The following is a 71,807-nucleotide window of genomic DNA, read 5'->3' on the forward strand; positions in this document are numbered from 1 at the left end:
TATTACCCGAATCTCTCTCTCTCTCTCGCGCGCGCGGTGCCATCAAATTAATTGGGTCTTTTGCAACCTAAAACATTGTTCACCGGTATAACCTTGTTTGTTTTATAATCACCTCTTGTGAATCAAACAATTCCCGGTGGGTTTTTAACTGGAAGAAGATATATGCAACATATGCTATAAGCATCACAATGCTGCTTGCTCTTGACAACTGGAGGGTATACACAGCTGTGGAAGTTTCAATTCCTGAGGCATATCTGAACATCAATGGTAGCAAGTGGCATAGCAATCCAGCAACAGAAGGAGCGAGTTCACATCCGCCTGTTTCTGTTAAACAAATAAAATAGAATAAAAATCACATAAAACCCACCTTCCTAATTTCTAAATTAAAGAGGCTAAATTGGAATTGATGTCTTACTCTGTCATATCTTTGTTCCTTTTAAATGTTGGCCAAGCCTCCACATAGGAGAGAGGTCCCAAGTACAAGAAGAAGGTTTGAAAGGATGGAACCCAGAAGAGAGTACTTCACAACATGTATTTTGTTTTGGCGAAGAGCAAATAATGCAATTATCAGCTCCGTTGCATTACCACATGTTGCATTCAGAAGCCCTCCAACTACACATCGATCCAACACTCAATATTTCAATTCCTTTGATGAATGTGGAATTTTTATTTTTGAAATACCAGATGACGAATAATGAATGAGTTCTAGGAATTGGATTCAAATAATACCTGTCGGACCCGTGAAGTATGCAATTTGCCTGATTGTTACATAGAAAAAAAAATGTATAACAATGTTACATAATTGTCTTTTATTTGTTCCAAATGTTTTTAATCACATAATTAAAATGCCAACTTACTCAGTCAAGAAGCTGACTCGTTCAGCAAGCGGTGCGAGTCCAAGTAAGCTCAAAGCAAAAATCCAAGGCTACGTGTCATAAAAAGAATATCGATCAAAAAAAAGTGTCAAAGTAAATAGCATATCATAATGTATGTATCTTAAGATCTCGATTTTGTGTGTAAACAAAATACACAGATACTATAAGTTATATATGAGTCACGTTTATCTTAAAAGCATGCATTTATCCACTAAAAGATCCAGAAATATTGATACTTACTCTTCCAAAGTTATAAAAGTCTGCAACGATTGCTAGTGGAATAGCTGGGAAGAGCACAGCAAGCTTGGTGCCAAGAATAACCTCTTGCAAATTGGCCAAGAATTGTCTAATCATTTTGAACCGAACTTTGGATACAAGCACTGGATCCGATTTCTTGCGCAAAATTGAGGATGACACATTTTGTGGTGTCCGACCCTTGGAGAGGCCCTTGTTCATTAAGCTCTTAGAGTCCCCATTCTCCACGTTGTTCATGGCCTCATGATATGAATCCATGCCCATGGTATCATGATGTGAATCCATTGTATGTCAAGCTCTAATTGTGATAAAGATACCTTAGCTAACAAAAACAATGACTTGGAAAGAACCCCTGAAAGTACTCTCTCTCTCTCTCTCTCTCTCTCTCTCTCTCTTTGAGGTATTACACTACTGGATCTTATACAGGACAAGCTTATTGCAGATTTAAAGAGTCGAGGCAGAGTGTGTAATTAGTGTACGCAGCTTCCAGGAATTTTCGCATGTCCTTGTCTTGCATGAGTCTCTCCACGTACTTAAACCTCAAACTTACGCATAGGTGTTGCTGCTGCGTTGTCGAAAGGTGGCAAAAGAATAGCAGTTATACGTTGTGTTAAAAGGCCCATAGACAGAGAGATTACAAAAAAATTAAATAAATAACTTTTTATTATTATTTCCACTTTCACACTCCCCGACACAAAATCCACATGTTTATACTGAATATTCACATTTTATGCAAAATATGAAAGAGTGTGAACATGTTAGACGTAAAACAATCAAAACCCATAAAAAATAAAAATAAAAATAAAAAATTCTGTGTAGCCCAACCTTATCCAAAATGCAACATGTTGATTGTTGAAGTTTATAAGTTTGGTTTATCTTTTAAGTCAGTTTACAAATAGTAATTTTTAGTATTTAGTACTGATGATGAACAGAATCAATAGACTGTACAACTCGGTTTCGATGGGCTGAAAGCGGTAGCGAATGCCTGAAAAATGAATACGCTGTCAGAGGAGACCGGGGTGGACCGGCCTAATACCCTCCGATAGCTAAGTTAATATCTTCTCACCAATGGAGTTCTAACTGTATTAAGAGTAAAAATTTCAGTCTCTCATACCTTTGCGTGTTTCAAACCGGCCTTTATATAGAGAACTTTGGGGCGGTTATTGGCTCAATAACTTCCCCCAGATTTGTGGAATCCGGACATAACTTCCTCAACAGTTATAGAAATTATAACCGCTACTGGAAGTTACATACTTGGGAGGAATTTGTGGCGATGAGTACGGGCTGATTAACCGCTCCAAAATCTACTAAGTGTTGTGTGGTCGTCCATGTGCAATGCCCATGGATGGCTTTTTGTCCAACTGTTGGGGTCGTCCATGCACTTTGCACATGGACGACTCTTTCAATTCTGATTCTCTGAGGATTCCTTGGATCCATAAAGAAGGGACGAGATGGCTAGACGAATCAGAAATGTTCTAGCCGTCTAGCTAACTGGTGATCATGGATGACTCTTCTGGACGAACCATAGATGTAATTTTTGCTACCCCATCAAGTACCATTTAGGATACACTTATAAGCAAGCTTATTATTTATTTTTCTACTATTTGCGGGTCATATATGAGTCATCTATTTATTATATTTAACTTATACTTATTTTTATTACTATCTACGAGTTTCACATGAGCCACCTACATTTTTTTATATTTAACTTTTAGTTTTTATCTATAGTATTTTCAGCAAAAAGTTGAATAAAATTTTCCAAACGAACACTTAATGTTAGGTTGGTATGAAGTAACAAGTTATTAAAATAAGTGTAGTTGAAATAGGAATGTTAAGATAAATAAATTAAAATATTAACAAAAATAGGATACAAAAAAAATAAATTTATTTAAAAATATCTATGATTTTTATCTATAAAAGAATGAGTGAGAACCATTTGAAATGATTTATACATAAAAAGAGAGCAATTAATGCACAAGTTAAAAAAGTTTTTTTTTTTTTAATTTTTTTAAGATAAGAATGAGTAATTTGATTCAAGTTAAGGAAACAAAAATATGTAGAGCAAGACATAAACTAACACTAGTAAAATAGTAAAAATGACATGTTAATTAAAAAATAATAGAGAACATGATTTTGGAGTTTGAGTGGCAAAAAATAATACATATTACTGATCTTAATTAGTTTGTTGAGAATCAATAGTTAATCCAAAATTTGGAGTTAAAATATTTGTTATTATGTTTAACTTCTTGTTTCTCAAAAAAAAAATGTATAACTTGTTAAGACCATAATTTATTTTATTTTTTTAACCTTGCTTTTATTTAAACACAATTATATATTTATGCAACTAATTATTTTTAAAATTAAATAAGATAATGAATTTAAACTTATCTTTTAGTCATTCAATAGTCTAGATGCAATGCTTTCTTCTCTCATATGAATGGTGGCTCGCCGCAATAAATATGAGAGAATAGTGCATTATTCCAAAAGTATTAAATAACATTTTGTACATTTTATTGTAATAAATTATAAAATATTATTTAGGATATTGCTATCATTTTCACAAAATTCCAAGACAAATGTTTTTCTTAATTATAGGTTAATTAGTGTAAAATTTTTATTAAAAAATGCTATTGTCAGTACCAAAATCACATACTATATAATACAAATTATATCTCGCATGTTATGGTTGCATCCAATAAATGTTTTCTTCTTTTCTCTTTATTTTTTTTTTTTTGTTTTTTGTTTTTACTTCTTATGCCACATGGAAAATATTTTTTTCCCTTTATTGTGCGCTCTTAAAATTCTTTTTATCCCAACCAACAAAAGAGCCTAGGTGAAACTTTATTACTAAAGTTTTAATAAAATTTATATTAACGTTTTATAAAATTTCTAATATCAAAATTTTGAAAATTATAAATTAATTTTGTTATATATTTTAAATCATTGGGATCATATACCATAATTTTTTGTTTTAAAAGACAGCCTTACTTTATAGGCTTGAATCTTACGAATTTTAATAAAATTTATATTAACGTTTTATAAAATTTCTAATATCAAAATTTTGAAAATTATAAATTAATTTTGTTATATATTTTAAACCATAATTTTTTGTTTTAAAAAACAGCCTTACTTTATAGGCTTGAATCTTAATATTTTTATCAATTACTTTTCGCTCAATTTTTAGTCATGATATTTGTGAAATATTTTCACTATTTTACATTTAAATTTTATCTGACTCATATCTCACAAGCATACTACTTTTGCAATATGATTCTTAAACTTCTATATTGCTCCCTACACATGTCATGCATGAAGACGCAAATATCATGATATAAAAATTGATTGGTGTAAGAACAGGTCATAATCATCATACCTACTGGTGCTTTTGACGTGCAAACGATGCCATAACTTTATAGCACATGTATATAGCAATCGATCCATGTCATGATATATAGTAAGAAATTTTGTATTTAAAGGAAAAAAAAAAAATGAAGAAGAAGGAAGAAGAAGAAGAAGAAGAAGAAAAAGAGTACTCTCCATGAGGCATATGACATTGTTCAAAAAAGTTAAAACTAGTTTGCTCTTGCTTTGAAGGTAAATAATTTGACAAGGAAAATGCCTGACCATTACGAATGATCAACTGCACGCGATTCAACGTCAATAAATATTATGGACACAATAATTTTTACAGTAATTTTTTTACTAATTACTATTTGAACTTATTGTTAACATAGTTTTAAAATTTTATGTCTAAACTTATTATTCAGTGTCAACTCCAATACTTATTCAACAGTAGTAGGGGTATCATTTTAAGGTTTTTTTTTTTTTTTTTTAGGGCTGAAAAGTTTAGGGTATGTTAAAAGAATGCTACTCTGGTTGTAATGTGTATATATATATATAGGGTTGCTGATTGCTTATAAAATAGTGAGAGAATTTTCATCATTTGATCAAAAATTTAAAGAAGATTAGAATAAATTGTAATTTTTTTGTGAACAATGCGTGTTCAATGTTAAAGTAATCAAAGGAATGGGAGAACATTCTACAATGGGAGGCAGAAAATCCATAAAACTAAAAAAGTGAATACACGCAGCTCCCTTAATGAAGTTTCTGGTATTTTAATTTTTGGGGGAGAAGTCTGTGGAAGTTTTCCATTGTTTAGAGAGTGAAGTTCCAATTAATGGCTGAACATATTAAGCGGTGAGTGCTGACACCATGGATTAGAGTTATCATCTCGTCATTTTTCCCATTAAAGCTGTTTGCTCCCTGTAAACATTCATGGCCCACGACAAAAATGTGCCGCATGGCGCATGGGAGTCTGAGACGACTGGGGGCTTTGTGCATGCATGAGATGTCAATTGTGGTCTTGTTTGATCATATTTAACACGACCTGCATGCAAAATGATGCAAACAAGGCATGATGTTTTGGGATTTTTATTTAGGGTAGATGAGTTGTGTCAAAACATAAAAATTCGTTTTGATATGATTAATAAGTTAGGGTTAATTCTATGTTGACTTGTTTAACTTGTAATCAATCTAAAATGATCTGACTTATGTAAATGTCATTTTTGCCCAATATAGATTCGTATTTTACCTATAGAATTGAGTTAAGAATTTTAAATTTTATGTTAATAAATTCATTCTTTTGGATTTTTTTAAATGGGTTGTAATAGGTTGCATCCATGTTAACTCAATACATGTTTATTAAACAAGTTGAAATTAATTGTATGTACTATCAATCCAACACGACTGGTACATTAAGCAGGCTGCATGAGTCTTGTTGTATCAATCCAATTAATAAGCAAATCATGTTAAGATTGAAGAGTTTTGACATGATTATTAAATTGGTTGGGTTGAAATTGATGTCAAATATTTTTCTCTTTTTTTTTTTTTTTTTTTAAGAAAAAAATATTTTTCTCTTTATATGACCCCGAATACAACCCATTAACACGTTACCTCTAATATTATATGGATAAAAGGGCTGGAGTTTAATCAACGTTAGCCTTTAAGGTAAGCAATGGGGGTTGTGCACTTTTTATGATCAAAACTAATCTAACAAAAAGAGGAAAAAGGACAAGTGACCTTCTTATGAAAGAGTTCGATAAAATTGTTATTGAAAGTTTGAATTATTTCCTAAGTATTCCACGATTGCACTAATCCTTCAGAATTCTTATCGTATACGTGCATATTCAGACAACACTGACGCATATATTCACAAGCTTATTGCCGACTACTGGAAATCAGTCTCAGCTCGTTTGCAAAGATTATATTGCCAATACTGCATATGAAATGATGAAACCTCCTTAATTTATATCCCCTAAATATAAACTTGGGAAGCAAAAAATTTCAACACCCCCACCCTTCTAAAAAAATAATAAGAAGAAAAATCCATTGTAATGAGGGATAAACTTGAAGCAACACCTTATACCGTACGTCCGTACCAAAAAGTTAGAACTTTGAACTTTCGTGGAAATTTTCAAGGCACCCTAGCTCGGGTAGAATCTAACGGTTGTATATTTTCAGATTAATGAGAAGAAAAAAAAAAAAGACAAACTGCCATATTAATTAACTGATTGGGTTTGAACGTTGAGAGAGAAAAGAAGGTTGGACGAAGTTTCCTCACACTCTCTTATACTTGCAGTCCAAAATGGTTGACCCGTGAATCATACTCATCTAATTAAACAGACCCGATCCGAATGCATACATTATATGCTGCCATATTACAACACTTGCTACGAAAGTAGGAATGAAGGATCGATGCATATATCTCACAATGTTAATTGGGTACACTAGCTTTTCACTTCCGACCACGACTTGTGAATTTTATGATACATCTCACAATGTTCCACAAACGATACAGTCTTGCTATGTTTGGTTTTATATGTTGTGCGGTTGAGCCAAATTAAGATCATGTATACGGTATACGAATCTTTGTACTAAAGTAAAACGTTTCTATGCAAACAAGGATCTTGAAATTAACTAGCTAAATTGTTGATAGAGAGTTGTTGTTGCCTATGGATAATCTTCAACATTGTTTCAGCTAGTTTCTCTCACCTACTATGTGGCAATTGAAGATACAAGTCGTACTATTTTTTTTTAATGAGTCGTGTGACTTGTTTAAAAAATACACTTTGTTAGCCATATAAATCATCATATAACTTGATGATAATCAATTTGGACTTTAACTTTGTCCTTCAAATTGTGATTTTGATGGTTAATTCATTGCCATAGGAATGTCACAAACACTACAAAAGGTTTTTTTTTTTTTTTTTAATGCTAAATCGACTACTCATTTTTGTACAAATTTTACAAACTCATATAATAATGAATGTGGTTGGTGTTATATCAAAGATATGGTAAATAAATTTCTTAATTATATTTTGGTTGTGTTTATAATTTGACAAATAATTTTTATTTTTCTTCATTCAGCTCATTATGATTGCATTTTCCCATGAAGTCAAAACACTAATAAATTTATTTTTTATGTAGCCTTTGGTGTAGGTGAAATTTTGAACCATTCATAAAAAAAAAAAAGGTGAAATTTTGAACCCAAGTTGTTTGAGCAAAAGCCAATTTTTCTAATTCTGGTTTCCTTGTATGTTAATTGTAGGTTATTCAAAGTGGAATCTAACTTCTTGAATCAAGGAAGGGATTTGAAAATGGCTCACTTAGGACTCTTTTTTGTAAATGCAACATTAATAAAAATGAAAACAAATGATATTGTTCTAAATTATTTCTAATGCGGACTGAAATTAAAACAGATAAATTCGAACCATAATTAATTTGAAGTAAAATAATTCAAAGGTTATCATTTATCCTAATGTATATAGAAGATGTTATCGTTTTTTATATTTTTTTATAGAGACACTTCTTTGAATTATAGGAAAAAATATTAAATATAAAATTTTTCAATTTATACACGATATTATGTTAAATTATACACATGGAAAAGTGCAAATATAGTTTTATATATAAGGTTATTTAGGAAATTTGAACAATTTTTTAGATTACATCATTGGAATGATAAATAGTATGTAATAGATATTCATTCCAATTACGGACTGAAATTAAAACAGATAAATTCGAACCATAATTAATTTGAAGTAAAATAATTCAAAGGTTATCATTTATCCTAATGTATATAGAAGATGTTATCGTTTTTTATATTTTTTTATAGAGACACTTCTTTGAATTATAGGAAAAAATATTAAATATAAAATTTTTCAATTTATACACGATATTATGTTAAATTATACACATGGAAAAGTGCAAATATAGTTTTATATATAAGGTTATTTAGGAAATTTGAACAATTTTTTAGATTACATCATTGGAATGATAAATAGTATGTAATAGATATTCATTCCAATTTCTTTTAATTTTTTCTTTTTAATTAATATTAGTTCCTATCCTCATGTAATCACAATTACAATATATCAAACATGCTATTATACTGAGTTACCTAATAAGTTTTCTATTCTTATTTTTATTGATAATTCAATAGTTGTGGAATGGTAATAATTTTGGTATGATAAAAAACCTCATGTGGCCCATTTCCACGGCCTATGGCTCTCCCAAATGCTAACAAAACCCTAATTCTTTCTTTAATAATTTTGTTAGATTTGTGTCCGTTTGGTTTGCATTTTGGATAAATGCGTTTACGCCTGGCTTTTTTTTTTTCTTTTTTTTTTTTCCTTTGACCAGCGCCTGGTATGCTGTTCATAGGACATGAACCATCAAGGCAAATTAACAGTGTACCGTTCATGTGAACAGTAATCGAAATTTTTTTTTTTTTTACTATTTTCAGTTTTCTACAAAATAAGCAATATCCAAACATACACTTATCTTGGCCCCTCCTAGAGAAATTTCCTAGCTTCCCCACTGACAATAGATGTCTCTATTAGAAACAGTAAGAAGTTATAAGCGAGCTACAAGATTCTTGATGATGCTATCAATTTGGATTAGTTGGTTTGGCTGGTACCAAATGGCTTGCCATTGATAATAATATTGTATAAGAATTTTCTCATTGTAAAAATTATTGGGAAAAAATTAGATCATGATGCTGATTATACAATGGATTAATTGAATTAAACCAATTAACCAACTATGAATGTAAGTTGATTTTTAGGATAATTACCACAAATTAAAACACACCATATTATAAAGCAATAAAGCAATAAAATCAAGACACGCAATATAGTAGTGAAGTGGAAAACCACTGGAGAAACACCCCCAAAGGAAAAATCAATATGAGGGAAACCTTCCCCAACAAGCTAGCTATAATCAAAGAGAAGCTTTTGCAATTTAGCATAAAACTTTTGCCTAAACTCTACAATTCTAGTAGATGAACGTACTATAAAAACTTTCTATAACTTCAAAATCTTTGAACACTTTGATTATATGGATGCTTTATGGGTGACTCACCCGCGCTTTACAACTAAAACCTTCAACTGTCACAAAGAATCTCTTGAAAATTTGATTAACCACAGTGACACACTAGGGCTGTGAGGGCTTGTGATTTTAACTCTGATCCACACTATGACAATAGCAACATAATAAAAAATATCTCCATAGACTCTCTGTACTTACGGGTTGAAAATGTGGAGGCTTTGGTGTTCTCTTTGAATAGCTCTAAAAAATTTGTCTTGCCACCGAAATTGAAGTTGTGTATAAAGGGCCTTTAAATAAGCTTCCAATTAAGGTTGAATTGGCATACATTACCTACTTCAGTAATACACATCAGATTTTGAATTCTCCAATATTTGATAGATTAGGCCTTGATCGAGGGGCAATCAAGCTTCAATCGATCGTCAAATGGTCAAAATATGGACAATTTGCTTTTCTTGAGTTGCTTCATCGACAAATGGTCTTCAATTTTAATGAACTCAAATGAAATAATTAAAAACACATTTCACCATTTACATTATACTGAAATTTGCCTTCTCTATAGTCTATACTAAACAGAAACAATAGACTTATATTGTATAAGAATTTTCTTTTTTCGTTGTCAATAGATAGAATGACAGATCGAAGTGGATCTTAAACTCAATATTGTCGTTATCACATCAATTTTGCTTCAATCTACAACACGACGTACATCATTATTATGAGAGGATCGGTGAGCATCATGTGACATGTCGTGTAAGTATTATCTTTGCCTTTTAAACTCCATTAATTTGGTTTAGAAACACACGTAAAGTCGCCATTAGATTTGCCAAATTCATATTCTACCAAAACGTAACTTCAACAATATATAGAATATTGAGTTATCTAAAAGGTCATTAGATTGTGTGTGGGAAAAATATTTTGTTTTTTTTCTTTAGTTAGTTGATGATGTCTCACGGCTTGGCAGTGGCACCACACTCACACGAAATGATAATGATAAAGAATATTGAGTTAAATGCAGTATCTACTATCTACTAAAAAAAAAATTAAGTAAATCAATTTTGAGTGCTTCACAAACCAGACTAACCATTACTTGATTCAATTTAGGCAAAAATACTATTTTGATCCCTATGTTTTGGGGTTACTATCAATTTGATCTTTATATTTTGGTAGCAGTCAATTTAGTTCCTATTATTTTCAACTTGCATTCAATTTCTGTTAGTGAGTTGACAGGTAGAGACCAAATTAATTAGAAATTGAAAATAACATTAACTAAATTGGCTACTATGAAAATATAGGAACCAATTTACTACTGCTAAAATTTAAGAACCAAATTGATAATAACTCCAAAATATAAAGATCAAAACTGTATTTTCACATTCAATTTAACCTATAATCTATACTACTTGATGATAGTGTTTGATCAACGGCTAAACTTGATTCGTAAACACCTAACAAAAAATACAAAAACATGTCGAGGGTGTCAACGGGGAAATCCTTCAGTGCTTAAGTCATTAGCAAATCAAAAGACCAAAACGTATCTTAAAAGTGGGAAAAATGTGGTCGTACCTTTCAAGGAAAGGAGACCCCATCTCCCCTTGCATTTTCCTCCTTTGCATTGAATTCCTGGGTGCTTAGATTAACTCAATGTGTGAAAACAAGAGATGGGATACAATCAAGGCTTCCAAGAATGGTCCAAGCTTCTCCCATGTGTTCTTTGCAAATGATCTCATGCTTTTCGCAAAAGCTAATACCAAGAACTGTGAAGCCATTATGGAAATGCTAGATAATTTTTGCACCCTTGCTAGTCAAAAGGTTAATTTACAAGGGCAGAAATGGTGATGCTTTTAATTTTGTCATAGACAGAGTTCAAAAGAAACTCAATGGCTAGCAAACCAAGTTCTTGTCCAAAGCTGGGAAGATGGTGTTGGCCAAAACAGCAGCTGCCTCTATAGCTGAGTATTACATGCAATGTCATGCTTTGCTAGTCAAAGTGTGTGAAGCAATTGATAAATTAATAAGAGACTTTCTATGGGGCTCAACTGCTGAAAATAGAAGAATGCATATGGTGAATTGGAGCACTATTACACTTCCAAAGGATGAAGGTGGACTGGACCTATACCAAATGCAGTATAGGAATCAAACCATTTTGGCCAAACTATGCTGGAGATTAGCTAATGAAAGTGAAGCCCCTTGGGCAAAGATGTTGGCAAATACCTCAATCCTAAAAGGCTTTATGAAGAAGGTAGGAATCTCCCATGTTCACGAATCTGGTCTACTTGCAAGAAAGGAGGACCTATTTATGTTAAAGGTCTAAAATGGTCAGTGAAAAATGGTCTCCAAGTCAACCTATGGCTGTACTTTTGGCTCCCTAATGGAACCCTTAGAAGTCTCATTGAAGGACCACTTACTAGAGAGGAAGATAAAGTGATGATGCATCAATGCTTTGATATTGGCACGGGTTGGAATCTACAAAACAGCTCCTTTGTTCAGGCTGACCAAGTTCTAGAGAGCATGAAAGCAACCCCCTTCTCATGTGACACTAATTCAGAAGATTCACTCATATGAGCTTACTCCAAAGATGTCTCTTTCTCTCTCTCATTGGCCTAGTTAGTGGCAAGAGGCTTAAATCCCTTGAACCTAGATACTGTTTCATTGTCATGGGTTTGGAAGACTACTACACCTTCTCGAGTTCAATTCTTCCTTTGGCTATGCATGCACAACAGCCTCCCCATTGGTGAAGTGCTAGGTTCAAGAGGTTTAAACCTTAATCCACTATGCCCTCTATGTCTTAAAGAGACTGAAACAATTGACCACCTGTTGCGTACGTGTGAATTTGCACAAATCTTTTGGCAGAAACTGAATTATCCTCCCATGCTCAGGGACTCATTTAATAAACCCCTTAAAGAATGGTTGGAAGGTAATTGCAACAAAAACTTTGTCTATGACTGTTAGGGAATCCCGTGGGGCATTGTGTTTCCTATGGGAATTTGGCACCTACATAACACGTGTGTGTTTAGGATGGGTGTAGCTGATAGCAAGGCCGTAGAGAAGTGCAGAGAAAGTGCTACAGAATTTTTTGCTGTAGGAATGAGAACTACGCTCAATATCTCAAAGACTTTAATCCCTATTGCTTGGAAAAAAAACCACCAATGGGTTAGGCCAAACTCAACACTAATGGATCGACTTTAGGGTGCCCTAAAAAGGCTAGAGGAAGCAGACTGATTAGGGGCCATAATGGAGACTAGGTTATTGGCTTCGCTAGAAGTCTTGGCTGCACTAATAGCTTCCTAGCAAAGTTGTGGGCATTAAGAGATGATCTTACCCTGGCCAAGGACCTAAATCTTAATAGCCTAATTATCGAACTGGATGCTAAGAGTGTTGTCCAACTTATGAATAACAATTCTGTCAATATGCTAATGGAGCCTCTTTTAACTGGCTGCAGGACCCTCCTGGGAGTGGTCCCCAACAAAAGGATTGAACACACCTACCGCAAAGCAAATCAATGCGCGAATGCTCTAGCTAGAATAGGGGCTAGGCGTAACTTCACTTTTGTTGTTTTTATAGAACCACTGCCTGTGGTGGAGTCTTTGTTAGCTCGTGATAAAGCTAACACCTTTTGTAATAAACTCATTGCTTCTAATATTTAATATGTAAGTTGCCTTCTCTAACCAAAAAAAAAAAAAAAAGAATGGTGATGGTGCTAATTATTTTGAGATTATTAGCAAGGACTTGGAGTTGGAGGTGATAAGGATATATGCAAATCTTTCCTTTCTTATGGGGCTTTCAGTTTGGCCAAATTGACAAACTTTAAGATGTTATGGCAGAGCTGGTAACTCATCAATCTAAAGAATAAAGTTTCTCTCCAAACTAGTTTAAAAAGAAACTCTACAAACTCCTCATATATCTTTATAATGAATGTGAATTTTGAAAATCTAACTATTGGATTGCATGTTCTTATTATATTTTTCATGATTACAAAATTTCAAAAAGATCAAAGATCAATTGCTACGTCGTCAAAAAATTGTTAAAATTTCAAATTTTTGTGATCTAAAATTTTGTATAAAATTAAGTTAATTGACCAAATAGTAAAAAAAATTCGATTTGAATGAAATTTGATATGCATGTTAAGAACAAAAGGAACATGAAATTCAACTGTTAGATTTTCAAAATTCACACATAAAAAAAGAAATATATTAGAAGTTTGAAAAGTTTCTAGTTTGGAGAAAAACTTTGTTCCAATCAGAGTTGCCACATTAGTCTTTTTGTTATATGCCACGTCATAGTTCTTCTTTAAAACTGCTAATTAAGCAAACCTTAAAATTGTCTTCAATTATCAATTTTACCACAAAATAAAACTATTTCAACAATGTCCTCATTTCTCATTACCCAAGGTAAAAGTGGTCCAATGAAAAAGCTTACTTAAGCTGCTCGCTAGTTATGGTTACTAGGAACCCTAATGTACCCAAGGTTAGACCATAGTTAAAATCATGTGAGAGAGAACTTCTATGGCCCTCTTTAATCTTAAACTCCTTATTAAGCATTGGTTTCTTAGTGGATTACATTTAAATAGGGTCTTTCATATGTAAGGTCCAACCGCAAGGGCGGCGGCACTTCTACGGCCCTCTTTTTATTAATTTATTTTATGTTAAAAATATTTTTGCATACATTGGCTGAAATTTTACACACCCTAATCATAGATCAATACAACCTAAAACTAAACAACAATTAGACATTTAGTGTATTATTTATGTTAGTACGTAATTGAAGAAAAAAAATAGTAAAGTTAGCAATTGTTCAAATCTTTGATTTGTTTAGTAGACACTTAGGTCTGTTTGGATACCATTTATTTTGCTAAGACTGAAAACTTATTACCGAAAGTACTGTAGATAAAGGTAAAAGTTAGCTGAAATAGGACAATGGGACCAATGAATAGTAGCAAAAATAAGCTGAATAGTGAATTTTCATTTTTCATTAGTATCCAAACGAAGGCTTATTGCAATATTTATGCATGTATGAATATGAATGTGTGGGTTAATAAATAATATATTGTCAGTGGGTTGCACTTTGTCATTTTAGTTTAAAATATTTTTATAAAAATAATGACAACGGCATAAAAATTTATTAAATGTTATACAAACTTAACAAAACAAAACGGTCACACCCAGCACATTGACAATAGATAATAAAAACTAATAATAAACTATCATGTAACGATTTTAAAATATGAAAACTCGTAGAAGTTGTAAAATTTCATATATTTGCATTTTTTTAATGACTCAATATATTCAATTTTTTTTTTGTATTAAATTTTATTTTATATAAATTTCTTAATGCCCCCCTGAAAAAAATTCCTAGAGCCACCACTGTCCAACCATTTTTTATATATATTAAAATTTGACCTTATTTAATTCTCAAGTTTGTTTTGTATTTTTGTTTTTTGTTTTAACAAAAACATTCATTTTAGAGGAAATGTTAAAATCTGTAACTTTTTTTTTTTTTTGGGGATAAACTACAATATCATTAAACTAAGAAAGACTACAAGCAGAAGCATCTCCCTTACAAGCCGCCTCAAGGGAGGCGGGATTACCATTAGAAGAGTTCAAAGCAAAATCTAGCAGCTTCATGTGCTGCAGAATTGGCAGACCTTTAAACCCAACAGGAATTACAAGACAAAAAATTGTAAAACGAAATACAAATGTTACTGTTGAGCGTGCTCAGATGCCAGCTGGGGGTATGATCAAACAGGCTCAAGGCATCAAAGCAAAATTTTGCATCTCCTTCAAATATGACCGCATTCCAATGCTTCTGGATGGCAAGCTACATTGCCCATTGAAGAGCTAAAGTTTCTGCCTATGAAGGGGTACAGAGATGGTGTTGTTTTCTCTACATAAAGAGCACATCCCCATGATGATTTCTTGCCGCAACAGCCAGAGCAAACTTTGAAGAGTTTAACACAGCATCTACATTAATCTTAATGCAATTTGGAGGTGGGGGGAACCAAGAGGTTGAGAAAGGGTCCGATGAAGGGTGGGTGATCGGGGGGTATACCTTGGACATCTCTGAGAACCTTGCAGCCACACTTAGTTTGGCCTTGGCCAGGTCAACTTTGCCCTCTTGGAAAAGAATGTGGTTCCTAGTCTTCCAAATCTCATCGATGATGATAGCCATGTTAAGATTTATGGTCCATAGGTCTTGTGCAAGAATAGGGGCATTTGAAGGGTTCGTGCTCAACTTGATGATGTCTTCGCTTAAGATCATTGGTGTGGTGTCAATTCTAAGTCCCCAACACACAGTTGCCCAAAAAGCTCTAGCGAAGTGGTAATGAAAGAAAATGTGGATACTATTCTCTTCCTCAGAATCGCAAAGGATGCAGGATGAGTTAATATGCTAAATTCTGTGCTTAATGTTCAACCTATGGGGGTGGCGTTGGCTCCTATCCTCCAAATAAGCATTTTGAGACGCTCAAGGAGCTTGGCTCTCCATAGCTTTTTCCATAGAGATTGATCTAGGGAATTATCAACGAAGTGAGTGAAAGAGACTTGGTGAACTAATTTAACAGAGAAAATAACTTTAGAATCGAGGAGCCATATAAGTCTATCCTACTTGGGTGAGAGTGGGATTGGAATGGTGAGAATGGATTGTGCATCATCAAGGGCCAAAACTTCTTTCACCATACTTCTGTCCCAAGATTTAGTGGAATGGTCAAAGAGGTGGTGAGCCTTGATAGGAAGATGGATGTATTCTTCAATTCTCAGCTTCAGTTTAAAACCTTCAATCCATGGAACCCAAGGATTAACCTAAACATTAATGGATTTGTCATCTCTAAGCAAATAGCACACCCCTTTTTCTATCAGCTTTTTGGCTCTCTTCATAGCTCTTCAAGTAAGGAAGGCTAATTTAATTTGCTCTGCTCCAAGCCAATTTTCTTTTACCCTGTACTTGGAACGCAAAATCTCCATGCAAATGCTCTACTTCCCAAAAGCAACCATCTAGGCTAGCTTAGCGAGCAATGCAGCATTAACCTCTTTTGCTTTTTTGAACCAAGGCCACCCTCACATTTAGGGCAATATAAATTGTCCCACTTCTTCCAAGCAATGAATCTGCCTTCTCTCTCTTTCTGGTTCTACAAGAATCTTCTTGAGAGCGAATCCAGTTTGTCACAAATATTGTCGGAAATATTGAATGATGATAGAGTGTAGTTAGGGATGGCTTGGGCAACCGAGTTTATCAATGTGCATCTACCTGCCCAAGATAGGCATCTGCTTCTCTAGCCCGATAACTTGGTCTCTAGCCTCTCTTGCAGAAACTTGAAGTCTTTAGAAGGCGATCTTGTCCTGAACAGGGGTGCACCAAAATACACCGAATCTTTTTTAAGGCTTTTCATATAGGTATACTGCTTTATAGCTCTTCTACAGTTAGGACTAGAGTGCTTCGAAAAGAATATGCTAGATTTGCCTCTGTTAATGGCTTGGCCTGACCATTTGCAGTACTTTTCTAGACATAAGGCTAGCCTCTCTACATCTTTCCTTGTTGCCTTAAAGAAAAGAACGATGTCATCCATGTACATGACATGCATTAAAGCTAGTCCTCTAGAGCTTGCTTTGGCACTGCTAATGTTTCCAACACTGAGCTCCTTATCAAGCATTCTAGATAGGATGTCCTGCCCTAGAATAAACAAGTAAGACGAGAGAGGGTCGTCTTATCCTAGTCCTCTCCTAGGTTTGAATTGGTCTGACTTTCCTCCATTGACTAGGACTTCAAAAGACACTGATGATAAGCAAGTTAAGATCCAATTGATGAAAACAAAATTGAATTCGAGCTTGGTGAGCACAGTATGAATAAACTTCCAATTGAATCTATCATATGCTTTTTGGAGGTCGAGTTTAATTGCCATAAAGCCAAACTTGACTTTTCTAGTCTTAAAATTGTGAAGAAGTTCATGGACTAGAACTTGATTTTTTGCAATCCATCTGCCTGGAATGAAAGCAGATTGACAAGGAGAAATAATCTTATGCAAAAGAGGTCTTAGCTTTGTAAATAGAAGCTTCGAGATGATCTTGTACACAACATTGCAGAGACTTATACTACAGAAGTTGTTGATAGTTGACAGATTGGATGATTTAGGAATAAGTACAATGAGAGACGAATTGGCTTCTTTAGTTAAACATCCATCTATGAAGAAGGAAGTGACAGCTTTAGTTACAGCATTGTTGACTGTGGGCCAAAATTCTTTCTAGAACAACGCTGGGAAGCCATCTGGCCCAGGTGCTTAAAATCTTGCATCTAGAAGAATGTTTCCCTGATCTCTTCCGGAGTTTGTATTCTCTTTAGACTTAAGTTTTCCTCCTTAGAGATGTCGTTGGTAAGGAGATTATCCAGATGCTCAGGGAAGGAGACCATCTCCTCAGTGAATAAATTTTTGAAGGATGAGAAGAAAAAATGCCTAATTTGATTTGAACCGGTAACCTAGTTGCCCTCCTCTGACTTAATAGCATCAATATTGTTTTGCCTTCCTTTACTAATGGTAGAGAGATGGAAGAATTTGGTTTTTCTATTCCTTCTTTTAGCCAGAGTTCTCGAGATTTCTGTTTCCACAGAATTTCGATTCTGGTAAGCCATTCTAAGAGCTCTAATTAAAAGTTTTCCTCAATACTGTCATTTAGCTCAAAAGGGGGCCTCTTCTGCACTTCGACAATCTTTTCCATGAGAGGATTGATCTTGGCTTGACAATGTCCAAATACTTTCTTATTCCACTTTCGGAGTGCTTCTCTCGTATTATCTTGCTTTCTATAAAGCTTGATGAATGTCAAGCCATTAGTTTCCTTATTCCATGCCTTTTCTACAACTGTGTTGCACCCCTTGTCTCTATTCCAAGCAACTTCGAACCTAAAAGGTTTGTGGACAAAGCTATCTTACGGGTTGGTGTCTAAGAGGATAGGGGTATGATCATATTTTATAGCTCCTAAGTGAGTCACAGTTGCTTTAGGGAAAGCTAAACACCATGAGATGCTAGCAATTCCCTTGTCCAATCTCTTCTTGATTGCAGCACTTCCCCATCTTCCTCTAGCCCATGTGAGGGTGTTACCAAAATACCTAGGTCAATAGCTCCGAACTCAAAAATTAGCTCTTTCAGATAATTAGTGGTTGTAGAGTTGCCACCTCTTTTTGCTCTAAGCATTTCACTGTCATTAGAGGTGAAATTGAAGTCGCCAATGCAAACCTAAGGGTAATGACATAAGCTGAAAAGGGCCATGAGATTTTCCCAAGCTTTTTGCTTTTTGGATGGGTACAAAGGGCCGTAAAAACCCAAAAGGAGTCAGTCGCAGACCGTATCAAACACTTTGAGAGCAACTAGATTTTTATTATAGTCTACTTGATGGATAGAAATACAAGATTTTCACATGATACAGATACCACCTACAGTACCTTTGGCCTCAACAACACACATATCAACAAAATTTATTGATTTTAACACTTCTTTCATCCTAGTAGCTGAAGCCTTGGTTTCGAAAAGAAATATAACATTAGGGCTATTCCTTTTTATTTGAGCCTTAAAGGCTCTGACTATCGCGGAATTGCAGATGTCATGACAATTCTAGCCTAGGACCTTCGTGGGGAGGTTGGGGGCTTGATAAGGCCCACCTCCTCGGCTATAGAAGTAGCAAGATAGCATGAATTAGCAACGATGGGAATAGCAAATTGAGATTTTTCAGGTTCGAGATACTCACCTTGGAAATCAAGGGTGCACTGGTTTGATGAATTTTGCTTTTCTTCAAGAATGAAGTGATCTACGCTTGATTTAGGGATGGAGGTGACTATCACAGGGTCGAAAAATACTGCTTCTAGTGCATGAATTGCAATCTTAATCCTTTTTGTAACATTTTCGAGCTCTTGCTTTGTAACTTTCCTTTCAGAGAGGGGTTCGATTTCACAAGTTCTTCCTAAGGGATGGTAAGGTTCTATGATGGATCTTGGCGTGATTGGGGTTGGGATGAGTTTAGTGGAAGGGAATGCTGAAGGGAATGGGGTTGGGTTGTGGTTTTGGTTTGGGCGGGTGAGTTTGGTTTAGATTAATAACGGGTGGGCTGAAGCCTAAAGGGAATGCTGGGCTTGGGTCGTCTGTTTGGGGATTTAAGAAGGGGTGGCATTGGGCTTTTAGGTCCATCTCGTGGGGGTGGCTAAGGCCTTTTAGGTCTAGATCATGAGTTGAAGGGATAAGAGAGGGATTGTCTATGTGTGATGGTGAGAACGCCAAATGGTGACTACTAGTTCCTTCAACAGTACTCTCCTCTTGAGTAGTGGATTGTTGTTGCACTGTCCCACTAGTGTCGTGCACCTGTAGTACACAATTTTTCTTGGGAATGTGTGTTTTGTCCTGGCTTAATGACAGGGCTTAGCATGCTGGCAAGGCTGGGTGTGAATCTTTTATGTTTGAATTTGCACTGACAGGGGACGGTGGAGGCATGTGTTGGCCAGCGTGATAGAAAAGCTTTGATGGAGTGGTATCGTTCTCTACTCTTAGCCATAGCCCTGAGGTGAGGAATTCATGGCCAAATGGATTACGAATGAGAAAAGACTTTCCTTGGCATGCATGGGTCTCATGGCCAATAATACCACATTGGTAGCACACATCAGCTAGCTTCTCATACTTCAAACTAATCCATAGATGAGGGAGGTCCTTTCTAAGCAGAAATATACCTAGCATGATAGGCTAGAGGAGGTCTAACTCTACCTGAATGCGTATGAACCTCTTCCAAGCTCCACCTCCCTCACCGACTAAATCTATCTCGATGACTTTTCCGCTTTTTCACCCAGTTTTCGAAGATTGTCTAGGGATTTCCATAGCTCAGGGAGCCCATGCACCTGGACCCACATCGTGGAGGTGATGAATGGTATTTCTTGCCATGTGAGAGCTAGAAGCCATTGCTTTAGGACTAAATGACCGCCTCTGATGGACCAGGGCCTTCTGCGATATGCGTTAGCCATGTCTACTTTGTGCTGGAAGTGGAACATGAAGGTGTTGTTATTAAGGCAACTAACCTGAATCTGAAATGCTAGTCTCCATGCTCTGTTTACCACTTCTAAGATGGTGGCTATGCCTATATTTTAATGGGTTATGAGTTTTCCAAGCAGGATCCAAGAATTAATGTTTGGGACAAATTGGTTTAAAGGGAGCTCTAGGCTAGCATCTATCCACAAACTATTTTTTGTGCGAGCTATGAGGTCTGAGACCTCCATTTTTGAAAGGAGATAAAGTGTAATGACTAGTAACACAAGGAATGAAAGGATTTGGGTAAAAACAAAGATGGCTTAAGATAGACAACCAAGAAAGGGAAGGGTGAGGGGCCTATAGAAAGGAAAGAGAAATGGTGCAACCGGAGAGAGCATGGGAATTTATTAGTATGAGATAGATTGGGGCAAAGAGAGAGGTAACCATTTTTTTTTTCTTTTTTAGAGAAGGAGGTAGCCATATTTTTCAATCAAAAAAATTAACTCAAAAAAAAATTTTCAAAGAAAACTTTTTTTTTTTTTTTTGGTGAAGCTTTTCAAAGAAAACTTACCATGATATACTTTTATGTAATGTCAAAAAAAAAAAAAAAAAAAAGGGGTTACTTTTTTGAAAATGCTCAAAACAATACTTCAAAAAACATTTTAAAAATGGCGAAAAGCACATTTTGGTCCCTACATTTTCAGGAGATTCTCATTTTAGTCCCTGTATTTTATTTTTACCGCTTTTAGTCCCTATTCTGAAAAACGGTTCCCATTTTGGTCCCTGCCGTTACATCATAAACAAATATTGCTGACGTGGCAAACGATAGAATTAAAAAATATTTAAAATATTTTATTTTATTTTAAAATAAAATAAAATTTTAGTTATCAATAATTTTAAAATAAAAATATTAAAAATTTTAGTTAAAAATATTTGTTCTTCACGTTCTTCCCCCAAGAACATGATTGCCCAGAAATTTAAGATTTTCTTCTCTTTTATTTCATTTTCTTAGCATCCAAACAAGCAAAAATATATACAAAACCATGATCAAAATCAGATACTCGGACACAATCAACTAACAATGATCCGAAAAAAAGAAAAGAAAAAAAAGAAGAACAACTGATCCCTCCACCAGCCAAATGCATATCAATAATTTACCTTTCACTCTCTCATGTTCAAACACATCAAAACTCATATAAACAGATAACATTTTACTAAACATTTTCTTGGCAACCAAACACAACACCACCACCTGCGAACCCAAAAAACCCAACCAACACCACTAATCTAACCCAGCCACCACGATCTCCACCTCCACCGAACTGGCGCAACCATCAAACCCAACCAACCCAACGCTCTCTCTCCACCTTCGCCGCCAATCTCCACTGATATGAGCCCTTCTCTCCACTTCCACCGCCACCTTCACCACTGATCTGAGCCCTTTCAACCAACTCCACCACCTAAAACACCAAAACACAACCCAATCCTCATCCATTTCAGATCTGGTCAGATCAAATCACGGTGATCCACCCAGCCACTACCGATCTTGGTTTAGAGAGAGAGAGAGAGGATAAGGTTAGTTAGCTATAGGTTTCGACCATGGGTCTTAAGCCATGGAAAAGATAGAGACTTGTATTTGAAGATGAGTCAATGATGATTTGGGTTTTGTGATTTGTGCGTTGAAGGGATTTGAAAAAGAAAAAATTGAGGGGTTTGATAGGTTATGGGTTTCAGAAAGAAAAAAGAAAAAGAAACACTGATTTGTGTTATGGGTTTTGTGCATTGAAGGGAATTGACAATTTGGGTTGGCTCTGTTGATTGTGTCAGAGTATCTGAGTTTGACCATGGTTTTGTATATGTTTTTGCTTGTTTAGATGCTAAGAAAGTGAAATAAAAGAAAAGAAAATCTTAAATTTCTGGGCAATCATGTACTTGGGGGAAGAACATGAAGAACAAATATTTTTAATTAAAATTTGTAATATTTTTATTTTAAAATTATTGATAATTAAAATTTTATTTTATTTTAAAATAAAATAAAATTTTTTTAATATTCTTTAATTCTGCCATTTGCCACGTCAGCAATATCTGTTTATGATGTAACGACAGGGACCAAAATGGGAACCGTTTTTCAGGATAAGGACTAAAAGCGGTAAAAATCAAATGTAGAGGCTAAAATGGGAATTACTTAAAAATGTAGGGATTAAAATGTGATTTTCACTTTTAAAAATTCCACTTTTTGTTAATTGAAATTTATTTTTTATGTTATGATATTGAATTGCTAATAATTAATAAGTCTTTTGTAATAGAATAAGTAAATGAATTTGCTTCTAAAATAAAAAAGAATAGGTACAATTATAACATATTCATTTTTCTCTTTAAAAAAAAAAAAGTGTTACTTCACAACATTCTTTTTCTTTTCTTTTTTTTAAGAAATTACTTCACAAAATTCTCATATGAAACTCTCGTAAAAGGATTTTTTATTTTTAGAAAAAAATTAATAGGTTATTATTTGTAGATAATAAAAAAAAAAAGTCAGTATTAACTTATTGCATAAAATTTGTTGCTAAAAGATTGTGAAAATATATTTCTAAAATAATAATAATAATAATCCTTAACTCTTGTTTAGCGAGCGAGAGAGAGAGAGAGAGAGAGAGAGAGAGAGTTGCAGAGATTAGACAAGGAGATCAGCGAAACCGCGCGAAACGAAGAATCAAAACCCTAAGGGAAAAAAAAATGGCGGAGAAATTGGCACCAGAGAAGCGACACAGCTTCATCCACAACGGTCTCTGTCTCTTTCTCATCAATTTACAGTGGTTTGGGCAACTGAAACTATGTTTCGAATTTTCATTTTTCCGGTTTTGATTTTGTTTGTTCAGGTGAGAAGGTGTTCGAATGGGACCAGACTTTGGAGGAAGTGAACATGTACATAAATCTTCCACCAAATGTTCATTCCAAGCAATTCTATTGCAAGATTCAGTCCAAGCACCTCGAACTCGGCATCAAAGGAAACCCTCCCTACCTCAATGTCTGTTTCCGAATTTCAAATTTTTATTCGTTTTTGTTTTGATTGATGTGTTTTGTTTTGTGGGTTTTTTGAATTTCGCTAATGTCTTTGAATTATTGGTTTTGGTTTTCTTCTCAGCACGAGCTCGCATCTCCCGTTAAGACCGACTCTTCTTTCTGGACCCTTGGTAATCTTTTTATTTTGTTTTGTTTTCTTTGTTTTTTCTAATGCCACTCAGATTGCTGTTTGTTCATAATTGCTTGTTTGGTTCCCGAGAAAAGTTAGGAGAAGTTAAGAGGACATATATTGAATTTCTAGCTCCGTTTTGTTTGTGTTGGAAGTCTTAAAAGCAAGCTGTTTTCAGTGGTTTTGTGTGTTTGCTGAAAGGAAAATGAGTAACTGAATCAGAGAAGAATGTTTTAACCATGCGTTCCATGTTAGTGCTGTTAAAAATTGTGATGCAAAACAAGGCCTTTTGTGTTCTGCTGTTCTTCATTTGAGCCAAAAATGGTATTTTTGGGTGGCTTGGATTTTTTATTTTTTATTTTTTTGAGCTCTTAACTTAAATGATTAAAAAAAATTGTGTATTTGATTGTATTGCCCTTTAAAATTTCAGCAATTAGTTGGAAATAGTGTTTTTCTTGTTTTACAGTTAGGTTTCTACATAGTTTGTGCTTAATTAGGGTGGTTTTGCATGGCAGAGGATGATATAATGCACATAACACTGCAGAAGAGAGATAAAGGTCAGACCTGGGCTTCACCCATATTGGGTCAGGGTCAGTTAGATCCTCATGCTTCCGATCTTGAACAGAAGCGCCTCATGCTCCAGAGATTTCAAGAAGAGGTGAATTAATTTTTATTCATTTAGTCTTATAATAGACATAACAATGTGGATTCATAATGCTTGCTAAGTTCACTATATTATGTTTAAAGAATTTATTGTTGGCATCGACCGCCATGTAGTTTGTATCAAAGCATTAATTTATCTCATGTATTGAAACTCAATGCCCCTGTTCGTAATTTGCAATTTTGGTCCTACTATTGATTAAGATTGATTGTTGTTACTTGTTCCAATTGTTAAACTCCATATCCCCCATTTGCTATCAACATGAACAAGAGCATTTCTAGTTGAATCTATAGCTCACGAACTAAACTTGAGCCTTTTTTTGAGATTTCCTTGTGACTTGAGATTTGCAATTCTACAGTCTTTCGTCTCATATTAAGGAGATTAATTTTATATAAAGAACATAATTTCTGAGGATCTAGTCTTTTGCTTTAGGCTCAAGGTGAAGTTGTCACTGGCACCAATGTCTAGTAGTACTAGTTCTTGAATCTGCACCTCAAGTTGTTGATTTTAAATTTCAATTTATCCAGTTTATTAAGATATAAAATTTACATCTAATCAATAATTTCTTATGTATTTGGTCTTTGAGATGAGTGTGGTTATCATACCTTCCTTTGATTGAGCTCATTATATTGATGCATTTGGATGGACTGCTTTTCTGTGACTTCTACGAGTTCACTATTGTTGTGACATTATTTAAAGCATATTGGTAAACATGTCTTCTATACTAGACTGTTTTTCTTTTCTCCCCCCACCCCCCTTCCAATCCTCCTTTCTTAATCTTTGGATCTTCTCTAATTTGTGCTATTGTCCCCTTAGAAATATTTCTTTAACTAAGTCAGATCACTTACCTTGTGTTTTTCTTTATAAGTAATAAGCTTATTGATATCAAAAAAGGAACACCCTAGGACACAGGGAGTGTGCAAAGGGTCACCAAATCAAGTACAAAATTACAAGAATCAAGGAAAACAATAAAAGAAGGGAATGATCGGTTTTTGCATGGCAACCAACCAATCCAATAAAGTTCTAAAGAAAAATAACTTAAGGTCTAGTGCGGATATCTCATTATCCTCAAAACACCTACTATTTCTCTCCCTCCAAAGACACCACATTAAGCAGTGGGGAACAATTAACCAAATATAACCATTTCAATGACAACCAAACCTGCCTTGCCAACATGCTAGGTGCCCCAAAACGAATTGCAGCATAACCCAGCTTACTCCAAATAAACCCAAAACTATATACCATAGATCCATAGCAACCGAACAATGAAGAAAGAGATGGTCAACTGATTCACCATTACACTTGCACATGTAACACCAATCCAACATCCAAAGCCTTATTTTTTGTAAATTGTCAATCGTTAAGCATTTTCCTAAAGCAGCAGTCCAAACAAAGAAAGCTACTCGAGAATGAATCTTCTATTTCCAAATACTTTTCCAAGAAAAACAGTAGTCAGTAGAGCCCACTAAAATTCTATAATAATCATTAACCTTAAACCCCTTATCTCTACTGGGTTTCCAACACATCTTAGCCTCACCAAACCTCCTTATTGAAGAACCATATACAGTATTCATTAAACCTGACATAGCCTCTAATTCCTGAGCATGCACACCCCTAAAGAAACTGTCATCCCAAAAGAGGACGCCATTGGTGGGCTTCATAAGCTCAGCCACACTAGCCTCCTTATCCTTGCAAAATCTAAACAAGTCAGGATAACTAACTACAAGGGATGTCTCACCACACCAACCTTGTGTTTGGATGAAGTAATTGATATTTACAAGGAAAATCTAAAATGGATGTATTTATAATCTCATCATTTAAAATCCCATCAATCATTAATTCCACTGTTTTGTCTTATTAAAAAACATAATAATTTCCATTGTTTGGATTTAAGTTGGAAATTCCATTTATCTAAATCCACAAAAAAATTGAGAAACAACATCCGTAGTTGATTAGAAACTCATCCCATCTACCATCAAGCTAATTAGACTTTAATAATCATTTTAAAATTTTCAAATCAAACTTAATCTTTTGAATGATTAAATCTTAAAGCATTCCACACAAATATATACTAAAGCAATATATTCACACCGATAGGACCATTGTCTATAAAAGGAAGATACAGTACGATTAAGTTTATAAAAGAAGTAATGGGACAATACAATTCAAGGTCTCCAAATTGTTAAACTTGACGGAGTAGGACCTATGGTGGGTGTGTCCTGCCTTAAGTTCTTGAACCTAGAAACTACTTTGCTGGTGGGGTATTCAGTCTTATTTAGAATGACTCACTCTCTCCCTCTCTCTAGAACTCTTATCTTTCAATCTCCATTTTACCCATGTAATCAATTTCTAAATTGAAGAGATGGATCAACAAGCTCACTGTATTTGTTCTATCTGTGGTGGAAATGGATGCAATTGGACAAACAAGTGAACGACAACTTGAGAAAGAACTTGCGATGTACTCAAGCTGACCCATGATAGGGTCAAAGTTGATCTTGTTGTTTAGATGTATTGGGGTGAAATCTGATCTATGAAGAATTTTTTGCTGATGCATTGGACATTTTAGCATTGGTAGAGAGGGGAGAGGTTAGGGGGATAGGGCCAGAGACTACTGGTGGCAACAGAGATTGTAGAGGAAGTGGAGGTGGGCAAGGGTGGATGAGAACATGCCAGATAGGTTGTGGTCAAATTTTTCAACAGTAGTCTTCTTTGATATTTGCTAAGCCTTATATAGACAACTTTGTAAATTATAGTTATAATTTGAACCTCATGTTAGGTACTTTAAATAATAGTGAAGAATGATTTTATTCGTCATTCTAACTACCTTGTGGCAGGCTATTAGAGAGGGATTAACTGCACAAGGTAAGCTTCAGGGAGGGGGTAGTGGGGTACTGTCAATAACATAATATGAACTGTGTGTAAAAAGGACTGTAACCACTCTTAAGTTAACTGGCTATATAGTTTGTCTATAGCTGCCTGTAATGTGTTAGTACGAAATTCAAAGGATGATAAGTCTTTGGCACATAGAGCTCAAAAATGGGTTATGGTTACATGAGAGCAAAAGTCTTATTATTAATAAGACTTTTGCACTTGCCATTTACAGTATTTGAAGATAAAGGAAGCAATGAGCTATATAGATTAATTGGCACTTCCTTCTCCCATAATAATTGGTTGAAGGGTAAGGTTGTGGATCCAAGATTCACTGGGTGCCTGTGTAACTTACCAATAAAAAAATAAGGCACATGAAAATCAGAAGGGGACCTTTCAGGCATGAGTAGGAATTTCTCCTTTGTGATTCATGTGATTGCATGCTACACTAGGTTTGGGCAGAAACTTTTTGTGGGGTAGAATTATCTTTGTCAAGTGGGGAATCAGTTGTATTTTAAATACATGTTTATGGCACTAAATGCATTATCTGCTGTTGTCTGTGATGCGTTCACCTAATTGTTTTCTTGTGACTCCCCAACTTAGATCTCTAATTTTCATTTGTTTGGTGGGCTATAGGTTCGATGTGTTTGCTTTGGTTAATGCACATCATGTTATAAGCCATGCCATGTGTGTCAAACGACTTCCTCACACGCACATCATGTTATTGGCTATATGAATTGCTTTCTCCATTTGTATGAGATGTGTTATAGTTTCTTGATATGCTTGGCAGCATGAGTATCTTTTGCCCCTGTTCTGATAACAATTGTTTCTTCTCTGCAGAACCCGGGTTTTGACTTCTCACAAGCTCAATTTACTGGGAACTGTCCTGATCCACGGACCTTTATGGGTGGGATACGCACTGATTAACAATCTTGGTATGATGCATTGGTGACTTACATTAGTGTGTTATAACCTAACTGAGATTTGGTAAATAAAATGATCATTATGTGCTTGTCCTCACTTCATGATACAACTTTGATAAGTGATTAGTCTATCTACCAGTCTTCACAAATCTCTGTAAGAACAGAATTAACATCGTATAGCATTTGTGGTTGCTTGTTTATACTATTCTCTAGTTCCTAATTGCAAAGCTAACATAACGGACAATGTGTGATTCATCATCTAGTGTTTGCACCCCTGCATTCTGCAAGTCATAAATACAATACTGTGGATCAGAGTTCAAGCTAGACATATTAAGAGCTTGTTTGAATGAGCTAGTTTTCATTGCCATAATTTGTTTAAAAAATGAGATGTACTTTTACAGCTCTAAATAGAGAAAGTGAGGTTTTAAAAAGGCTTCGCATAAACTAGGAGTGAAAATAAGTTGATATTGTAAACTAAAACAAATAGATCCTAAGAAAATGGCAGCTTTACATGAGGTTGAATTAATGAATGGATGAAGATAACACCCCTGCATTCTGCAAGTCATAAATACAATACTGTGGATCAGAGTTCAAGCTAGACATATTAAGAGCTTGTTTGAATGAGCTAGTTTTCATTGCCATAATTTGTTTAAAAAATGAGATGTACTTTTACAGCTCTAAATAGAGAAAGTGAGGTTTTAAAAAGGCTTCGCATAAACTAGGAGTGAAAATAAGTTGATATTGTAAACTAAAACAAATAGATCCTAAGAAAATGGCAGCTTTACATGAGGTTGAATTAATGAATGGATGAAGATAAATAGATTAATTTGAACTGGAACTAACAAGAATACTAACAGTTATATCGGTGGATATTGGATTGGCTAGTGATGTTCTTGGTTTACTTCATTAAGGGTCATAATCAGCAATATGCCATTTGCATTGTCTCTCTCTCTCTCTCTCTCTCTCTCTCTCTCAAATATGTGGATCTCACTATTGTTTTGTCCAAATATTGTGAGATAGATGATGTATGTGCCATTAGAGACTTCCACTATATTTCGACACCCAATACCCAAATGGGAAGTTTCAGATGTCATTTTTGTTTTCTTTTTTTTTTTGACAAAGTTCTCTTCCAATCCGAGAAATCTATTCTAATTGGTGGTGATTCATAAAATCATTCAATTGTATAAATCATGACTTAACTAATTTATTTAAACAAATTACAAGACTTTTTAAATAGGCCATATAACTAAAAGTACTACATGTAAATTGTCATTTAAATCATTACGTAATAAGTTGGAAAAATTTTCAGAGTTTTGAGTAGTTGTGGAAGAATCTTTAAAAATTTTCTTCAAACTAATTGAGAGGTAATCTCTTTCTCTCTCTCTCTCTCTCTCTCTCTGGTTAACTACATCTGAATCTCGTGATTTGGACCCGTGATTTCACATATGACGCGGTACTCGTGGTGGAAATATGTTTAGGTGAGAACTCATTTATTGTTTGCATAAATATGAACGGTACAAGTGCTCTGTCGGCAAGTGGAATGGATGGCGAGAATCTGACGATGGGCATCGTTTGGCCGAAACAAAAAGTGGAAAAAATATAAAGATTCTACGTCTATAATAATTTTATAATATTTTTACAACAAATTACAAATAGTTAGTTGTTATTAGTTTAAATTTAAAACTAGCATTAAGATTTTTTTTTCTCAACAATAACAACCAGTAATAATTTGTCACTTAAGATTTATTATAAAAGTGTTACAAAAATGTTGTGAACATATCATTTTTCAAATATAAAACAAAAAAGAAACGTCACCTTCGATTACGGGCGAACCAGAAGCACAATTGTTGGCCATCAACCAGAATCACATTCTAAAGCATTAATAAAAGGTTGTGAACGGACTAGAATCATATACCTCAGTTCACAACCTTAGATTGCTAAGGTTAATGAAAATGTATAACGAATACTCTTTTTATAATCATTTTACACTGATAAAGTTATACCGTAATTATGGTGGTAAAACTCTATTGATAGCTACCCGCGGGCCTGGTGGATCATGAAGTAAAACTGTAGGCTAGAAGAAGCCTTAGGCCTTGTTTGGCTTGTTAATAACTCATATCCCAACACTCAAAACTCAAATTTTTTCACTCAAATTTACATCTCAATATCTCATAACTCTAACCTAATAAAACCTAAAACTTACTCATATGCTCGTTTGGCAGCTTATTCTTACAGTTAACTCAAATTTAAATCTCAACTTTTTGTCACTGTCTAGGTCCCACATAGCATTGATTGCACTGCTATGCTCTACAACAGTCAAGTAAATACTTGCGTGTGATACCTCTCTCCTCCTCACGAGAAATTATAAGATCCACATAGTGAACAAGTGATGTAGTCCACCATTCAACTAAAAAACTTCCATCTGTTTAAAATTGTTAATTAGAAAAAAATTTTAAACAAAAATTAATTACTAACTCAACAATTTTAAACAAATGAAAGTTTTTTAGTGTAATAGTGGACCACATCACTTGTCTATTATAGGACTCTATAATTTCTCCCTCCTCACACCCTTCCCACAAAAAATCTCATCAGCTTCTCTCTCCATTCTTCCTAACTCCTCTGTTGTCTGTGACAATGTTTTGGTAGAGTTTCAGTACAGATAATTTTTTTTCTCAAACCAACAGCAGAGCAAAGCAGACATTATTCATAATACCATGGCTTTAACAAAGGAACAAGACAGAGAAACTTCTAAAATATAAAAAAATAAAAACATAAAAACATAAAAAGAGACATAAAAGCTATACTTGAGTAGAGAGTAAAAAAAGAGGCATAAATAAATAAGCATTCACAGCCAAGTGAGCCAAGGTCTCAGTAAACACAACATAAAAAATAGAGGAAAATGGAAAAAACAAAAAATATCAAAATAAAACCCAACAGCTTCGGGCATGTAAACAGATGGAGGGGCTGAATTTGGGTCTCACTAGAAAGCAAAATCGGTGAACGGAGCTGACCTGTTGGAGCTCGGCCTTGTGCTGATCAGTGTTTTCTGGAGGGGTTGAAGTGTATTATGTGTTTGGGAGAAGGAAAAGGGAAAGTGAGATGAAGTGCAAGCTAACATGTTAACTGAGTTAACTAACCCAAAATCATCCAAACAATATTTATATATGTGGGCCCCACGGATTTTGGGTTCTGAGTTAACAAAACTTAGTTTTGCAAAATCCAAACAAGGCCTTGGAATAGAGTTATACTTGACTAAAAGCCTTACGGACATTAAGCTTTAACAAGGCCTTGGTTCGCAGGAATCTGCTTCTACTGTAGCAATAATTTAGGGTCACCAAAAATCAATGAAGTCCAGAAGCAAAACAATAATCTAGGTGATTGCTTTGGGCATTATTCTTCACCAAACAAAACTCAAAATTTGTGGAAAGTACATGGGATCGAATATGAATTTTGTAAACACCAGTAATCAGCAGATTGGATCCCTGTGTAACAATATATCTGAGAAGTTTATATATTATAATAAATAAAGAAAAGAAAAAGTTTAACATTAAGGAGGTTTATTTGGCATTATGATTAGACACTTATATTTCGGCGGAATTGGCATATCATTTTGTTGGAGCATTTTAATATTAAATAATTAAAATGAATAAATGTTATAACATAAATGTAAAGACGTGGGAGTGAATATGGGAGATAAGGAGTTAGCGAAAATGTTTAATCTCACATTGAAAAAGAGAGAGGCTATTTTGTTCTTTTTAATTGTGGTGATTAATGGACTAAAATGTATTGTTTCAGATATTGGGCTAGATACATACCCAAGGGGGGTGAAAAGTGGAGGTATCAAAATTAGAAATGAATCAGCCTCTTGGATCCGTGCATACTTTTGTTAATACTGAAAATATATATATATATATTTATATAAAATTTTGGGGTGGGATGGAAACAAATTTTACATGCGAGAGAAACAAGTGTTGAAAGTGTCGGATTACATGAAATTTCTAGTGCATATATGGCAACCAAATTTTGCCACATCTATAAGGATTATGCAATGTTGAATGCGGTTTTTGAGGAATAACTGGATTCCATTTAATTATTTTTTTTCAATTCTCTCTCTCTCACACTGTGTACATGATGGAATTGGATGATTTCAATTGGATAAGACAACGAGTTTCCACTACCATGACATTTAGTCATTTACACAACAGATGGATGCTGCTGCTTGTGCTTGGTAATGAAAAAAATAAAGCTAAGAAAAAGGGAACAAAAAAAAATGCAAAGGTAAAATAAACACAGATTTTGTACGTGAAAACTATCTTCTTCTTTTTTTGAGAGAGAAACGTAAGAACGTGAAAACTATCTATGCTTTGGAGAAATAGAAAACCATTTTCTTAAGTCAAGCAAATGATCCACTATATTCTGGAAAATTGTCGCAATAGTGTATGTATTTAGTATTTACGAGAGAGAAAAGCAAAGCAATGCTTTTTTTTTTAGAGATGAGGAATCCAACATCCCCTCCCAAATTGTTCTTCTTCATTATCTTTGGCGGTGGTAAGGAGTACAGGTATGGGTTGCTTTCCCATTCGACATTATAATACTCCTGCCTTAATTGACAATGAGTTGCTTGCTTCCTTGCTTGACTAGAATATCACCCCATGCCACACACGTTTCCTTAATACGTTGGTCCTCTACTCAAACATGGCCAAAATTATGGTATTTAATTATCACTGTAACAGTCCTGGATGTTAACTTGTGTTAGATGAAGTCCCCTTCTCTACGGCCATCCGTATCAAAATCCAATAAATGAGAGACATATGTGTAAAAATAACTACCCACTAACACATGTCTTTTATTTATTAGTGGAGTAGTTATTAATTTTTTGCTGACATATCTTATGCTTATTAAATTTTGATACTGCTGATATGGTATCATTTGATACCTAATACCTTCCCTACGGTTGCCATTTTTCACAAGCCTTGCTCGGTCATGATTGGCCCATTATTTTCCTAACAGATACCATTTTGTACTCTCTCCAATTTTTGAATAATAATTAGATCTCATTCCCTTTCCTAATAATTCATTTAGAAAATTTTGAAGAATTAAGACAAGTTCCAATTGTAATCACAATAAATGTACGTTCTGATTCTTCAACAACTAGATCTCATGCATAGACCCTTTTGGATGTACACTATTGTCAGTTTCTTTAAAACCTTCTTCCCTCTCCCTCTGTGTGTGTTAAAATACTTAGCATTCTCAAAAAAAAAAAAAAAAAATCTTACTACCGAGTACCCATGGGGTTATGTTCACTCCACAAGTGTAAGTGTTTGTAGGGTGTGAGAGGTAAGAGCCGAGTTCAAGTCTCTAAGAAAGAGCTTCACACATATATTACTTAAATTAGATTAGAATAGAATTTCTATTTGAAAGCACATAAATAAATAAATAAATAAATAAAAGATCTTATGCTTTCATTCTACTTCATTTAATTTTCACCCATAATGATTGTTAGGAATTAGCACACCATAAACTTCACTCAAAATCATACTAACTTTTAAGTTTTAGAAGAGAGTAAGACAAGTTATAATACATACAATACACTCTCTCAAGCAATAAGGGAAAATTATCTTCTTCTTTTTCAAACAAACACACTCACACACAAGGAAGGGAGAATGAAGTTCAAAAACAAAAGCACGTCACAAAAGTTGTATTTATGATATTGTAGCATTTTAACACTTTTTGCACCACTCTCTGCATCTCTAAAACATCTTATTGCAAAAACTCCATACACGCAACCTGCATTTTTGTTTTTTCAAACCATACCAAAGCTTCTCCACCACAATTGTAAGTTCTTAATGTCCAGCATTTTTTAATCAATAAAAATGCATGTTTATATATTTATAGTTGTGTTTATATGTTCATATCAGTATATCACTACTTGTAGATGTGTGCTAATGATTTGCAAACTTTAAATTTTCACTTTCAAACAGTTTTATGAAAAATTTGTATCAAAATTATATATTTGTTTTAATGAACTTTATAATATTTTTATGCTTTATAGCACCATTACTTGTAGATTTGGGAAAACAATTTTACTTGCGTTCATCATTTACATGAATAATTTGCATCGAACTTTATATCTCTGTTAATAAATTTTATATCTTTACTAGTAATTTGTGTTAATAACTTGCTATAATAATTTAAATTTTACTTGTGAATCATTTGGTCAAAAATGTAGATTTGTGTTAATAAACTTAATAATTACTTGTAGAGTTGTGTTAATGACTTTAAATTTTTATTTGTATATACTTGTATGGAAAACTTGAGTCAAAAATCTTGATTTGTGTTAATGAACTTTATATTATTACTTGTAGTTAATAAGTTTCTAATTTGTTTTTGAATTTACTTGTATATATTTGTATGTAAAAGTTTGTGTAAATGATTATATATTATTACTTGTAGATTTGTGTCAATGATTTGCTAAAGAACTTTAGATTTGTAATTGTAGAATATACTACTACATATTATCATAATAACAACAGCAATAACAATAATAAATTAACAATATGTCATTTAACCATTGTGCATCATTGGCCTGATAGTCACTCTATACGTACAAAGTTCTTGTGAAATGGGAAGAGAGTTTCACACACATATACATTTTTTTTTAGAGAAACACACATATACACTTAGCTATTATTAATTATGTCATTTAAAAAAATTGGTTGTTATTGTTATCACCTATTGTTAATTATTAATTTTGTACTTTCATTTAGAAGAATGGCAGAAATGCCAAATGGTATATGGTCGTGTTCAATAAGGTCAAAATGGGGTTTATCATGAGAGTTTGCCACTTATTGTGTAATGAATCAGGGAATTACATTGGTTGATTTACACCATTAAAACAAAATCTGATGTTTTAATATTAAATATTACCTCTATTATTTATTCTCTTCTTTTCTTTTCTTTTTTGATAAGATATTTGTTTACTAACTTAAGTACCTAGCTACCCTACCCTCTTTATATTATAATTTAGGGGATAAATATTAAATACAAATAATTTATTTAAGTTATTCCCCTTTTTGCTAGGATATCAAATACTTGAGAGAGTGAAGAGAGATAAAAAAAAATGGAGAGAAAGAAATGAATTAGGATCTTCTTGACTTCTTAGGTTAACCATAAAATTCTTAAAATTTTATCCTTCATTTTAAATCAATAGATTGGATTTTACCACATCATTAATCAGTTAAATAAATACCAAAATGGTGATTGTTAACATTTTTTTAAAAGTTAATGATATGTAAAATTTTAATCCACTTAATTTAAAATAAATTGATATGATTTCAAGAACTTATGAAGTTAATCTAAGAACTCAAGATCTTATTCCAAGAGAAACCAAGAGCTGAACAATCTTTGCATTTAAAAAAAAAAAAAAAAAAGAGAGAATAGATGCCTTCCTCCTTGTACATTTGAATCCAAATTTCTCTTTTATTTTTCACCTTTTTTTCACACCTATCACTTATCAAGAGGAGTTAATCAGAATGAAGTGATTAAACATTGTAGAATGGTTGACTAAGAAGAGGAAAAAAATAGAATGGAATCGGATGTTAGACAACTAGATTGTAACCTACATTCTTCAACACTTAGTCTATTCAATGCTTGAATTCCCTACATATAATTTATTTTCATTTTGCATTAAAATTCAAAAATTTTCATCTTGAGTGATAACTAATAATTTCCCTTCTTATATTTTATATGTAAAAAACATTTTTAATTTTAACCATCCCTATATATATATATATATACCCAGTCATATTTGTCCTTTTCTTTCAATCTTTTTTTTTCCCCTATTCCATATACATGCTTAGGGTTGTTCAACGACTCCAACCCACAAAAGAAATACTACCAAATTTCACCAACTCCACCTAACCTGACTACTAAGTGGTTAGCGGTGAGTCTCTTCCTCTAGAAATTGATGCACAGGTCTACTCTTGCAAAACTTGAAAAACTTGAACCAATCGACTAGTATAAGTATTTTCTAGTGAAATTTTCTAGATCCAACATGATCTCACCAGATCTGATGAAATTTCCACTGGTTCTAGCGAAATCGCACCGGATTTCCGCCATTATCTCTCCCAAAATTTTCTTCGTTTTTCAAATCTACGGCTCTAACCAAACCAATTGCCACCATTGAAGGCCCGATCCGATCAACCCCTTCAATCAGTGGTGGGTTGAGATATGCTTTATCTATTAGGTCGAACGGGTGCAGGTTAGTCCAAATTTATTTGATCCGGCCTGGATAGTCGTACTCATACTACATTCGTGCATATAAATTTTATTTTTATTTTTAGAATCCATGCATTTTTTTTAGGAACCAATAAGAGCATTAGCATTGGTGGTGCCAAATTAACAACCAATATAACAAAAATGGGGTAGTATTAGTGGAGCTAAATGTAAAATTTTTGGCTCTTGAGCTCAATGCACAACCATTTTTGGCAGTGCACTGTAGCTCAGATGTTATACTAAACAAATATATTTTATTTGTCCTCCGATTATTATAATGGTTATTTCCTTTTCTTTTTCTCTTTCTTTCTTTTCAGCTTTCTGTTGCACTCCACTCTTCAATTTTCACTTCAATCTCACCCTTTCCCCTTTAGATTTTTTTCTCTCTTCCTCCACTCTCGCCGACCCAAGCCCCATACCTTCATCTCCTTGCCCAACCCTGACCCATCTTTCTTCCTCCACTCACCGGGCCCCCTAAGCCCTAAGTCGACTCATCCCTGCCTCCATTGCTGACCCATCTCTCTCACTGGTTTCTCCCCAATCTGAGTTGCCGCCTTTGTCGCCAATTAAGGGTCAACTCGGCGGGTTGGATCAGGTAACTTGGTGAGTGAACTTGAAGACGCACAGAAAATCAATAGGTGAATGCTCCAGGCTTTAATGGACTAGTGGTTACTTTGAAGCCTAAAAAGAAAGAAAACAAGATCAAAGTGACTGGGTGAACCACCAAGAAACCTCCGATGCTTAAGTTAGTTTTTTTTTTAGAACTCAAGAATTCCAACTTTTGAGGAGTGTAGAAAACTTACTTTTGTTTCATGTGGATGAGTCCTTATATAGTGAGCCTTGGAGTGGTTACTTGATTGGTAACTTCCTCAAACTGTATGGAAGTTAGAAAGTTAGACCTAACTTCTACAATTGCTATAGAAGTTATAAGATTTAATCTTATCTTCTATAACTGCCATTAGAAGTTAAGAGTTTAGTGAGAAGTTAAAGCGAGGAATAAGGATTTTGCTCATTCTTTGAAATATAGAACGTGGTTTAAATTATAAGTTTTGTGTATAAATTCATTTTGAAGATTTTCTAAGTGTTGAGGGGTCGTCCAAGTGTTTCTATGCTGGACGACCTTCTTAAATTGGACAACCTCTTGATGATGGACGACCTTTCTAGAGTTGGGCAACATCTTGGACGAACTAGACATGGCTCAATTCTTGTAGTTTCTTATATGATTTGGACGATAACTCAAGGATGAGAAATACTTGTTTCTCATCCCCATCAAGACTCATTGCTTCTATGCAAGATGAAATTGGGTGGATGTGGCGATTGGAGAATCAAGTGGGGTCATTGTCACCATCTAGGTTCAGGTCACCTCGTGTGTTGATTGTCCGACCTGGGTTCTAAAGCATGACAACGATGGAGAGGGTGGAGTTTGGGAAGGGCTTACCAGCCCAAATGTATGCTAAACTCAGTAAGGAGAACTCGCTCTGAATTGACTTGGTTGTGTCTGATTTTGGTTGGGTGTCCAAGTTGGTTAAGTGAATTGGCTCACCAAGTCATTTCCGTCTTTATATATATATATATATATATATATCTTTTTGGGGTTTAAGAAATTGGTGACCTTTGATTCTTTTGACTGTGTAAATACTATGTTGATTTTGGACATTTTTCACTATAAATGCTCGCATGGTTAGGAAGAGAGATTTAATAGTTGGGTGTTGCAATTGTGGGTGGTGGCAGCTATGGTTGTACAAAAGTTTTTATGGTTATGGTGGTGGTTGTGGTTGTAGTTGTTGTTTATTTATAGTGGATATATTATTTTATTATACATTATTTATATTATTTTAATATATTAAATGCTATTATAAAACTATTAATATTAGATATTTTATAAAATAAAGGGATAAGATAAATAGAATAAATTTTTAAGGAGTTGAAAAGTAAAATTTTTTACTCTATCAATGCAATGCTGGGAACTCCGAATAAGAATCCATTCATTTACTCCGTTAGTATTTCCCGACAATTGACACTTGACGATCAGTTTCCAAGGTTCGCAAGCCAACGCAAACGCTTATCAGTCAGCTCCTCCCCAAATGAGTAAAGAAAAAGAAAATTTTGATCCTTCTTCCTCACTACATAACAATAACTACACTCCCAAAAAAAAAAAAAAAAAAAAATACACTGATTTAAAAAAAAAAAAAAAAAAAATCACCGTCGCTGTCCATTTAAAATGCCACCCAAACAATACCCATCCATGGCGCGCGTCCTCTCTTCCGTGTTTACGCGACACATAATTTATTCCCCCAAACACTCCATTCTATTTTCTCTCTCTACAATCTTTTTCTATATTTTCACGTCTCTCTCTAAAGCCCATGATCCCAGAACTCACTTTTCACAAATCGCACAAACCAACTTAGCTCAATTCCTTGCTCCCGAATTTTATAAATGGTGAGAGACCAAAAGACTTCACCACAACGCCTTGGTGGGCTAGTCGTGGGAAATTACTGCCACGACGTTCTTATCCGAGACGGCGTCGTTGTGGGCGAGTCTCTCGGTGGCGGAGCCGCCTTCATCTCCGCCGTGCTCGATGGGATTTCGATTCCGTATAATTTGGTCTCTAAAGTTGGACCAGACTTCGCCTATGCGACATGTCGTAGCCCAATCGTGATACCCACATCGAGAACGACTCTCTTCCACGCGCATTTCGATTCCGACATCGACGGGAACGGGAACGGTGATCGGGTACTAAAACGGGTCACCGTCTGCGACCCGATCGGGGTATCGGATCTTGATACCGAATCAAAATTCGGCTTCGGAATGGCGGTCGGTGTCGGCGGCGAGATAAAACCCGAAACGCTGGAGCGAATGGTGGACATTTGTGATTTAGTTTTGGCGGATATCCAGGCTTTGATCCGAGAATTCGATGAAGATGGGACTGTGAAGCACGTGGGGTTGAAGGAAAGTGGGTTTTTCCACTTGTTGCCGAGACTTGGGTTCTTGAAGGCTTCGGAAGAAGAGGCTGTGTATATGGATGTGGAGGAGGTGAGGAAAATGTGTTGTGTGGTGGTGACGCATGGGAAAGAAGGGTGCAACGTGTATTGGAAAGATGGGGAATTGGAAATCAAGCCTTTTGAAGCTAATCAGGTGGATCCCACAGGTGCTGGGGATAGTTTCTTAGGTGGGTTTGTGGCTGGCTTGGCTCATGGCTTGCCTGTGCCTGATGCTGCTTTGGTTGGCAATTTGTTTGGGTCTCTCACTGTTGCTCAGATTGGATTGCCCAAGTTTGATTCCAGATTGTTGCAGGTTTGTTTCTCAATAATCCTTCTTTTTGTTTGAGCTACAAGTCTGTTGGTTTTTGATAATTTGAGGACATAATAATAAGTTAAAAGGGTGTATTGGTAGTTGTTAAACCTTTTGGGCCTGTGGAAATGCGTGGAACTTAAACTTAGGAATGTAATTGGATTCTCTGCAACCACCTGTATTTTGACTCAATTTTTAGTCTATTACGTTCTGGACTGGAGAGGGGTCTTTAAAGTGAAGTGGGCCATTTTATTGAGAAATGATGGCAATGTTGGTTTTGGTTGTTGAGAGAGAATTACAAATTTTATTTTCCTTTTGCAAGAGCTAGACCATGACAAAAGTTGATAAATGGGAGTTGGTTTCAGATGTTTGTGATGTGGTAACGTGATAGAATGGGTGCATTTTTCTTTAGTTTCTTTTCTATTTTGGTTGATTGCTATGACTGAGATTGGTGCTTTAGTAGGGAAATAACAATAATTGCTTGTTAATATAGATTGACTGTTGGAACAAACTTACCATATCTGACTTTCAACTTTTATAGAGGTTAGATATGATAAACTTCTGTCTCATTGGGCATAAAATTTTTCGCTATTGAGTAGATATTCATTTCGCCATATATTTTTGTCATGCGGTTGCATGTTTTGAGTTTGCACCTTCCATCGAACTGAATTGATCAGGTAGCAATGTTCTGATCACGTTATTTCTATCAGATTTTTGCGGTATTTTCATTCTTAAGCACCTCAGAAAAATAAAATGATTCTTTTCTTTTCTTTTCTTTTTTTAAAGAATCAATGACAGAAATAAAATGATTTGGTCTCGATTGGATCCTGCAAGTTCCCAATATCTTTGGTAATTTTACACATTGGAATTTGATTTATCGCATAATAGTAAACTGTAAAAGTAGCTCTTTACCTAAATGAAATAAATATATAAAAACAGTGACGAAGTTTCGAGAAGTCTCCAAGTAAAGGAACTGATCATTTAGTTTTAGTTACCCAATTTTTTTCTCATAGGTTCTTGTTTTTGTCATAACAGCAATACTTTCATTAACTTTTTCATGGTGGCTTAAGAAAATGAGTGTGATTTCCTCCATAAACATTGTTATGACACAAAATTGGCATTTCATTGTCCTTCCAGAGAGTTAAGGACGAGGTGCAGAGGAGGAAGATGCAGTTTACCAGCAGCCATGAAAGACAGGATGATGAGCTGAGGTTTGTGAAGCCAGCAGGGCATGAACAGTTCCATGCATCCCTTGATGCAGCCAAACTAATACCCACATGCATTTCTCAGGAATGTCAATGGGATCTTCCAAGCTCTCCTCCCAGAGCAGCGGAAAAGGCTATCCTCCCTCAGTATGCCGGGCAACCTAAACTAGTACTTAATTCTATTTATGAGGAAAAACTTCACACAGTTGAGGATAAACCTTGACATAGAGCAGGCATCTCTGTACATCTCATTTTTCTGTACCAGATAATTGGGCTACCATAGAGATCTCTTTGCACAGGGTGTTTTTTGGTTGTTAAATCAGAAATTCTGGAATCACTCATTGGCAAATTAAAGCTGTAAATGCCTTTTTAAGCAAGAAAGGTTGTCAGTTTTGTGTTTGTCAGTGGGCTGCATTGGGTTGTGCCTGGACTGAGTATGTATTGGACCCAGGTACCCTGCATCTGATCACTAATGTAGGTTTAACTGCCAAAGCGAATGTAAGAGATTGCTCAAACTTGTCGAGATCACAATCTAGGTATGGCAATAGGTTCTGATCAGAATTCTGTTTTAATAAAATGGTGATCTTCACCGATCTCAATGTTTTACTCACATTCAAATACGAAGTACACATTGATATTCCAGTGTATTATGCCCATCTTCTTTTAGTTTCTGCCATATCTCTTTCTATGAACTCTTTCAGGTGACCCTAGCTGGAATCACTACATAATCATACAATAATTTTCTTAGCAATGACCAAATAGAACCTTTAATTGAGATTCGTTAACTCTGTCATTAACCGATGCATAGAAGATAATGGAGCTATTACGTAGCTTTCTGTTTCCACTTTATTCTCTGCTTTAAAATTTTGAAATGCCTAGGCTCTCTGTAGTCTATTCCACTTCTTTGGTTGGAAAAAGCTCCATACAAGGGAGTTGTATTTGGCATTGATCGTGATTTGTTCATTTGAATATATTTATAAATCCTTACCATATTCGTGTTTATTACATTATTACTTTTTTGGCCAAACTCTACCATTGGTCCTTGAAGTTTGCCCTGTGTGCGCAATTGGTCTCTTAAGTTTGAAACGAGCACAATTAGTCCCTTAAGTTTTAAAACTGAGTTGTATTGGTCTTTTTACTAACTACTGTTAACAGTGTTACTTATGTGGCTAACGGAACAATGACTTGGCATTTTTTTAACGATGTGGCATTTTTTTAACATGTGGCACGTTTTTAATTAAAAAATTAAAAAAAAAAAATAGTTTTCACGTGAGATGAAATTGAAATCATATTGACCCGATTAAAAAAAATCCGATATTTATTTTTTATTTTTCCATAAAAATTAAAAAAAAAAAGTTGATATTTAAAATCAACTGGGTATTCATGGCTAACGGAACACTCTATTTTTTCATAAAAATACACCAATCCTCCCATTCAATATGAAAATTTGGCAACTGGGTGTTCATCAATAACTGGGATAGTAATTGAGAAAGAGTCAAAAGGGCATCACAAAATTCATCTTGCTAATTATTTTTCCACATAAAAACTCACCAATCCTACGATTCAATATTAAAATCTGACAAATGCGTGTTCTTCATCAAAAACTAGCAGAGTAATAGAGAAAAGGCCAAATGGGCACGGAGTATGTATCCATGTTGATCTTAGCCCACACTCATTTCCACGAACAAGAGATTCATGGGTGGGCAAGAGCCGCTGCTGCTTGTGCTGGTGCTGGTGCTCGTGGTGGTACTTTGGTCGACTTCCATGTCTGCCGATGTGGCTTTGGATTGAGTAGTTGGAGGAGGTTGGATTTTAATTTCATCTAACGTGGAACCTATTTTTTTTTTTTTCATTTTTTAATTAAAAACATGCCACATCATTAAAAAAATGTCAAGTCATTGTTTCGTTAGTCACATAAGTAACACCGTTAACAGCAGTTAATACAAGGACCAATACAACTCAGTTTTAAAACTTAAAGGACTAATTATGCTCGTTTCAAATTTAAGGGACCAATTGCGCACATAGGACAAACTTTCAGGGACCAATAGTGTAGTTTTGCCTACTTTTTTTTAGAGAAGCACTTATTCCTTTTTCTTTTTTTCTTAAAAAAAAAAAAAACTTTGTAATTACTAATTATCACGGTTTAGGAAAAATGCGAGGCAATTAAAGGAGGCAATTAAAGGAAACTTTAGCCGACCAATTCAACACCTTTCTAAAGAAAAAAACTTTGTAATTACTAATTATCACGGTTTAGGAAAAATGCGAGGCAATTAAAGGAAACTTTAGCCGACCAATTCAACACCTTTCTTTCTTTTCTAGCCTGGCTTTTAAGGGCACATGTAGAAAGTAGAAAGTAGAAAGTATATATATATATAGCATCTATAATTTGAATGGTTGCCCTGAGTGACTATTCACTTTAAGTAAAACCATCCTCATAGTAATTTTGATGATTTGATATTCTAATACAATACAATTTATCAACAATATATCATCTTCTTTCTCAAAAAAAGAAAAGAAATATATATATATATATATATATATCATCTTTTTTTTTTTTTTTTCTTTTTTTAAAGAAGAATCATCCTTTAGGCCAATTAATTTAATATATTTATGTTGTTACTAGTCTTATACACTGCGCTTGTGTGTGCAATGAGGCTTTTATTTTTATTTAGTGTCATAATTTTTCATTCATTTAAATTTTTAGATTATGACAAAAAAAAGCTTTACGCTCTCATTTAGAGAGATTAATTTGTTTAGATGTCAAAGTGGATTGAGATTTTTTATTTTTTTTTTTCAAAACTTTGGATAAGTTTGTTTTGAAGACATGAATTAGTAGGAGAGTATCTTATTATGTAAACATTTTAAGTGGAGTTGGAGACATATTTTTACCATGTTGTCCTTAAGTTTTTCCCATGCTTAACGTAGGGTCTAAGGTATTTTTGAACCATATAAAAGTACAGTTCAAAGAGGGAATTCTATTATATATAGTATAGATAATTAATTTATATAGTTTTTCTCAAAAACAAAAATATATGGTATTGCATAGTGCATTAACTACTAGCTATAATTAAACTAGATATGTTCGATACTACAAGTTTGAATTGAATTTGATTTGTTTTTCAGAAACATATCCAAGTGTTCAACTTTTTTTTTTTTTTGGGAGAAGAAATTATCTAACTAAATTAGATATATTTGATTTTCTACTAATTCTTTAATCAATTTATTTATAAATTTCTCGTATCTTCTATACTATATTATAACAAGATTCTTCGTTTGAGTTTTAACATTTTACGTACTAAAATACTCTTATACAAATTCTTAAACTCTTTAAACTACTTCTATCATTTAGCTAAATAATTTTAAATTAAAAAACACAAACCAGTTAAAAAGAGTAATTTACTATTCATAAATTTTAGCATTTTTCTTTTATCTTCTCAATTCAATCTAAAATTTAGAACACTATCTATATCTCACTTTTAAACATTATAATCAAAATTGCTTACCTTCTTTTCAAAACAAAAAAAGTTCATGTTAACAGATACTGTAGGGATTGCGTTTGAGCACTTCTACTGTTGAGTGAGTGGACTCAAGCCCAGCTAGTCCAATACAATGAATTTGTAGAGAGCGGGTTCAAGAACTAGGTTTTGGCAAGCGGCAACCCCTATGTAGTGTTTTCCACCATCGAACGCCAGCGAACCGAAACCATCCTCAAGAATCTGTCCTGGCCCTGTCCGAGGAGCTTCTTCGTCGCCTTCTTCCATGGGGATCCCCCCCTACTCAATCTGTTTCTCCCCCTTTATATAGTCCTCCTCCAATGATCCCTTTCTTTCACTTGTTGATCATCCATGCCTTTCCCTGTCAACCCATCCCATCAGCCACCTTGCCAAAACTCCTCCTGAGTTGCAGCAACCGAGGAAACACTACTTAGTGGTCATTTCTCATTAATTCTGCCTGAACATCAGTCGTACGCATTTAATGTGGAAATGACAATTCAATCCTGGCTTTGCTCCTCGCCTCCCTTCCACGACTTATGTGTTGTACTTGATCTTTCTCCTTAGATGCCCTGGAGGGCTGCTTTTTGTGACTCGTTACACTTGCCTTCTACGGTCTTGGCTGGCCGAGGACAGACTCGTCCTTGGCAAAACTCTTGGGCAATTTAGGTTTTCACACTTCATCCTCGGGCATTTCCTCCTCCTTGACATGGCTTTGGGCCGGATACAAAGTGGCAGGGTTGCCAAATTCTCAGACCACACAAATGCCCTTAGGGTAATTATTAATAAATCATAATAACAAAAATTTAATACTACTTTAATAAAAAATATAAAAAATGTCAACAACATTTTTTTATTTATTATTCCCCAGTAAAATGTTTCTAAGAATAATTTTTAACATTTGCTATAAAAGAAAAAACAGAAGAAAAAAAAGAAGAGCATTGTGAATCTAGTATTACAAGATAATTAATTATTTTTATATGGGGTGGGTGGCTAATAACTGATTGAGATGTAAGCATGGCCCACAGATTCCATTAAAACGCGTGGCCCAAACAAAACAAATCACCTTCTATATTATGAATCTCTGATGAAATAAAAATGCATTTCTCACTATAAAAAAAAAAAAAAAACTTTTGTCATCCATCATTTAAAAAAAAAAAAAAAAAACCTTTTTTCAAAGGAAAAAAAATTGCTTCCATGTGGGTGAATAAATAAAAAATAGTATAATAAGAGTACGAACGCCTTTGAAAAGTAAGATTCTCACTATCATTCATTACATGCCGTCAAAACATGAATCCTTTTCCTTTTCCTTTTCCTTTTCCTTTACCCTCTTTATCTCTATCTCTCAACAACTACCCCACCGCCGCCGACCACTTTTTCCCGGAAATTCCATATTTCTCCCAGAATCCCTCTTTGTATTTCAGTTTCATCCTTCTCTCTCTCTCCTCTCCAATTTAGTATTTTCAAATTCCAACGCGATCGCTCAGAATCAGAAACCCTAATTTTTAATTAAGAAAGGGAAATCAATCAGAATCCTCACCGCGATCGTTGATCTTCCATTCTGGTACGCAGATGAAGAACACGAGGAAGAAGAAGAGGAGGCCTCGAGTCTCTAATCCCGTCGCCGGCGACAAAGGCGGCGTCGTTCCGACTGCCGAAGAAGACGAACAGAGTAAGATCTTCAAAGCCTTAGCGGAGGCTTTCTCTTTGGCTTCTCTAGACGACGCCGTTTCGGCCCTCCGCCAAGCCAACGGCGATCCTGACAAAGCTGCCGAGATATTATCAATGAGCTCGGGTTACAGTGCGGATGACCCGTCCACGACGTCGGGTTCGGGTTCAAGTTCGGGCGCGAGTTCGGGTGCGAGCTCGTCGGGCTCGTCAGAGGGGTTTGTGGAGACCGGGTGCATTCAGAATGTAATGAACGGGAATGGTGGGTTTAGGGGGACGAAGCAGAAGAGAGTTGTTGCGTCGGCGGGGTCGATCTCGACGTTGTTGGGGAAAGATTACGTGAAGTCGAGCCTACGGAGGGACTCGAAGAAGAAGTCCGAAGGGTATGGTAACGGTAAAGGCGTTGTTGACAAAGAAGAGGCTGAGCAGTTTTTGTGTTCGATGCTTGGAGATGAATGCGAGCTCAGCTTGGCTGTTGTTAGAGATGTGCTCTGTGAGTACCCAGCTATCTCTTTTCTTGTTTTGCTTTTGTTCCTCTTTTGGTTATTTGGAAATATTTTTTTTAAGACTGTGTAATAGATTTAGGGAGTGAAGGAAGTTGATAATTGATTAGTAGGGGCTAAGCATAATATGAATTTGAAGGTCGGTGTGATTACTTGGATTAAAAGATGGTTTTTTGTAAAGTGTTTCTGTGAGCTTTACTAGGTCTAGTTAATTGGGTTTTATTGGTACTTTTTTTTTTAGTAGTAGTTTGTTTTGTGGAAGGACCATGGAAGATTGTATTTGGGTGTCGGCTTATTTGGTTAAGTTTGGATAATGAAGGTGTTGATGGTGCAGATGAGAATGATATGAAGGATAGCGCTAGAGATGTTTCGATGTATGAGGGCCAATGGGGGGAACTTGTAAATTTTAGAAGCGGAAAGACACAAACTGTGGACATGTATGAACAGGACCAATGACGATAAGAATGGAGTTGATGTGATGAAGGCAGGTGTAAGGGGTGTTAGGATGGTCTGAAAGGCACAACTTTAATTGGTTATATGTAAATGGATTATGTTGCCAGTACTATCTATGATGCTATGATGAAAGCTGGTTTTCTTTACTATTTTTTCCTTGATGCTGATATGGAAAAAGGAGTATCTTGAGATTTACAAAAATGCATATGTATGCATGTATCTGTGTACACATAATTTATTTATGATATACTAATGTGGAGGTTGGGCTTTGGTGCGATGCTAAGTGCCTTCCACTTAAAGTGATAGGTTGCGGGTTGGAGTTCAAAAATCAACCTCTCCAAAAAAATTGGGTGTAAGGATGCATACCATGACTTCATCCAGATTCCACAAACGTGGGACGTGGGAGTTTTGTGCACTGGGTATGATACAACATGACATACTAATGTGGATTTATTGTTAAAATTTAGGGTAAAATGCAAAACTGACTCTCTTAAGTTTTTTCAAATTTCATTTCAGTCCTCTAACTTTCAAGTTTATTCAATTAAAACTTTTCCATCAACTTTTGTTATATGTTGTGGTTAATTTTTCAATTTTATAAATTTTTCTTCAAATTTTTTAAATTAAAAAAATTCAATTAATGATCGAAATATATTTTCCAGAATTTTTTTTTCCAAAATTTTTTAACAAAAGTTAAAAGAAATGGCTTAATTAAATAAATCTGAAACTTAGAGACTGAAATGAAATCTGAAGAAAGTTAGAGGGTCAGTTTTGCATTTTAGCCTAAAATTTATCACCTAGTACTCTCAGTTACTTATGCCACCATATGCCTATCTTCTTCTTGTGTCCTCTCTCTGAGTGTTTCTCCTTCACATACCCTTACTTTTCCAATGTTTCTAGATTCTTATTTGAATTCATTTTTTATTTATTTATTTATTTTTATTGTTGTCATTATTCCTTTCAATCATTTTTGCAGGTCAATGTGGATATGATGTTGAAAAGGTATTTTGAGTATTGTGACTTTGTTTTTGTTTCGTTCTTTTTAGATTGATCATAGATGATGAATTTTTTTCCCCAAGATATATTACATTTGATGCTAAAGAAAGGTGTAAGTGAAATGCTTTCTGCTTATTTGGTTTCCAGGCTCTAGATGCGTTGATTGAATTATCATCTTCCACCTTTGAGCAGTCTAGGAATGATAGTGATCTCAACAATAGTGTTAACTATAAAGAAGATATCAGATTTCTTTTTGAACGCAAAGACAGTGTAAGTTATGTTATTTTTTGCTTGATTATGTGTTGGTAGTTATTGCTTAAAGATTCATATTTCAGTTTATTTTAATCTACCTTTTTTTGCCAAGAGCCTTGTGGCTTAGTGGCATAGCTTGCTCTACTTTATTACGAGAACCATGGTTAGAATCCCCCCTCCTCCATTGTTGTACCTATCGAATTTTAATCTACTCTATTTTAGGTTTCCTGTTGGCTTATTTGTACAAATAGTGCATATGGTATTGTTATGTTTAATTTTATGAATTTTGTGGTCAAGTCATGATGTGAGTTTTAGGGTTTATGCTTTTGGGCCTTGTATATTGACCATTAGTGTGTTTGCAGTTTATTACTGTAAGTCACAATGGAGTGAGCTTGGTATTTGTCTTTGTCATTCCTTGATCAAGCCTTATTAATGTTGTGCTCCTAATGGGTTGCCAAGGAATCCATTAGCTATTTTGTTCTATTGCCCTTCTTCCTCCAGCATCCCATATGTATATTAATTGCTGTCTTTGCCATACTGTGTCTTGGTTTTTCGATAATTGCTGTGTCCCTTCTGTATAATGTCCTAGTTTTTCAAGAATAGCTGTGTTGCCATATATCATATTGTATTGTGTCCGTGTCCGTGTCCATGTCCATGTCCATGCTGCTTAGGTCTTTGTCTGGCATGTGTTCTTGAATATGGGATATATAGTCAAGCAAAAATGTAGATGGTCAATAGTCACACATGATTACAAGTGTATTGGGTGGAACTTTATTCTTGCAACTGAAATCTCATTGTCTCCTATCTTGGCCTGTGGAGGATTAACAACTGATGTAGCATGTTTCATTCATTGTTTCTTGTATAATTTAACTTATGTAACTATTTAGGTTAACCATTTCCTCATCTGAATAAAATAATTTTACTTATAATTTTTTTTTAATTTTAAATTTTGTAAATATTGGTTCCAAATGATGACAGGAATACTTCAGTGTTGTGAACTTTTTACCATTTGGCTATGTGCTTTATGTCTAGTGATCTAGTACATTTTGTAACAGATTACTGACAGGGCTTCCGATTGCACTTCTTATTCTTCTGAAAGTGAAGTCCAGGATAGTATATGGGCTTTGGGGTATGGTTGCAGGTAATTCAGTCAGATGTTATTTTTGTTGCTTTAGTTGTTGTCATTATAATTTTATTATTTTCTCAAGTAGAAGGCTGCAGTGTGTATCTTGCAGTGAGCATGGTATTACAGATTGGGGTGTTGAGTTTAAAGTAAAATTCTATAGAAAGTTGTGGAGAGATGTAGCACATACAATATGGCTTGGTCAAGTTATTACAGTGGAAATTTAAACTGAACTAGCCTACATTGACATACATGTATGCATAGGTTGAAAGGCCAGAAGGTGCAAGCGTTGCTACTGTTTTTGTTTTAAAATGCATATTAATAGGGAAAATAGAAGAAATGATATAATCAGATGTCATTATTTGCACAACATGAGCCAATGAGCTCTAGCTCTACCAAGGTAGTCAAAGGTGAAAGATGACCCTAAGGCGCCAAGGCCTTGTATCGCCCAAGGCACGAGGCAACAAAAAGGCACTAGCCTGAATAAAGCAAGGCCACCAAATTCTAAATATATTTGTTATATGTATAGAACTTAAATCATATGTACCTGGTATCGAAATAGTGAAGCGTTTTTAAATGTGTTGCATGAAGAAATTAGGTCTATCAAATGATTTTTTTTTTTTTTTTTTTTTTTCCAATGATTTCAAAATAGGGTTAACATGGTTTAGGCTCTATTAGTTATTTTAACAATAGGTTTCCACAAGCTTCTACCATATGTAAGACCCATCCATTGCGTGTGTAAATTTTTACCAATAAAAGGGATGTAATGTATGTGAGGTCAAATAAAATGTCATTAACTGCATTTTGATGATGAGCTGTTTGGCCTTCCAGATGGCCTCTGCTCAGCTAGAACCGTGATGCTTGCCCTGGGGCCACTTCCAGCTTAAAAGTCTGAACGTGTGTCTCACTGCAAATAGCCATAATTTTACAATTTGAGAAAAAAGGATAAGTAAAATTAGCAAGTTGTTTCAGATTTCTTGAACATCGAAGGGGCAATTCTTTGTGGTTTATAAAGGCTTAGGAGCTGTTGACCAGTTAAATTTATATATGCTAAGCAGATTAAGAAATTGTCTCAAACAATGTAAGATTATGTTTTATTTTTTAATCTAACCACAACGTGATCTTTGATATTTGAAATTCATGTCACAAGAGTTTCAGCTTTGGGTGTGTTTCACTTGAGCAGCATTATGATGTGAGGCTCAATCCATAGGCTCTCAGTGCCCTTCAAAATTGTGCATGTATAATATAATAATACTTGTTAATCTATGTGTTCAAATTTTATTTCATGTAACATCTACTAGTTTATGATACTTCTTGAGATACCAAATTCTTGGTATTTGGAATCTGATTCTCCGAGCTTATATTTTTTCTTCATTTTAGGAATTATGCAAAGGTTCTTGCTAATCCTGAAGCTAAGTCTCCAACTGGCCCAACAATTACTGAGTCAGAGCTCCCTCAGAAGGTTTTGGAATCTTTGTTTAATGTCTCCAAGAGTCCTGAATATGAGCCAAGCACAATGAATTGGAGGAATGTAGTAAAGAAACTGCAGTCACTGGGGCCTGGGCTTGATGTTTATCCTTCTGGTGTTGCAGAACCGCAGCAGAATACTTGTGGTATTCATAATTATTTTCATAATGCTTTATTGCACTTGCTAGTGTCTCTATATTAATAATTTCAGAAACTGTATTTCTGCTGTGGTTCTATAGCTATTTTACAATTTAACATTCTATCAGTAGAAGTGATTTTGTAGGAAATATGTTAATAGGCTCTGATCTTCATAATGTTGTACATTTGGGATTTTGTGTAATATCTTTATAATTTTATTCTTTTGGGAACTGTCAGTTATTAGCCTGCTGCTTTTATGGAGAATGCCCCCTCCCAAAAAGAAGGAAAANGATAAGTAAAAATGTTATATATACAAAAGGCTACTCTATGCATGAAGAACATAGAGCAAACCCAGAAAATACAAGAAGAAGAAAAAAAAAAAAACAAAAAAGAAAACTAAACAACAGAAAGATTACAAAAGAGAAAGAGAACTAAGAAAAGAGGGGAGAGAATCACTAGTTGTGATTCCCCAAGCTCAAGACCAATCAAAAAGCGTTCCACTAAAGAGGACTGATTTTGTGTAATATCTTTATAATTTTATTCTTTTGGGAACTGTCAGTTATTAGCCTGCTGCTTTTATGGAGAATGCCCCCTCCCAAAAAGAAGGAAAAAAAAAAAAAAAAAAAAAACATAAACAAAAACAAAGAAATATACTTACTACTTTGATTATGATTGCAGCAGACTTTAGCATTTAACTTGTTCAACCCACATTTTCTAGGTTGTGTGTGCATCTTACTAACTGAACAAGGGAAGTGAGAGCATTAGATAGTGTTGATTGTAATGGCTTTAAAAACTTGTCTAAGCCAATGTGCTTGGTGTGGTTGACCACCCCCTTCCCCAATTTTGTTTAGTGTGATTAGCTACTTCATGTTTTCTGCATGATGCCCACTCAAATGCAACATGTACAGACATCCACACAAAAAGGGAGGGGTGTGGGGGTAGGGAAAATAAAATTAGTAGTTTAGTCCCTCCTATTTAAAACTTTTTCTTCTTATTTATTTATTTAAAAATTGAAATACTTGATAGTTTTTTGGGAGGTTAAATTACTTCTCTCTGGTCAGTATCTGCAACCATTACTTTTTATAAAGTTTTTCGAAAGGTTTTTCTTCAATACGTCCATATTAATAATACATGTGTAATAAATTGCTAATTGTTATCAATGATATCAATTTCTTTACATTTGAGTTTTCCTTGGATTGTAGTCAAAGGAGAGGAATATCACGTGTTCAGAACATCTGCTAAGCAACATTGGGATTCAATGAGGTCTTGCTATCAGAAAGTAAGTTTGTTTTAACTTTCTATGTGGGTTAGGCTATTTTTATGACACAGGCTCTAGTTTATTATAGACTTGAAAAGAATCTGATTAGGAAGCTCTTCTGCAGGCTGCAGTGGCATTTTCAAAGGGAGAGCGGGGGTATGCAGCCTATCTTTCTGACCAGGTTTGTTATGCTTCAGCAAATAACATTGTAAATTTAGTGTATTTATGTTTGTGTTTGCACACTCTTTTACATCTTGTATCAGTTTAGTTTTCTCTGATGTACTTCCAACCCTGCATATTTCAAGATGTATAACAGTGTAAGCCACTGCATGGAGGAGTGGTTAACGTTATATTGTTGCTAGATATCCAATGGCCTAGCCAAGAATCCATTACATAAGTCTTTGGTAAGAAAGAATGCACAGCCCAAAAGTGTGTTTGGCAAGCCCAAAAAAGATTGCCCCTCCGTTTCTAGAGACTACTTTCAGGAAAGCTTATCCAAACACACTAGTTCCTTTTGAATGCTCTCTCTTGATTCCAGTTGAGCTCCAGTTTGTTACATCTGGGGTCATTCGGAAGCCTAATAGTTTTAAGGAGCAGTCCATTTGTTACTATATCACATACTATTGTGGGATTTGGGCAAAAAAATTTTGGCTTGCCATGGCCATAATTTTTTTCCTCTGTTGATTTATGGATCAACCTGATTTTTTATGATGCATTTTTTCTTGAGGATGTTCCGGTATAAAATGTTGACCACCTCAAACTTGAATGATTTTTACGATAACATGAATTTCTGATATTTTTTAATTTTTGATTTTTTTTATTTAGGTATGGCTTGTCCTTTGTATACATCCTGTGTTCTGTGGTTGCGCACCTTATGCTTTTTTTTAATAATTTTTTTAATTTTAATAATGAAATCATTACTTAGAAAAAAAAAAATGTAATAAGATATGCTGCATTTTACTAGGGCAAGGTTCAAACAAAATTGGCTCGAGAGGCAGATGAAAGGGCAAGCCATGATATATTTAAAGCTAGGTTGGTACATTGCCTAAAAGATTGACACAAAAACTGTCTTTGTCCACTATACTTCTGCCTCTGGTGTTCTTTATTCCACTAAGCTATTGCCTCCAATCCGCAGAAACAGGGGCATTGAAAATGTGATAACAATTGATTTACATGGGCAACATGTCAAACAAGCAATGCAGCTAGTAAAAGGTCACCTTCTACTTGGAACATATCTGCCCTGTAAGTGCCTGCTGGGCCCCCCATATTTCTTGCGTTTCTCTTCTTTATTTCAGGAAAAAAAAAATGCCCTTTCTGGTGTTTTATTATTATTATTATTTTTTTCTGGTTTTCTCCAGCGGTTCAAACTCTCAGGGTTATCACAGGATGTGGGTCACATGGATTAGGGAAGTCAAAGGTTAAACAATCGGTATGGTTTTCCAAAGCATCTGATTTCAATCTATTTCTGTTTTACCCTTGAAACTAGTAACAACAAAAAAGTAAGGGGTAAGATTTTCTGTATGGTGGTTGTATACTGGACCTTTGATGTTTATTCAGCAAAATGACCAAATTGGATTTTTTGGATAATTATTTTGCAAAGATAATATCAGTCTTTCAATCTTGGTACAGTGGCACAAATACTATTGTTAGCATTACTTTTGGAGCTAAAATGATGCTACCTAATATTTTGACATAAATGTATGTAGTTTTCAGCCAATCCCAGCAGGCATAAGCGCTTGCTTAAAACTTTGAGTTGAGTATGACCTTGAGAGAGCTTAAAATAATGTCATGTGGCTATTTATAAGTGTGCCAAACTCATATTTTCATTCATTTAGATTGGATTGATTAAGAATTAATAGAGTTTTTCCCTTTTTATATATTAGATCAAGTAAGAATTCATTGAATTCAACCTTTCCCTTTTTGCTTGATGCGCAGCAAAGGAAGAATATTGTAAATTTCACCTGACGTCTCCTTTTTTTTCCCCATTATTTTGTCTATGAACATTTGTTTATCAAGTGTACAGTATATTGAAGCTGAAAAACAGATGTAGGCCTTCTGCAGTTGGTTTAGTTATAATGTCTTTATTAATCTTCTTCACAACTAGCCCATTAGAATCTTTAGAGAGAAACAAACTTGTAGGGTGTATTTATTTTCTTTATCTTATGTGGATGCAGGTTATCAAACTTCTGCAACGGGAAGGTATAGAATGGAGCGAGGAGAACCAGGGAGTGTTGCTAATCAAGCTCAATGGATGTAGAGAGTTTAGCTTTCTAAATTCTGAAAGTGATACCGAGTAGATTTACCCAACTTAGTTCTTTACTACTCACCACAGTTTTTTTTTTTTTTTTGTCAAAAGCTTGTTGTCTGACTAGAGACCATGTATGAAGTGTTCATGCATAGGCTCCAGTTGTTTATATTGATGTAGAAGCTTTTTCTTTTATAGGTAGGTGGAAAGAGAAGTTAGACCACTTAATTGTAAATTAATTTATGGCTTAAGCTGCTGTCTGTGCGTTGAATCTGTATTAACCAGCAGAATAGTGTATCTGACTCGATTGTCTATAATGACATGATACATGACCATGATTACCTTAAATGCTGATTGTTGATTGATTAGTTTCTTGTGGCACTTCAATTGCGTCGTTACTTTGTTTTTGTTAAATTTCATTAAATGAAAATCCACGTGCTGGCATTTGCCCCCTGCATTTAATTTGATATGAATCATAAAAACGTGAAAATGGTTTGGGCATATAATTCACCATGAGAAATAGTTGTAGCCTAGTCAAACTCCAGGTTGTCCTACATTTAATTATCCTTGGAAATATAGCAATATTTTTGCTTAAATGGTCAATGCAACTAAGTGTTTTGAATTCAATTGGGAAACCTAATGTATTCCACTTAAGGTATTGTACATTATACTTAAGTTTTACCATTTTATGGACAGTTGGGCGATATTTGTTTGACTACTCTACCCATTATCAGCCTAACAAGTATTAGGTTTCATGACATGAAACATGTTGTCAACTAATGGAACTAGCAAACTCAATTGTAAGGTTGCGGGTTCGTCGCGGTTGAGTGATTGTGTGATATTGCAAATTGTGCAAATATGATTGTACTGGATTTTTTAAATGTATGATGTCTTGAGTGTATGATGAGTTTTACATCCGGGGTTGGCTAGATAGATCTTCAATTTGTAACTAGTTTTGGAGAACTCCAATTGCATCTTGAGTCCTTTTAGGGTGCAAGTGCAATTGTGACAGCCCAAGGGATCTTTTCCAAGTCAATATACACTCTTTTAAGTCACAATCATCAAATTTGAGAATTTTCCAAGCATTGTAAATTTAAAAACATTACTATGACATGTCAATCTATACCCATCGACTTTGGCTATAGTGTTAATTAATATCACCCCCGGGGCGCGGGGCCCGCAGGCGAAAAAAGAAAAGAAAAAAGAACTTAGCCTTACTCAAGTAACAAAATCAACACCTCAGTTTTGTTTGTTGATTATACCCATCGCTAAAGTTGTTGAGTCAGCCGCTAAGACTCGTTTGGTACATGTGTTTAAAAATTGAAAATTATTATTTGAAAATATTTGTAAAAATACATGTGAGTAAAAAAATATGTGAAAATATGTGTAATGGGGGGTTTGGATTCCGCGTTTGCGTTTCAGCAAACGCGTTTTCCTCCCCTTTTTTATTTTTTTACTTTTGGGAGACAAAAAAGCTGTGCATGAACAGTGCGTGCACTGTTCACGCACTGTTCATGCACTGTTCATGTAATAAAAAATATTAAAAGTGGGTCCCACGGTACTATTTACACATTTAAAAATTATTTTGCTACAGTATTTTCAGTTTTCAGTTTTCAGTTTTCAGTTTCAGCAACAATAAGCTCAATCCAAACACACCCAATATTATTTAAAAACTGAAAATAGTTATTTGAAAACACAAACCAAACACCCCCTAAAGTCTAAGCTTTATTTCTTTAAATCATTTTTCTTTTTGTTCATTTACATTCAAAGTAAGATCTCTATTATATTTAAATGTACACACATAGACGGTGTGATGCTTTTACCTATATAATCTGCCTTCCAATATACCATAGCATCTCCAATAGATGCTCTATCTCTACTTTTTGGAGAAAAAAAAAAGCTCACTATTTGGAGCATGTCTAAACCCAATACTTTTACAATTTTTTTTTGAAATTGCTACAGTAGTTCTCTTAAACTAGAGAACACTACAGCAACTCCAAACCATTATTTTATCTTAAAAAAATACCTGACTGAATAAAAAAAAAAAAAAAATTCTTTCACTTTCCTCCTCTCTTCTTTGTTCATTTGTCTCTCTCAAATGGTAACACAAACATAATATAAAATCAGAATAGAAACAACAGATCAACAATAGGGAAAAATACAAATTTAATTAGAACAACAAATCTAAAATCAAAGCAAAAACAATAGATCAAGAACATGAAAGCCTATCTAAGCTCCATTGTAACAACAAAATGAATCAGAACAAGGAAAAAGAAAAAAGAAAAAAGAAAGAAAGATAGACGAAGGCCATGTTGGCTGTGTGTGTGTGAAGTGAGCTGAAGAGGAAAGAAAATAGAAGTAGAAATAGAAGTCAAAAGATCATGCTAGAGAGTGTTCTAGGATCAAGTAGAAATAGAAAAAGTAAAAAAAGAGAGAGCTAGAGAATGAAAGAGAGAGTCTGGAATGAACTAGAAAAAGAAAAAGAAGAGTAGATAGAGATAGGATACGTGTGTGGTGGAGAAAAAACCAAGAGAGAAAAAGAAGCGTATGGATGAAATTAAGAAAGGAAAAATAATATAAAAAATATGAAATGGTAATTAAGAAATGCTACCACAATATTTTCACAATAAATCTTAAGTAATAGATTGTTATTAGCTAATATTAGTGAGTAAAAAAATAATTTTAACATTGGGCTCAAATTAGAACTAGTAACAACTTTCCACATAAGATTTTGATGTAATTCTTGTGAAAGTATTACGAATAATGTTGTTGATATAACACTTTTTAATGAAAAATATAATTGTTGGGAATGAATATAGGAAGAATAAATGATGATAAAAAAAAAAAGAATAAAGAATGAATGAAGAAATAATATTTAAATGAGATGGAGAAAAGAATAGAGAATTTGTTGGAAAATATATTTGCAAAAGTATGTATGTAAAAGCTAAATATCACTGTTCATTCTCCAAAGAGTACAAAAATTTGGAGAATTTGTGGAGATGCTCTAATATCTAGTCATGCATCTAATCCATAACATGTTAAAATTACAAACAAAATTAAATTTCCCTAAAAGAAGCCAAGAGCCTTGTAGGAGAATTGGTTGAAACCTCATAGTATTTTCTCTAGGTAGGGATGTTCATCGACTAATGCGGGATTGTTTTTGGGGGCATTTATGAGCTGCATTGATAGTGTTGGTGGCTTGAAAACACCAACCATCATCACCACCATAGGAACGGTTTTTTGGAAGCGTTAGTGGCAATTTCGTCCAAATAGAAACTTAGGGTCCATTTGTTTGGGTGAAAATAATTTCAGGAAATCATTTTCCGTAAAATAGGCTGTTTGGTTGGTTTTGAAAATAGAATTTTCTGGAAATCATTTTCATTTGATCGTAAAAAACAAGCTTTGACCACTGAAAATAATTTTCGTTCCTATTTTCACTTCAAATGATTTCCAGAGAGAGAGAGAGAGAGAGAGAGAGAGAGAGAAGAAGAAGAAGAAGAAGAAGAAGAAGAAGAGGGAGCCCAGATCGCCTTCGATGTCGCCGGCGAATCCCGAGCTCTAGTTCGACGATCGCACCACACCGCTCTATCTCGCCTTCAATCTCACCTCCGCTCGATCTCGTCGCCCTCTCGAGCTCGGTTTCTCTTCCTTGCTCTCGTCGATCGCCTCCGCTCGATCTCGCCGCTTGATCACTCTCTCTTCCTCGCTCTCTCTTCCTCGATCTCTCAGTTTTGTTTTTTTAAATTTGATTTTTGTTGTTGTTGTGGTGGTGTGGTGCTGATGTTTTGGTGGCTGTGACTTTGGATTGCCGAAATTTGCTGCCGTGGGTTGAATTGGAGTTTCGGTGGTGTGTGGTGTTGGGATTTGGCTGTGATTTTGAAATTTTTTGTAATAAAATTTGTTTGGATGCTGAGAAAATGTGAAAAAATTGTAGGAAAATAACATTTTCAGAATAGAACCAAACATATGAAAATATTTTATACAAAATTTTTTATAATGCAACCAAACACTTGAAAATATTTTTCTTTCTCGAAAATAGTATTTTCGGAAAATAGGCTATTTTTCGGAAAATATTTTACGGGAACCAAAGACAGCCTCAATTTTTATTAGAATATGAGAAAGAGATTTGAAACAACCACCATAAAGACATAAACTCACAAGATCAAAGATTCAAAACACATACCAAAACCTAAGATCTAAAGAAGAAGCAGTAAATCTAAAAAAAAAAAAGTAGAAGAGCAAATTTGAAAATAAATTTGAAGCAACAGATATGAAGAAGCAAATCTGATTCAATCCTAAGATCTAAAGAATAAAAAAGGAAGCAAATCTAAAAGGAAATGACCAACGGTCAGAATTTAGCAACACTACTGTCCACCATTTCGATCATAGTTACTCGTTAGTGGACCTCTCTAGCAGTGTAATCAACTTGGATTCGATGGTGAGTCAGTCTAGATCAATGAGTATTCTCTCATACATTTATGATTCAAATCCTCCTTTCATAATACCTATCAATTTAAAATTAATTAAAAAAAAAAAAAAACACCTGATAGAAATGTAGGGTGGTAATGGCTCGTCACCAAACTTAGTAAGAACCTAGTCAACACCAACAAGAAGCTTAATCCATGAGATCAACCCACTGTAGAAATGTAGGATGGTAATGTCCAATGCACTTCCTCCCCATGGTCGTCACCTATTAAAGTCAGACTCACATGCACTACTAAAAAAAAAAAGAACCATTGTACACTCTTGACACGATAGTTACTCTATAAGTATAAGTGCTTGTGAGGTGTGGAAAGAAATAGTCGGGGTTCAAGTCTTTAGAAGAGAGTTTCACATAAATAGGGTTGTTCACGGGTTGGTCCGGGTTGGGTTTGTACCCAACCTAGAACCAACCTGAGGGAATCGGGTGACAGAAAATCTCACCCGCTGCCGACCGTGGAAGTAGACAGGTTGGACGGATTAGACCTTCAACAGGTGGCAAACGGGTTGGTTGGCGTCATAGATTTGAGAAAACGACGAGAAAACAATGAGGAAACTGCGAGAAAATGGTGAGAAAAGCCCAAATTTGGCGAAAATCTATGAGATTTCACCAGATCTGGTCAAAATCTCACCAAATTTATGTGAAATATTGCCAGAATCTAGGTTTTTTCGCCGAAATCTAGAAAATAATCGCTGAAATTTGGAAAATTTTCACCGAAATCTAGATTTTTCATTGGAATCTGGGTTTTTCGTTGATTGGTTTGGGTTTTTGGGGAGGGAAACTGAAACCAACTTGTCGAAGTTGGTTTCTGGTGGAGAAGACCCGCCGCTGACCACTAGAGTAGTCACCGGTGTCGGATCAGATCTGGTCGGATTCTTCCGGTGGGTCAGATCTTCAAATGGGTTTGGACAGCCCTACACATAAATATACACTTATATTAAACTATAGCAGAATTTCTACCTTATATAATTAAAAAATTAAAAAAAAATTAAAAAAAAAAAGCCCATTTCGAGTCGGTTAGTCAATGACTCAACAACTAATTGCCCCCCAGTCACCACAAGATATAAAGCCCCACTTCCGCAGAGGCCACAGTGATACTATTTATGTATGACAGCGCCTGAATCTGAGTCTTTGGTGGAGTCTATCATGGACCACCACACCACCATTACCAAACCTCAGACCCTTTTCACCAAGAATCGCCTAAACGACAGTGACGACGATGAAGAAGAGGAGAAGTGTGACGTGGAGGTGTGGGAGATGCTGAGCAAGAGCTTTATTCAAGTACAGTCCGTACTGGATCAGAACCGTGTGTTGATCAATCAGGTGAACGAGAACCACCAGTCCAAGATCGCTGACAATCTCGCCAAAAACGTTGCCCTAATCCGCGAGATCAATACCAACATCTCCAAAGTTCTCTCCATTTACTCCGACTTGTCCCTCAATTTCTCCACCATCGTTCACCAGCGTCGCGCCGCCATGATCAATTGCGAGAGGAGCGTCGACGACAATGCCTGAACATGATTGCTCGTGAATTTCAGTAAACTCAATTACCTTTAGCTTTGGTTTTTGGATCAAAGTTGTGTTTGGTTCTTATTTGGTCTTTAAGTGTTTGCTTTAATGTGTCAGTGAGTGTGTAATTGTGGGAAATAATTTGATATGTTTTCAAAGTTTGGGACTGTTGGTGGGAAAAATAAATAAATAAACTGTGGTTAATAATGGGCGTTTGTTATGTGTGTTTTTTCTTGTGTTGTAAGGAACATGGCTGCGGGAATGCTTATCTACATTCATCCTTACCCGCAGACGAATTGAGGTATATATGTTCTGTTTGCAATTCTTTGTTTTATTTCTTCTTTCCTTCTTTTTGGCTTTTGATTTGTTGGTTGTAGTTTTAGATGGTGATAAAAAAAATTGATTTATGGGGACATTTTGTTGCTTAGGTAGGTCATCATTTACATATTATTGGCAATGCCCATCTAGGAAGATAGTGCATTTTATTTTAACATGTATTTTGTTGAGGGACTAGTGATGTTTGGTGTAATTATTTTCTTAAGTGAAAATATTTCAATTTTTGCATGTTAATGAACAAGTTACAATTTATCATGTATATGGACTAATTTATATCAATTTGAATCTGGAATATATACGAAAATTACACGGAAAATTGCAATTAACTTACCATGTGTTGTACAAACAAGTTGTTGTCAACTTTGTTTGTTGTGCCTTTTGTTATGGTAATGTGGAGATTTCAAGTTCTTTATTTCTTTTTGGTCGATAAGTATCACATACAGCAAGTATGTCTTGAATCCATGACTTCACCCTCCACCTTGTTCTTGTAAGGAAGAGGGTGCCATTTGAGCTATAGCTCATAGGCAATATTAAGTTCTTCCTCTTGCACCATTGCATTTATTATGGCATAAGGAAAATTTAAGCTCTTGGTACCAGTTGTACACACTCCTCCTTTTAACTATATTTATTTTTGCAGTATTATAATTGAACATAGGAATTCCTTTTGATATGATAAGCTTGTGGAAGTTTTGAAGAGAAATAATGCACGAAACTGGGTACAAGTGCAATTTGGTTAAAAGGGAGCCATGTCCAATTTTTGGTATTGAAAAGATAAGATTAGCTTAGTAACTTGAATTAGGGAAAGTAGATAATTTATCAACTAACTTATAATTAATCATTTCCAGCATGCATTGAACTGCCACCACTGCTTTTGAATGATACCTCAGAAGGTTAGGAGGCTAAGGCATTCTGGCCAAGGAATGAAGTGGAGATAGTGCTTTTATTGCTCAAATTTTTTAGAATCTCTTTGGTTTTTTGGTTGCATGACTTTGGAAACTTCAGTTGGTTCGTAAGTTGGAATATTAACAGAAATTCATGGGGGTAAAATTGCTTTTTGGCATAGTTTACAATCATTGTTTGGGGCTATGTTTTATGGGTGCTAAGCACATGTATTGATCATTTGGCAAAAAATAAAGCACATGTATTTACCATGCAAGTTTCCCCATATCAAGTATGATACAGATATAGAGATAAGGTTATGGGAACTGAAGACCTTCCAATGGAATCTTCAACGAAAAACTGACTTGTAAACATATGTCACGTCTAGAAACCTGAGTAGGGAAATCCCTTAATCCAAAAACTTTGCTTAGACACAATTCACATATGTTTTCTGCCACCCCACGTTATTGCCCTCAGGTTGCTTCCTTTTAACCATCCTTCCGTTGTGTCCAACAAATACATTAGGACCATGGCAAAACTCTGTTGTCATTATTCATTTCATACCTTTTGACCAATTTTTGCCGAGTATTTTCGATTTCGAAACTCATTTGAAGCTTTTGATTATATTTTTAAATATTGATCCAACAAAGAAATAATTTCTTGCTTGGATTTATCAAAGTGATTTTTGGGGGGATGGTAACAGCCATGAACTGTTTGTACTCATGGTTGATGGTGAGTGGAGGTGGATGGTGGAGCTGGTGAAGACAAAGGAAGCTGGCAATGTTTAGTTCTGCAGGCAGATGAATCTAGAACTACAGGTGCTGAATGTGGCAATCTATTTGGTTTGGGGTTGTTGGAATTTTCAGTTATGATTATGTTATGGAGCATTAAGTTTCTTGGTTTTCATGGTAACACATTCACTCATTGTTTCATTTTTTCCTGGTTATGGATGGGAGAAGTGGGTTGTAGTGGAAAGATCAGTTTTAAGTACATTTTAGGGAGGTAAAATTGAAGATGGATAGTGAATTTTATATTTCCTGAGAATGTGGATGCTCATCGTGGTTGAGGGCAGTGGTTGCAGCTCTCAATTTGGTCGAACTGGTGGAGATCATGTGGTGAGTTTGTTTCACTTGTAATGAAGCAAAATGGGACTTGTCCAAAGCAATCCCTACAAATTAGAGGATGAGGGAAATGTTTGGTTCTTGTTTTATGGTTTCAAAGCAGAATATATATGTAGGGGTTTTTTGGTGTAATATTCTTACAGTGTTGTGCATTTTCTTCACAATGTACAAGGTCTCATGTAAGAGGATATACAAATCGGTCTGTGTTTATAGCCCACCTTCATTCTTCTTGTGGAATATTCCTTTTTCCTGGTCTGAAATTTGTATTTGCATCATTCAGTTGAAGATTGTAGTGTCATCTTGTGGAGGATATACTTTAATCCCAGAGCTCCGGTGTGCTCTGGGTCTCTGACAATGACATTTAAACCTATCTTGATGGCTATCGGTTCCTTTAAGTTACTACTTACATATATAAAAGACTTCAAGAGTTCCACTGTGTATAATCATCTCCGATCTTTTAACTTTCCCGTATAGGTCAAGACTTCAAGCATAGGTAGAAATAAAAAGGGAAAAAAGAAGAATTGAAAATGGATATTTTATCAAATAAGTTCTGTGCATGATCATTGGATTTTTTTTACTCTCTGAGGTTCAGATTCTTAATATGGCTTTGCATGCAGATCAATTATTTGTATATTTTATTCTCTAGATTGGTATTTGAGAGAGTGGCAAAAAATGTGAAGAAATGAACTTTTAGCTTAGTCTTGTTAGTTTATTACTTTACAAAACAATTTACACTGGCATTCTGAGTTGTAGATATGTGGCATTGACATTGGTGAAATTACAAAATGGATGCTGAGACTACTGCGGAGCAGATTTTAAGGTTGGCCAGATATAGAATACTGTGGCAGGGACTGAAATTGAGAAGTTCTCGAAAGAAGGTGGTTCAATGACCTGCCAAGAAAGCTCATGATGTATTCAATACTCACAAACAAGCATTTTAGACCTCACTTGTTGCATCTGACTGTATTTTTGCATTGGCTTGAAAGTGTATTCAAAACATTTTCTCATATGTTATTCGAGACCAACTACTTGGACATATATCTTCTTATTATGGGCGCACACAGGAAAGAGTACCAACTTGAAATCTTGTTTGATTTATTACTATTGAGGAAATATGAATTAAGGATATAAGTTATTGGTAAATGCTATATTTACTACAAAAAGCTTTTAAACTAATGTAATTAGTACTACTTTAACAAAATTAATAAATATTGAAATACTAATTTGTAATTGGTGACACATCATTTTGTAAAACTTATGTTAGGATTTATATAGTATCCTAGCATTGCTCATAGACGCTGAATGTGGGTTGCCCAGATATAAATCTAATGTCCTCATGGAAATATAACATGTTTAACATTTAAGCAGACTCCAAGGATAGCTCACAGTTCGTCTAAATTCTGAGTTGCTGCAGAACCAAAGGGGACTCCAACGCATACGCTATCCATCTCGAAGCCATTTATATTTGCTTGGTAATAAATAGACTGTTTATCTTTGCTTGGTAATAATAAATAGACTTACTATGAACTATTCGATGGTAAACATTGAAGTTCAAATCTCACATCCATTTTGCATCCCGAACTTAATTCCAGCAGGTCAACAATATAGCATGCTAATTGCTACATCAAGGATAGCAGAACACTGGCTGTTCGGTTGCAATTTTTTACTTTCAAAATCAGCAGTTTCTTCCAAATTGCTAGTCAATAATGCTTTATTAATGGCTTCCGATTTTAACTTTCCACATCTAATAAGACTCAAGTTTCTCAAAAAACTACTCGTTTCTCACAAATTTATAAGGTATAGTCAACTATGCATAGAGCACAAGTTTCTCCCGATTGTGGGCTTCCATGTGGTGCTTCCTCACAATGTGGAAAAAAGACGCACTTCCATTAGATGTTTTCTCATAATGTCGAAAAATGACTTTGAACATGAACCTAGTTCACGACATAAAATGATAAAATCCCTCTTCCCCGTATACATCAATCAATTATCATAATTAAATGTGACCAAGAGATGGCCACAAAAAGGAACTGCAGCTGGATTTGGATTTTGGTCCCTGCCGCAAATGGCAGATTTAACGTATTAGTAGATTTAACTGTACTGGAACTTCGGAAACCAGATAAGAAGCCAGCTATGTCAACCTCTCTTACCTGGTGATTTAAGGATAGGCTGCTTACAAGGGAAAGAATGGCCTGATGAGGTGAGGATTATTATTCTGTGTTTTCAACAGGAGCAGCATGAAAAAAGGAGAGCATTTATATTTTTAGTGTTCATTGACTTGAAAATTTAGCAGGAAATTCTGAGCTAAATTGGGTTGTAATCAAGGTAAAAGGGAAAAGCATTCTATTTGCAAATAGATCTGGTCTGCTACCATTTACCATATTTGGGGGGATAGAAACGAGAGTGCTCAATGATAGAAGTTGGTTACCCCCTGGAAGAGAGTACCTAACGGGAGAGGGAAAAATGAAATGCAGATCTTAAAGACTATCATGGCAGATGTGAGAAATTGACTTGCAAGTATAATCAAAGTTAGAGACTTGTTCAAAATGAAGCCTTGTGTTGTATCTGGAAATTGACTAATTCAGTTTTGCTAAATCTCATTGCTAGTTTAGGTTGTTGAATGTTGCCTTTTGCAGTTCTTCTATTTCTTCTTCTTGTCAGCTGTTTTTACTGCTTGTATAAACTGTTCTGCTCTTTGGTTAAATAAAGTTCTCATTCGTTAGAAAAAAAAAAGCTATTACTCCAAAATACAAGGAAAAAATATGGGGAAAAAGAACAACTTAAATACGAAATATCTTTTCTTACATTAATACCTCAAATAAAAGTCTCATACCTAACTGAAAGGGGAATACGATGTTACTAAATATGTGGGTAGAAAATAAACGAGGAAAATTACGCATCAAGTTCACCACTGTCTGTAATAACGACTTTGCTCTTGGGTGTGCCGCTTTGGTTTCCTTCAGCTTCAACCTTGTAAACAACATCCATTCCAGACAGCACCTTTCCAAACACAACATGTCTACCATCCAACCTGAAAATACAAAAGGAAATAAAGGGATTGATAAATCAATATGCATCTACAAATAGCATGGTTGGGATATTTAGAAACATCCCATGTCAACAATTACCTCTCTCTCTCTCTCTCTCTCTCACACACACACACACACACACACATAAAAGGAGAGGAAATGTGTGAAGTTGCGAGGGTCAAGAAAAAAAAGGTTAATATTGAGTGCTAGAAGTGCAAATTAATAATGCTGCTGATCTGACCCATGTCTAATAAACTACCTTGAATCCACTACACTTTCTGCATCACACAGAAAATAGTAAACAGATAAAATTGAGAGAACATTTTGACTAAAAATCTTTCACAACAAATAACATAAGATGCATATTAGACGATTTGTTTTCTCTCACTTAAAATCTGAGGGCACATTTAATTACCAGCTAGTTGTCACTGTTGTAATAAAGAATTGTGAACCGTTTGTGTCAGGGCCAGCATTTGCCATTGACAGAAGCCCTGTACACAAGAAAGAGGAGAAAAAAAAATGTTACTATCGTGATTACATAAATTTGGGGGAAAAATGAGGTTTTTTTTTTTTTGGGGGGGGGGGGGGGGGGGGAGGGGGGGGGTGCTATTCGTACCTGGTCCGGTATGCTTTAGCTTGAAGTTCTCATCAGCGAACTTCTCCCCATAGATTGATTCTCCACCTCTTCCATCACCTAGTGTGAAATCACCTCCCTGGAGCATGAAGCTGGGAATAATCCTGTGGAATGTGCTACCTTTGTAATGGAGTGGTTTTCCACTCTTTCCAACACCTTTCTCCCCTGAAATGATTGAAAAAGAAAAAACCACATGTAAACCCTTACTACTTTCCTCATAAATCTACAACTCTTTTTTCAAATTGTTGAGGAAAGGGGATGGGAATATCTAAATACTTTTCCCTACAGTATCTCCCAAGTAATTTACACTTTTCAACCGCACACACTTGGTTGTAATTGTATTTGAGATTGTGTTACTGTTATGTCTAATTTTAATACATTGGTCATGATGAACCCGAAAACTTAAAACACCACATAACATATTTACAGATGAAGCAGAATACGCAAGAGTCAGCAATTTGATTTGAACATAAACTAAAGATATAACGATCGGTACATCTCAAAAAATTATAGGAAAGAGGCTGAGGTCACAGTCTCACCTGTGCACAGCGCTCGGAAGTTCTCTGCAATCCAAAATGAAGGGTGCAAAAGTCAATAATCATATAACGTATTAAGTTTGAAAGGATAATGTATTGTATGTATCTATCATCTAATCCAGTGTTTTCAAAACAGATAATACACAATCATACCTACGGTTTTTGGAACTGCCTTCCCAAACAGACCCATCACAATTCGACCTGAAAGATGACAGATCATAAAGATTAAACAGTATCATAACAACCATTATCACAGTTCCTCTAACAACATCATATCCTAAAATTTCACAACTTTTGATACCCATTACTCACAGCAAAATACTTCTACAATATCCAAGTAAAATACCCTCTTTTTTTTTTTCCAACAAAGCAAGTCTCTTTCTTTTACAAAAAAGAAATGTAACGGTATAGAGCATTACCAGCGGGCTTTCCCCCAATCTCAACATCAAAATAAACTTTATGGGTCACTTCTTTCAACTCTTCCTTTGACTTCTTAGCCTGAAAGATCAATCATTTATTTCATCCATAAATATAAGTACATGTGAATGAATAATAATATTTTATTAGATCGATCATCGATCTTGATCTAATAAAAACATTATTAGATCAAAATTATAGAGGAAACTAAATCGACTTAGAGAAATGAAAACAATAATGGTTTTCTTTTAAAAAAGAATTGACCTGACCTGAATGAGAGCTAGGGTTCCGAAGAGGACGAAAGCACAAAGGAGAAACGATGTCGTTCTGGCCATGGCGTTGATATTCTTCCGCCGCAAATAATCTCACAGTTTCGCTTTCCGTTTGCTAATAAGTACTGAGGTGAGGATGTAGATGCTATTTGTCGGAAACTTTTTTTAAGGAGCCTGGAACAGGTATCACTGTCCAATTCACGTTTGACACGTAGATTGTTGTGTGTTTAGGCTCGTTTCTATTGGTTGGTACTGCTTGAAGAGTGTAGGCTTGGCGATTTTTCCAATTTGGGCTTTTGTCTGGATTAGTGAGAAAATGGGCCAATTTGGATGAGGGGCCACCTTTAGCCTCTCAATCAGTATTCGCTAGTGATATGGGCTTTAGCTTATTGAGACAATCATACCCTCCTCCTCATCATCAACATATTTGTCAAATAATAGCATCCTTTGGGCAAAATTTGTAAACTAATATCTTTTTAATATTAATAGTATAACAGCACCACACCATAAGTAACTTTGCATTGCATTGCATGGTGTAGTGTAGTTTACGGTTTTATAATAAGAAAACCACACAAATTATACCACACCACACTCTCTCTATATATTTATATATTTATTGATTTTTAATATTATATATATTATTAATAGTTTAATAACCTTAATTTTCAACCAAAAAAAAAAAAGTTTGATAACCCTAGCAAGTGTTAACTAGGAAAGCCAGCCAAAATAAAGAAAAACTAGCTTAATAGTTTAAAACTTGGCCCAAAACAAAGAAAAAACTTAGTTTTGGGCTAAATAGAAAAAGCCTAAAATTTGAAATATATACTAACTTCAAACCGTTCAAACTGCATCTTATATACCGCACTGCACCGCATATATGATTGCAAAAATGAGGTGTAATGTGGTTGTAGTTTTGGCTAAACTCTAAACCGCACCGCACAAGTGACCACAAAAATAAAGTTTTGGTTTTAGATAAATCGCACCGCAAAGTAAGGTGCTAAAAATAGTCCAAAACCATACTGCACCGCATCACAAACACCCCTATTTGGGGGTGTAGTTTTTTTTACTATTATTTTGTTTTAAAAAAACAATTTCAGTTAACTTAACCAAAATTTAAGAAACAACACTTAAAATCGTGTTTTGGAAACATGATTTTAAATAAAATGCTATATTTTCATATAGTTTCAAAACAATATCAAGTTAAATAATAATAATTAAAATAATCTAGAGTTATGCTCTTGTGATGCATAACTTAATTAAGAATCAAATGTAAACTAATAAAAAAAAATCAATAACATATTTAAAATTTATTAATAAAATGGATCGTAAAATTAAAGAATAAAAATTATTTAAGATACTTCATGAACGCACATTTTTTTTGCTATTAGATGAAATCGAAAGAAAAATAAAAGAACACGAATTTTCATTATCTTTTTTTTTTTTTAAAACCCTTCCCGGTTATTTTTCCTCATAAATGTCACATATTTTAGGGAGAAAATTCTGTTAGGCCTTTTTTTCCCCCTAGGAGAAGATATTGAGGGGAAAAAAAAAATCTTAAAATTGTCTCTTTTTTTAATTATTTTTTTTCCCTTTAGAATAGAATCCAAGGTAGCGTATTATGAGTTTTTGACTTAGCTAGTTCTTGTATTAAAGTATGACTATGTGCTTATAAAATAAAATAGGGTTAATTACAAAGTTGGTTCTATTCTTCGTACCATATGTCAATTTGTTCCTTAACATTTCGGTATTATGTCAATTTGGTCACTACTTGTACATAACACCACTGAGGCATGAGAGAATGCATATGTGGTTGAATTTGGACCTTACACGTGGAATGACTGTGAGCAAAGGAAGAGGAAGTGTTGGCTAAGGGATCTTGTTATTGGTCCGTGCTAAAGGTGTGACTGTCTTGGAAAGGAAGTAAGATATGTACTTGACATGGTACTCAAGCACTCACAAAAAGGGTGATAGTGACTTTCTAAGGTCAGAAATTATGAGGACACCCCTTATTGGTTGAATGCATGTTGGACCACCTCAGAGGCACATGAATCAATCACAGTACTCATGATGTGCCTCTCAATGTCCAAGAACTTGTCTCCCAAGCAGTGGCAAAGTCGCCTACCCACGGGTCCTAATGCCATGTTGGTGCAATTCCTATCCTCTAGTCAACAGATAACCTCACAGCTGTGAAAGGTCCAAGATAAGAAAATGATGACTTGACACTTGTCCTTGTACTCAGCCATATTCCTTAGATTATAAGAGGAACATGCAACTGTATTTTAAGGGTGAGAACCCAAGGAGATATTGGTAGACGAGAGTAGAAAGTTGATAAGATAGGAAGGAAAACATTCTTATTGTACGAGATTGACTACATTTCACATACAATACAATCTGAGCAGAGCAAGAACATTTCATTTTTTCTCACGTTGTGGTTTTTCATCCATTTTTATGGTTTTTCATGTACATCTCATGTCCTTCTATGTGCTTACTATCACTTTCTTCTTCTTTTTTTCGAGTGTCATGTTAAACCTAGCATCTTTTCAAGTTTTTTCATATAAATGTACTGTTAGATAACTTATTTTATTTCTCTACATAAGCTCAATTCCAACTTGCACGTATGATGTAAATTGTTGAGCTATTTAAGTAAAATGGGGTTAATTTTATAATTAATATTACTAAGAGAGTTCTTAGAAAATAAGGTTGAAATCTTAATTATTTATAAGCTAATTAAATCAACGAATAACTATTGATATTTTTGAGAGAGAGGGAAAAAGAGAAAGAGAAAGGATTACTCAATATATTCAAGTAAAGATATCTGAAATAAGAGCCTAAAAAATCTCATCGTTTATCAAATTTAAATTTTATATGAAATTTAAAAAATTTGTGAGTATTTTTGCCAACAGTGATATTATCTAAATATCTGATGAGTTTGACGATGCAAACGGAATTGAGTGTTATATCTTCATTTTCTCGGTAATGTAATTCTTGTCTTTGATGTCTACTATTGCGTTTAATTGTGATAGAAACTACGGGTTTTTGTGCTTGACGTGTGAAGATTCTTTCAAGCACTGACTCGAAGACTCTTCTTTAAGAAATGGTCTACCAATAATCTACTAAAATTGTTGACTACTAACAGTCTGCTAGTCTAGGCTATAAAATCTAAGGTGACAAAGTTATCACAAGTCTGACGTCATGAGTAAAAAAACAAAAAAAAAAAAAAAAGAGGGGGGGGGGGGGAAGAAGAATGAAGATTTCGAAATACATGTAAGCTTGGTACTATAATTAATTCTACAATTTTGTCATCTGGTGCTCTATGAGTGTTGGAATTATGAATTTATATAGACTCACTATTTTATTTGCGCCTCTTACAATGTGTCATATAGGAAAAATGTGACAAAAGTAGTGAAAAGTATTGTGGCTTACTCATACATGAATGGGTACAAATCTGCTTTCTTTATTACAAGTGACGTTGCCTTATCTTTTCTAGCATAAGTATAATTAGGGCTGTCCAAGGACCCGCCGGACCGACCAATCCGGTGCCGCCGACCGGAACCCGACCCGCCGCCGACCGAACCGACTGCTCCGGCGGTCAGGGACGGATTTGATTCTCCGAAATCCGAGATCAACGGGTCGGAGGTCGGATCTCCTTCTCTCAAATCCGAGAAACCCGATCCGACCGCCTATCATTTTTCCGGCGAGATTCGAGATTTTTTTGGGAAGATTTAAGCTAGATCCGGCGAGATTTCGCTAGATCTAGCCAAGATCTTGCTGAAAATGACCAAGATCTCGCTAGATCTGGAGAGATCGGCCGGATTTCTACTGTTTTTCAAAAAAAATTCGCCGGAGTTCTACCGTTTTTCATCTTTTTTTCGCCGGATTCTCGCCGTTTTCCAAATAATCAACCCCAACCGATCCGCCCGAACTCTGTGGAAGCTCCGACCCATCTGATCCGATCAACCCTCCGGTCGGCGGCGGGTTAAAATTTGGAAGACCCGATCTGGTCGGGTCGGTTTCGGGTTGGGCACAAACCCGACCCGGACCGACCCGTGGACAGGCCTAAGTATAATACTAAGAATTTTGGTTTTG

General features: G+C 34.9%; 5 protein-coding genes and 1 pseudogene across 6 annotated transcripts; 4 read left to right on the plus strand and 2 right to left on the minus strand.

Annotated features, from left to right (window-relative positions):
* Positions 1-79: 79 nt before the first annotated feature.
* LOC136070086 (vacuolar cation/proton exchanger 3-like) lies at positions 80-1,531 on the minus strand (annotated as a pseudogene).
* A 21,582-nt stretch (positions 1,532-23,113) lies between these two features.
* Positions 23,114-28,347, plus strand: LOC111994573 (uncharacterized). The gene is made up of 5 exons (XM_024026466.2): positions 23,114-23,287; positions 23,382-23,530; positions 23,648-23,696; positions 24,211-24,353; positions 28,065-28,347. Exons 1-5 carry the CDS (start codon positions 23,239-23,241, stop codon positions 28,149-28,151), a joined length of 477 nt encoding a protein of 158 aa, XP_023882234.1. The 5' UTR covers positions 23,114-23,238; the 3' UTR covers positions 28,152-28,347.
* A 10,270-nt stretch (positions 28,348-38,617) lies between these two features.
* Positions 38,618-41,564, plus strand: LOC111994579 (inositol 3-kinase). Its single transcript, XM_024026470.2, has 2 exons — positions 38,618-39,715; positions 40,850-41,564. Exons 1-2 carry the CDS (start codon positions 38,858-38,860, stop codon positions 41,138-41,140), a joined length of 1,149 nt encoding a protein of 382 aa, XP_023882238.1. The 5' UTR covers positions 38,618-38,857; the 3' UTR covers positions 41,141-41,564.
* Positions 41,565-45,664: 4,100 nt separating this feature from the next.
* On the plus strand, positions 45,665-54,856 carry LOC111994528 (SMR domain-containing protein At5g58720). Its single transcript, XM_024026418.2, has 11 exons — positions 45,665-46,569; positions 48,006-48,031; positions 48,173-48,295; positions 49,333-49,418; positions 50,781-51,013; positions 52,208-52,284; positions 52,388-52,444; positions 53,228-53,295; positions 53,399-53,505; positions 53,622-53,692; positions 54,438-54,856. The coding sequence occupies exons 1-11, from the start codon at positions 45,981-45,983 to the stop codon at positions 54,558-54,560; spliced, it is 1,560 nt and encodes a 519-aa protein (XP_023882186.1). The 5' UTR covers positions 45,665-45,980; the 3' UTR covers positions 54,561-54,856.
* A 5,187-nt stretch (positions 54,857-60,043) lies between these two features.
* Positions 60,044-63,869, plus strand: LOC111994521 (protein EARLY FLOWERING 4). 2 transcript variants are annotated; one of them, XM_024026409.2, is made up of 3 exons: positions 60,044-60,525; positions 60,743-60,798; positions 63,587-63,869. In XM_024026409.2, exon 1 carries the CDS (start codon positions 60,096-60,098, stop codon positions 60,501-60,503), a length of 408 nt encoding a protein of 135 aa, XP_023882177.1. In that variant the 5' UTR covers positions 60,044-60,095; the 3' UTR covers positions 60,504-60,525; positions 60,743-60,798; positions 63,587-63,869. The 2 variants fall into 2 exon arrangements, with proteins under 2 accessions (XP_023882177.1, XP_023882179.1); XM_024026411.2 differs by lacking the exon at positions 63,587-63,869 and adding an exon at positions 61,679-62,616.
* Positions 63,870-65,596: 1,727 nt separating this feature from the next.
* Positions 65,597-67,869, minus strand: LOC111994527 (peptidyl-prolyl cis-trans isomerase CYP20-1). The gene is made up of 7 exons (XM_024026417.2): positions 67,719-67,869; positions 67,452-67,530; positions 67,186-67,233; positions 67,036-67,059; positions 66,479-66,661; positions 66,278-66,353; positions 65,597-65,864 (listed from the first exon to the last, which is right to left on the minus strand). The coding sequence occupies exons 1-7, from the start codon at positions 67,782-67,784 to the stop codon at positions 65,726-65,728; spliced, it is 615 nt and encodes a 204-aa protein (XP_023882185.1). The 5' UTR covers positions 67,785-67,869; the 3' UTR covers positions 65,597-65,725.
* Positions 67,870-71,807: the final 3,938 nt, after the last annotated feature.

Source organism: Quercus suber, unplaced genomic scaffold (genome assembly GCF_002906115.3).
Source record: "Quercus suber isolate HL8 unplaced genomic scaffold, Cork oak 2.0 scaffold_208, whole genome shotgun sequence".
In the NCBI taxonomy this organism is placed as follows: Eukaryota; Viridiplantae; Streptophyta; class Magnoliopsida; order Fagales; family Fagaceae; genus Quercus; species Quercus suber.

Excerpts from the sequence above, each read along its gene's own strand:
- LOC111994528 (XM_024026418.2), top strand. The coding sequence starts at position 45,981 with ATGAAGAACACGAGGAAGAAGAAGAGGAGGCCTCGAGTCTCTAATCCC. Across the intron at positions 48,296-49,332 it reads TTTTTGAACGCAAAGACAGT|ATTACTGACAGGGCTTCCGA; the intron begins GTAAGTTATGTT and ends ATTTTGTAACAG. Across the intron at positions 53,693-54,437 it reads AGTCAAAGGTTAAACAATCG|GTTATCAAACTTCTGCAACG; the intron begins GTATGGTTTTCC and ends ATGTGGATGCAG.
- LOC111994579 (XM_024026470.2), top strand. The coding sequence starts at position 38,858 with ATGGTGAGAGACCAAAAGACTTCACCACAACGCCTTGGTGGGCTAGTC. Across the intron at positions 39,716-40,849 it reads TTGATTCCAGATTGTTGCAG|AGAGTTAAGGACGAGGTGCA; the intron begins GTTTGTTTCTCA and ends TTGTCCTTCCAG.
- LOC111994527 (XM_024026417.2), bottom strand. The coding sequence starts at position 67,784 with ATGGCCAGAACGACATCGTTTCTCCTTTGTGCTTTCGTCCTCTTCGGA. Across the intron at positions 67,234-67,451 it reads GATTGGGGGAAAGCCCGCTG|GTCGAATTGTGATGGGTCTG; the intron begins GTAATGCTCTAT and ends GTCATCTTTCAG. Across the intron at positions 65,865-66,277 it reads ACAACAGTGACAACTAGCTG|GTTGGATGGTAGACATGTTG; the intron begins GTAATTAAATGT and ends TTGTATTTTCAG.
- LOC111994573 (XM_024026466.2), top strand. The coding sequence starts at position 23,239 with ATGGCGGAGAAATTGGCACCAGAGAAGCGACACAGCTTCATCCACAAC. Across the intron at positions 23,697-24,210 it reads CTCTTCTTTCTGGACCCTTG|AGGATGATATAATGCACATA; the intron begins GTAATCTTTTTA and ends TTTGCATGGCAG. Across the intron at positions 24,354-28,064 it reads TCCAGAGATTTCAAGAAGAG|AACCCGGGTTTTGACTTCTC; the intron begins GTGAATTAATTT and ends TCTTCTCTGCAG.
- LOC111994521 (XM_024026409.2), top strand. The coding sequence starts at position 60,096 with ATGACAGCGCCTGAATCTGAGTCTTTGGTGGAGTCTATCATGGACCAC.